The following is a 71,051-nucleotide window of genomic DNA, read 5'->3' as shown; positions in this document are numbered from 1 at the left end:
CGAACCTGCGATGCTTTGGTTCGTAGCCCACGCTCAATCCACTGAGCTACGCCAGTCAGGGCCCACAGTTTCTTTATCATGTGACTCCACCAGAAGCCTGGGAGGGCTGTTTTGTGAAAGCCCTCCCTCCCCTCCCCTCATCCCACCCCCATGCAATACTCCTGACACTCCAACGTGGAGTCCTAAGGCAGAATGCTGTGGCGGCAGCCTCCGATCAGAATTGCCGCGCAGTCTTCGGTTTGGTGATGGGTCCCCAACTCTGCCGTGAGGCCCTCCTGGGATGAGCCGCAAGCTGCAGTCCCCTCTGGGTCTCCCAAAGCACTCAGCACGGAGCCTCAGCGGAGCAGCTGCTCGGTTATACTTATATCATCAGTCACAGACTGTTTGCATTACTACTAATTTCCTTCCAAATCTTTTCAATGTAATTTCTAAACACGCTAGCATTCCTATAATGGTATGCAAGTGCTATTTGATTCTCCGAATGTTTTATCTGACATTATTTTATCTATTGCACACTTCGATGCATAATCCACATGCCTGTCATTGTCAGGGGCTACACCAGATTCCAGAGTCCCGATGTCTCATGCTTGTTTAAGTGGCCCCTGATTGCTGGGCGTTTGGGTTGCCTCCAATGTTTGAACACTATAAATAGCGCTGCTGGGCCACCTGGCTTTTCTCCCCCTCGCCCGGCCACGAGGAGGAGGGTGGGAGGGTGGTGGGAACCTCTTCTCTCCTGCATTCCTGAAAAGGTCTGTTCTCACACTGCCTCCCTGGGCTGGGGGAAACAGCGGCCCACGTCTGTGGCTCTGTCACAGACAGGATGCTGCCCACTGAGACACCAAATCCACCAAGGACACAGGGGTCCACCAAGGACACAGGGGTCCTCCAAGGACACAGGGGTCCTCCAGAAACACTTGGGCCCACAGGGTCATCAGGGTCTACCAGGGAAACTTGGTTTTACCAGGGACACTGGGATCCACTAAGGACACTGAGGTCTACCAGGGACTCTGGGGTGTCAAAAACCACTGGGGTCCTCCAGGAACATCAGGGTTTGAGGGACACCAGGATCCACCAGTGGCATTGGGATCCTTTAGGGACACTGGGTCCTCCAGGGGCACTTGGATCCACCAGTGACACCAACGTCCACCAGCAGCACTGGGGTCCTCCAGGAACCCCGGATAAACCAGGGACAACAGGGCCCTCCAGAGTCACCAGGTTGCTGGGCTGTCACTGGGAAAGCCCTTCTCTGGCCCATGCTGCCCCCGAATAAGAAAGGGCACTGAGCCCGCTGAAGCCCCTGGGCTCTTAACTCGGCGTGGCGCCCACCTGAGCTCTTGACTTCGGAGCTGACCCTTCTGGGGCAGTGGCTGCTGGGCCTTCCCCTCAGAAAGGCCCTGAGGCGACACCCAATTATGTCTCTTCTGTTCCTGGCAGGTCTGTTCGGGGTTACACTGGGGACCACAGAGTGTCTGAGCTAAAAGGGGACTGTGCAGTCTACCTAATCCAACCTTTCCATCTTTCAGCTGAGGAATGGAGGGCCAGAGTCGGGAAGGGACTCTTCCACGGTCACCCCGGCGTTGTAGCCAGAGCTGGGCCAGCAGACCCCTCCCACCCAGGCCGGGCCTTAGCGTCCTTCAGCCTCCTCCAGGGAGCGTGTTTATGGATTGGAATACTCCCCATAGTTAAGATAGGAATTCTCCATTTAACACAATCCCCCCCCCCCCCGCAAAAAATCACAGCAGGAGTCTTTGGAGGGGGGATAGAGAAGCGAATTCTACAGTTTATACGAGAAGGTAAAGCCAAAGCAATGTTGGAAAGGAGGAGCAAAGCTGGAGGCTCACGCTGCCTGACGTGCAGGCGCGCCGCACGGCTGCAGGAATCGGGGCTGCGGCGTCGGCGAGAGGGCGGACAGACATGCCCAGCAGCCTCATTCGGAGTTCCGCCTGAGGGCGTCCTCAGCACACAGCGTGGAGGCTCTGCCCTCTTTGCATGTGGACATGATCTTGACTCTGGGCCCCCAGAGAACATGGGAGGCATCATCAAGTCAGGGGGCCTGCCCGGGAGCCACCACTAGGAAGTCCTCCCGGGAGTGAGGACCAGGGTCGGGGGCATGTGGGCAGAGGCTTCTCCAGGCCCCGCAGGGTGGGCTGGGGGCTCACGGAGGCGGGGCGGGTGCTCCTGTCTATTTCCCAGTAGACGAAGTGTCTGGTTGGGCCCATAGAATTGCAGCAACCTGTTGGGCAAAGATTCTTCTAGAAGGGAGAGTGGAGTTGGGGATGAAGACGGTCACAGGGTCAGGGTCTCAAGCAACGAGTGTTCTCAGTGAGGCAGAGACTGGGAAAGAGTGAATGTCGGGGGTTAGAGAAACTGGCAGGAAGTGTTCCCGGTGACGGACGCTGGAGCCTGGTGACCGGAAGCCTGAGGCTAGCAGAGGCAGTGAGATGGAGAGAAGGCAGCGGGGACTCTGCTGGGGGCCGGGGCTAAGGCACAGCTCTTCACACCCCGGAGGGATCGACCCCAAAAGAGCAGCGCAAAGCACTAAGGGACAGAGAACACATCCGATGAACCAAACCAAGGGGGATCCACTCGGGGCCCTGTACCAGGAGCTGGGTGTGGAGTGGGGGCTTGGTCAGGGGAAGCCGGGGACGTCTCTGCTCCCTGCCTCAAGCAGACGGTCACGGGGAAGTCCCTATAAAGCCATCTTGAGGCTGGGGCCTCAGGGTCAAGAGCCAGGACTAAACCCACAGCCAGGAGTCATGCTGCTGGGCCCACACGCTGAGGTGCAGAGGCCCTGCTGGGAAACTGGAGCGAGGCAGAGGGACAGGGAGCTGCGGGTGACAGGACACGGCCGGCTGTGAAGGACGTCCTGAGCTGGGGGCAGCGGGGAGCCTGACTTCAGAATCAGGAATTACGGGGGGTATGGGCCGGACAAGACGCTGCTGCCCCTTCCCACGTCTGGGTTTCCTCGTCTGTGGGATGGGCATGAGACACCAGACCGGAAAGGCTCTTGTGAGCCTTAAACAACAATGATACACAAAGCGCCTGATGCACAGTTGTTTGGTTGTCTGCTAAGGAGGTAGAATGAACAGTGCAGACCAGTGGTTCCCAAGCATCAGAAGCGCTTGGCGGGACTGGTCAAACGGGTGTGCTGCTTCCCGCCCCTGGAATGTCTGAGTCTGTAGCTCTAGGGTGGGTTCCGAGGATCTGCATTTCTATCAGGTTCCTAGATGTTATCTCCACGGCTTCCTGAGCTACTGGCCCGAAGACTGCGCCCTTTGAGAACCACCACGCTATCAACACTAAGCCTGTGGGCTTTTAAACCACTTGCTTTGGCATGGTTGAAATTCTGGTACTGCCACGTTTGAGCTCTGGGGTCTTGGACAATTTGGGTAACTTCATTGTATCTTGGTTTCTTCGCCTATAAGGATGCAGGGTGTTGTGAAGATTAAACTAGTGAGAAAACGTGTAAGTGCACAGAAGAGTGCCTGATAACATGTGAACACTTAGCTCTCCATCTAGGCTAGACTGTTCAAGTACATCATCTCATTTGGTTGTCAAACGACCATTAGAGGTTAATAGTGTCATTTCCATCAGTTTCTATTTTACAGACCGGGGCATGCAGGACGAGAAAGACAAGAGACACCGTGGAACTCCTCAGAACCTGGCCTAGGGTCTGAACCCAGGCCTTCTAGCCCCATAGTTAGGGTTTGTTACAAATCAGGTCTCACTGCTTCCCGGGGCTTGGCCTCCTTTCCTCAAACCCCCAGCCCTGGGAGCAGATGGCTGTGCCCTCACGGCTGAGCGCGGGCTCCGTCCGCTGAGAGTGGGCAGAGCTGAGCACAGAGGAAGAAAGGGGGGAGGAGGAGGCTGGGGAGGATGTTTGTCTGGGAACCCGCACGGAATTACTCAGGGTGCACAGAGTGGGCACCTGTGTGTCCTCGGAGGGCAGATGCAGGGGGTGATTCAATGTCTTGCCCACACATTCCCTCCTTTCTCTTGGCTGCCGCAGCTGATTGAAGTCATCAGTGAATGATGTGGCAGGTGCAGACAGATCGGATCACCCACTGGTGCTTAACACAGTCCGGAAGGACACTCTCACTCCCAGCCTAATATGGACAGAAAATCCAGCTCCGGAACGACAGCCTCACAAACACCACAGTCCTCCGCCGGGTGAATCAGAGCATCCCACTCAGCCACATGGCCCACCGGGCTCCATGAGAAATAAGACCGACAGCAGCAAGCCCTTCCATGGGGGGCAGCAGGCCTTTGTATCCCCCTTACTAACTGTAGTCAGTTGCCCTTCATTCAACGCTTACGAACAGCAATGGAGGCAGGCTGCAGGCTCCATCCGACTCCTCACAGCGGCTGGAGAGGACACTGTGGCCCATGCCCACCTGGCATGGATGACTCCCACTGTCTGCCTGCTCCCCTTGAATTCCAGACTCTTCCATCCCATGGTCTGGAGATGTATCTGCCTGGGAGTCCTGCAGACTCCCCGGTTCATCATGTCCAAGCTTCCTCTCGGCATCTTCTTCCCCCCAAGCTCGTTCTTCCTCCTGTCCCCACTGTCCCAGTTGATAAACCATCTGCTGAGCACTCCTGCCAGAGGCTCCGAGAGGACCCAAGGTGCAAATATGAATGCAAACTTCACTGCTAAAGCAGATAGTGACCCTGAAATGGGGTACAGGGTGTTCCCTAGAAGAAGAGCACTTGGGACATCCTTGGCAGCCACCCTGTGGTCCCTGCCACCTTGCCCCAGGAATGTCCACTCACCCCTGCTTGGTTCCCAGTTGCCCTGGCTCCGACCTGCCTCTTTCTAGGGAGTTACCTGTGATTCGTTGATTAATGCCAAGCTAGAGGGACCACCTCACAGGAGCTTTGGGATGATCATCAAATACGTACATTAGATAAATGACAAGTCTTTGTTCTTGACCACAACGCCTGCAGTTCATTCTCGGTTTGCCCCTCATCCATGTCTTCTACTCGTTGAGTACTACTTCCCCCAGCCAGGCTCTGCGTCACAGCCCTGAGTCCAGGGAGGGAACAAAAACTAGGGGGGCAGAGGGGACTGGGGACAGCGGGAACCCCCAAAGAAAGCCTGCAGTCTGACGTCCATTGGATCGCTTTGACCTCTCCCGCTGGCGTGCTGTGGGAAGGAACACTTTCTTCTCACCCCCCTCCGCCTCCTGTGAAGCCCCCCAGCGCTGCTTCTGCAGTGGGAGGGGTACGGCAACGGCTATGGAGGGATGGAAGGAGAGAGAATGCACACAGGAAACGGAGGAAGTAAACCGTCTTCCCGTTCTCCACATTCTCGAAACTGCATGCAAACTTCGGCCAGCCTTCCAGCTCAACGCTGAAACAGTTAACTTTAGAAGGAACAATGGAATTATTTGGAATGCTTTCAGTTGTTACGGGGGAAAGGAATGCATTGTTCAAATTTCTTAGCCTCTGTGTTGTTTTCAATTTAAGAGATGTGGGCTATTAAAATGTTTCCTCTAAAAAAAGCCTTTTGAAAATTCTCTGAAGGTAACCCCGTGTCAATTACATTTGTTATAATGAGATTTAGATGTATATTTTGTGCACTGCTGAGTGTAATGTAAAGCCATTCGTGATGAACATTCTCGACTCACCCCTAGAAAAATGCACTTTGATGATCATATACGCTTTGCATACACGGTGATGGCGGTGTGGGTGGGGGGTGGGGGCTGGATCCTCTGCGACTACCTAGCCATGGCCACTAGGCTCACCAGCTTGAAGAACCAGGCTCGTAGCCACTGAGAAGCTCAGTGACCTTGAGCGTATCCCAGCCTGGGTCTCGGGCTGCTCATTTGTGAAACATGGAGCCTGGACTGGATCAAGGAGGACTCCACTAGTTTCCATATTCTGATTCCACACTAGTGCTAGGATGGGGCGTGGGGGGGTGTGGTGACCAGATTTAACAAATCTAGTAAATCATACAAGTACTAGGCTGCGTCTATTATTTTAATGAATCCTTGCCTTAGGGGCCACCACCAACGCCTCTACCCTGTCCCCTCTGTGGGTTTAACCACTCCGTGACATCGACATGTCCTCTCTGGGAAGAGACGTCCCCCGCCCCACTGAAGAAATGACTTCTGCCTGACAAACTTGTACGAATATTGTAGAAACAGTTTTTTGTGTTCGTGGAAAGCTGTAATTGTGTGCAGCACACACGCCCTTTCGGGTTATCTGAGTCCTTGTCTTGGAGCTATTTTGCAATGCTCTGTAAATCGCAAAAAAACTGACAGGTATGTAAATTCTGTCCTGATAGAGATTTAATTGACTTCCTAAAACAAGCTTGGTCTCCATTTATCTCCAATTCATTCCAAATTTCTTTTGCTCCAAGTAAATGTGGGTGTTTTGCCTTTGCCTTTGAACATCTGCCCGGTTCCTATCACAAGGAAAATAAATTCTTGAATATATACAATTTTATGTCTGTCTGTGAGGCATGATTTTATCTTTTTTTTTCTGAGAATTATCTTTTACGAAGACACTGTCTCTTCCTAACCTTTAGGAGGCTGTTTCTATTTTCACCCCATCATTTGAATTTCGTTCTACTTCGATGCTCTCCGATCCTCTCCAATTACCCCTCTCACCCCCTCCCCACCCCTCCCCACCCCACCCCACGGATGGCTCCTTCTAGATTCTTCTGTTCTTTTCCTGTAGACTTGCACAGAATTGGGCTTGAGCATATCCAGGCACTGCTGGAAACCAAATGTTTTGGGGTTTGTTATTTTGGAAATTTCAGCCTCAGTGCTTAAGAAATATAGCCTGGGCATGTTTTGGTATTTGGGGTTCTTTTAAGAGCTGCCTGTTTGGTGCCAAGAGACAGAGACCACAGTCAGCATTTTCCCAGCTTTGAAAGGCCATCAGGACCTGCATCTTTTCCATAATTTGTAGGACATTCATTGTGCAAGTCATTGAACACTTTTAGACTTTTTCACTGGACACTGGAGGGGGGTTAATATTGAGGCAGATCTCTGTTACCTTTGGTGAATGTTTTGGAGTTCTTTTGTTTTTGTTTTGTTTTGTTTTTGTTTTGTTTTGCTTTGCAGTGGCTTTAATTAAGAACTGCAGTGAGCCCTGGGTGTGAGACCTCACCGAGAGCTGGCTTGTTTGGGTGCACACGTATGCGTGAAACACACACAGGAGATAGAGGAAATGAGAGAATGCCCCAGCAATTTGCAAAATGTATAAACTGTGATATTTACAATTTCCGTTTTCTTTAGCTATCAGGTTTGGGCCCCAAATATTTGTTATCCTTGGGGAGGGGGGAGGGCACAGATCTAGGGCCCTTTCAGGCAGCCCAAGTTCATGGCTTTCCCCAGCACCTGGCAGGGTGGAAGGCACTTTGTTACTTAGACAAGCTAATTAGAGACACTTTGTTTACCCTTGGTCAAATTCACAGCCTGGGGAGGTAGGAGACAGAGGAAGTCAAGGAGGAGTCTCGCTTGCTGACTTTTTTTTTTTTTAATTAACTCTTTCTTTACCTTGGTGTGAACAAAGTACATTTTCATCCCGCAAGTTGTGGTTCTAACAGTGGACTTGGTTAATGTTCTTAGATTTCCTGCCAGCAAACATGTAGCTGCACCAAGGAAAAGGGGAAATGGTATGCGTGGCACATAGTCTGTGCAGGAACATGTTCTTCTGGAAATAGACAGAGGATGGATCACAGATTGGGACTAAACATAGACCCTGTGGGCGTTGAGGAAACTTCTCTGGGTAGCTCCGCGAGGACCAGGGAGGCCATTTCAGCGTTTTATGAATGAAACTCTTCCGTAACATTCTTTCACTGGAGAGACGCAGACCTAATCCTGGACTAATATAATTGCAGTCCCGGAGATATTAACGTAGATCCGAGGCTTCACATCCCATTATAAAACCGCCGCGCCCTAAAGGACGCTAATCCGCCAAGCTCTGCGGGGCACCAGATGGCACGTTTACACAGAGACAGCTTTTCCCGGAGCCGGAGAAAGTCTGTGACGTCACAGGCAGGAGAAGACGCGGATGCTCAGCATCTTGCTGTGAATACTGACGTCCTCCTACCCCAGCAGAGGACAAAGCCCCGCAGGTGAACACCCAGAGCGGACGTGCTAGGCTGCGTGGGTCCCGGAGCTGTCTCCGTCCTGGGAACGGCCCCCTGGTTCTCACGGACTCACGGAAGGGCGACTCCAAACGCCTGGCCTCTGGGACCCCCACTCACGGCTCTGTGCGGACCTCATTTCCTCCGAACCCACCGGGAGCCCAAACGGGAAATCTTGGATGGTTTCAGACCCGCCTCTTTCCCTCTTGCTCGGCCGGCCGACACGAAGCACCGTGCATTCTAACCCTGTTTCCAGCCCCTGCCTTGCTGCTGCCTGACCCCTGGTCTCCACTCCCTTGTCTAGAAAGGCAGCGGGCTCTGCCCGGGTCTCTCCCTGCCCTTCCTTTCCCTTCTGTTTCCTTCAGGCTGCCGGAGAAGTTTTCTTCAGTGCACATCCTGTCGTGTCCCCCTCCTGCTCACAAATCACCGCCCGTCCCAGTGATGGGGAAAAATGGCCCCGCACTAAAGGTTCATTTGCTCCCACCCAAAAAGCTTCAAAGCAAGCCTCAAAACATCAGACTGCTTCAGGTAACTTAATTAAGGCCCAGAATAAAGCTCAAAAATATTTAAAGGGAAAAAAATCAGCATCAGCAGTGTAAAATTCACATTTTCTGGCATTCAATAAAAAATCATCAGGTGTCAAAGAACAAGGACAATAAAGTTCTTAACGAGAAAAACCAATCAACAGAAACAGAGAACTAGCACAGATAATAAAAAATAATAGACAAAAACATTTTAAACTAGTTATTTAAAGTCAAGAAGACAGAGGAAAGCTCGGGACTATTAGGAGAAACATGAAAGATGCTTTTTAAAAAAAGACCCAAATCAAAGTTCTAGAGACAAAAAACTGACAATGTCTAAGATGAAAAATGTACAGATGGGCATAACAATAGACACTGCACCGGAAGAACGACAACAAAGCATCCGTGAGCTGTAAGGACACTTTCAAGCAGCCTAACGACATGCAGAAACAATTTCAGCCCCAAATCTCGGGGGTCGGGAAGGTCCAATCAGAGCAAGGTGTCAGCGGTGCCCCCCCCCACCTTCCTTCCCTGGGCAGGTTGGCTCTCCCTCCTCCGGGACTGCATGTGCGGTCCCCCACAGCCAGGGCGGCCTGGCCTTGCGAGGGCAGGTGCTGGGGGAAGGAGAGGACAGAAGGCACCTGGGAGAAAGACTGGTTGGGTGTTCATGTTCCAGCACGGCCGTGTGCTAGAAAAGTGCCCGCAGAGAGAGCGGCGGGCGGAGGGAGTGCAAGAGGTGCCGGTCGGCGTGGCCCCCGCCACAGTGGGAGACGTGGGAGCTGACTATGGCACGGCCCCCCCCCCCACCCCCGGTGAGTCACCACAGTGCTGCCAGTGTTTCCTATAAACGAAACCTTTTCTGTGCTGTTGGGTAACGCGTGCTAGCAAGCCGGGAGTGCTGGGCCTTCCCGCAGGTAGAGACTTTCCATTTTCCTCAGGTCCAATGGGTGAGCTCAGGTCCAGCAGAGTGCACTTTGGCCTACTTTATGCACACTGAATTAGCCCTTCCTCCACCAGAACTTGGCCATGCACGCAAAGCCAGACTCTGGCTCCCTGGAACTTCCTGCCATGGTTGCGGGTGATTACCTTTGTGCCCATGGGAACCATCATGACTGGGAAGGGAGCCTCCATGGTGCTTGTTGGTGAGCACATGGCAGGGTCGGACAGATGGGAAGCAGCACAGCCAGACACCTGAGGGATGAGGTCAAGGCCTCCAGGACAGGGCTGGACCAAGGAAGCTCTACCAGGCCCAGACTAATGGGTGGGTCCCTGGGAAAGCCCTTTCTCTGAGGAGGAACAAAGGCCTAAGGTTGTCCTGTTCCAGGGGGCCAGCGAGCCCAGGACTCAGAGCAGCACTTGTGGTGAGGTGTTTAGTCATTTTAGGCAATGTTTTCCCAGAGCTGGGTTTCAGGCTCTTGCATCAGAGATGCCGGCCCATAACTCCCTACATTTGACCAGGTATGGACATCTTCTTACGGGTAAGTGACAGTGGGGCCCAAGAGGATCCAGGGCCCCAGACATAACTCTCCCAGACATGACCAGATGGCAGGGATATGTAGGTCAAGGACAGGTGAGGCTCCACAGCCGAGGCCTAACTTCTTTCCCTCTCCCACTCTCTGTTCCAGAACAGAGCAATCATCCACAGCCCACCTGACAACTACGTACCCCAAAGTTGCCTGAGCAGCCCTGCTCTTCCCAGACCTGGTGGGAGCACACCGGACTCTCGGCTTCAGTCTCCACTTTCTCACTTCTCCCCTCCACCCACCCACGAGAGTGATCTTCCTGCAAACCGCAGCTCCCACTCATCACAGCGCAAAGCCCACCAATTTCAGCCCGGAATTCTCTGCCGATCTTATTTTTTCCTTAGCATAACTGATGTGCGTTCATATCTGTTTCCCCACTAGCCTGCCTTAGCCTGGGTGCCCCAGGAAGCAGATCTAGAGGCACACACGAATATGCTACTGCTTTTTAGGGGGTGCATTTGGTGAAGCGAGAGCAAACGAGAAGGAAGGAGGTGAGGCAGGAAGCCAGGAGAACCAACATGCGGTTTGCTACTGAGCTGGCCCCGCTTACACTGAACAAACGGATTGCTTGATATTAAGGGCCCACCTTCCAACAGGTGTGTGGAGCTGTCAGTCTCAGGACAGCGCATTCAGGGAGGAGGGAGCGGGGAGAACGTGTCCACTGTGTCCTCTCCCCAGTGGTCAAAGGTCTGCCCAACCTTACCCTTTGGGGTTGTGCGTGGAGGCCCATTAATGGCATCTCACACCCCAGAGGAAACAGAAGCCCAAGGGAGGAAGGAGAGCTGTGCTCTGTGGGTATGAGGGGAGGGGACTGCAAGCCTGTGCCCACTGGAAGTCGGCCAGCGCTGCTGCCGAGTTGGTCGGCTGAGAAGCAGCTGGAGCAGAACCGGTAGCCCAGGGCCCCAGAGACAGTGAGGCCAGACGGTTGAGGTGGTGCACTACAGGTTCCTCGTATACTTTAGCCCCGCATCCAGCACGTGCAGAGGGTTCTCAGAAAACACGGGAGGATGGGTAGGTTGTTACACAGGACAATCTGTGTAAAGTGCTGGGCCTGGTACTTTGGAAAGGTCCGTAAACATTAGCTTCTGCTATTACTATTATCATCTGCAATGTCCACCTTGCGGTGACCTGGAAAAGCTGCCTCTTGCCCACTCTCCGGCACTGTTCCTAACACATGACCAGTGGTCTTTTTCCAAAGGCCATTCCCTGCCCCCACATCACCCTTGTAATTCAGGCTGTGGAGCTGGTCAAGGGAAGAGAAAGTGGGCCTGAGGACCAGTAGGGTGGGGCTGTGCTGGGGGGGCCTCAGCTGCATTTCCCCAGATGACTTCCCCTGCCCCCACCCCCAGGCCCGCTTCTGCTTCTCTCCACTTGGTCAGCAGACGTGAACCAACACGGTGAGCCTCACACCCAGCTGCCCGCCTAGCACCCACACGTATCCTGCGGTCGTTCTGAGGGTGCACAGGCTCTTCCTTGGGATGGGTGCCCTGGGCAGGAGGGAGCAGCTGCTGCAAAGTACCAGGAACTCCCATTTTAGGAGCCTGGTTATGAAGCATCTCTTCATTTCCTCATCCTTCATGCAGACCCTCACCGCCCTCCACCTTGGCCTTGGTCTCTGCCTGCCATCCTCAGTCAGGAACTAAGGCCCGCTGGCTTTGGACAACTCAGTGGTTCCAAGTTGGGGCCTAAAGCAGAATCAGGCTCTCCCAGGAAAACAGCTCACCAGTGATGGGGGAGGGGTGGGGCTGGGACAGCACCTCCCCTTCCCACCCCTCAGGAGCAGAGACCCCCATGGCCTGCCCCACTCGAGAAGCCCACTCAGTAGCCTGCATCCAAGACTCATTCCAGACCTGTCTAGAGAAGCACCAGAGGAAAACCCCAAAGCTCTGGCCAATTGGGGCGCAGGGCGAGAGCTCCACTGTCATCCCAGTTCAGCACATACATTATGGGGCAATCCGTATGTACACTCATGACTTTGAAGTTACACTAATTCACATGCCCACATTCGCTCACTTATTTGTTCCATCATCCAGCAAGTGAGTTATCAGCCCTGGAAGAAAGGGACGTGACCGCGGAGGCGAGCTGCAGCAGGAAGAAGGTCCACGGCAAGCACCTACAATACCACAGGAAGGAACCGACGACCATCAGCTCACAGAGGAGGAGGAAGCTCATTTCCGCCTGCGGGCACCAGGAAGGAATTGTGGAGATGGGCCTTCAAAACCACATCAGGAGGGATACGCAGGCATTCTCTAGGAGGAAGAGTGCAGAGGCTGCGGACGGGGCTGGGGCATTCCAGGCAGATGGAAAAAATGTACCAAACTGGGGGGTACGAAGGGACATGCGTTTGTTTATTATTATCCTGTAAAATTTTTATTAAAAACCGATTGGGCTCCGGATTGTTGGGTTAGGTACCAGGGTGCAGAAATAACAAGGCAGACATAATCCTTCTTCTCTCAATCTGGGGGAAGAGTGAAAATAAACAAACAGAAATCACACGGATGACTCTCTTCGCAATTGTGCTAAGCCCGTGCCAAGGGGAAGAGGAAGCTACGGGAGCAGGAGGCGGGTGAGAGCGGGAATCTTTTGATCTGGGAATCAGGAAAGGCCTCCCTGAGGAAGAGCCAGTTAAGGTGATTCTCGAAGGATGAGTGGGATTAGTCAGGCAAAGCATTCCAGGAAGAGGGAGCAGCACGTGTGACGGCCCTAAAGTAGAAGGAGCATGGGGCCCAGAGTCCCAGAATGTATTCCAGGGTAGACAGGGTGCTCTGGTGTGCGGGAGGCAGGCAGAGTGAGGTGGTATGGGACCAGGAGGCTTTGATCTTGACCCTAAACGCAAGAGGAGTGAGGTGCTGAGAGTTGCACTGTGAAAAAGACCCCTCTGGCTGCCTCGCGGAAAGTGGAGAGGAGCAGTAACATGTGTGGGGAGACCAGTCCGATCAGCGAGTTTCCCAGTGAGAACTGACTGGGGAGCTTTGAATAAGGATGATGGGGGCCTATGCCCGGAGGTTGTTTTACTTGGCCTGGAATGAAGCTGGGGCATTAGTGATTTTTAAAAGTTCTGAAGGTGACTTGAATCTATATCCGGGGTTGAGGACCTTTGAGTTAGAAGGACTCACCTCAAAAAAGAAGAACAGAAAGAATATTGCTCTACTCCAAGTGATAGAAGGTGGTAACTTGGCCTCATGGTGATGGAGATGGAGAGCAATGGAGATGGAGAGCTACTCCAGGAAGTAGAATAGACAGTAGTAAACGAGAAGAACTGTTAGATTTTTGGTTTGGGCAATCCCGAGAAATAAGACATTGGAGAACACCAACTGTGGGGCTCATGACATAAGTTCAAGTTTGGACACATTGAGTGTAAGGCACCTACAAGCCACCTAAGTGGCCAGTAGACAATTGGAAACACAACCTAAAACTCAGAGCAGTCTGGGCTAGGGGTGCAATTTTGAGTGTCATGGACATAGAGATAGTGTTTCTGAGACATGTCTGGGATCACCTAGCAAAAGGGCAGTGTGTGGGGTGGGAGGAGAGAAGATGGCCTAGGACCACACCTGAGGGGCTCCTGCATCGGAGCTTGAGTAAAAGGAGAGAGGAGTTGGCAACAGAACCCATAAACAAGAATCTGGGGACAGTCTTGAAACCCAAAGCAGTCAATATTTCAATGTCCCTGAAGGTCGAAAAGATGAGATCTGAAGAATGTGTATTTGGAGGGTGCATTGTGGGAGATGAGGCTGAGGAAGGCTCTGGTCACGTTTTGCAAAGGGCCGTGGATCCAGACTCAGGGACTGGAGTTTCACCCTCCACACTCTTTGGTGTCACGGGCAATTATAGGCAGGAGGGTAGCAATCGGTTTTTAAAAGGCTCACTCCAAGTCAGGGAGGATGACGGTCTGGTTAGGGAAAGAACCAAGGTTTCAGTAGAAGAGTCAGAGGCCATGGCAATAGTCTTGAGAAAGGACGGCGAAATACACCAGAGATGGAGAGTAGCTATTGGCAGGAAAAATGTGTTTAAGAGACAGCTGAGCAATGTTACGGGTCCCCCGCCAGCCAGCCTCCCTGGTTGTGGCCCAAAGGGCTGCCCCTGATGAGGAGCTGAGCAGGGGTCTTGGGTTATTTTAAACAATGGGAGAAATCTCCCCAACGTGATCACATGGGGGAAGCTGTTTTTATCTTTGTAACATGACGGTGCCTGGGGGTTGGGGAGCCCCCCGCCCCGCCCTGAGAGGCTAGGTGGGGCCGTAGATGGGCCCAGTTGCTCAGAGAAGGTGGGGACTTTCATAGAGCAAAGGAGCTTTAGGGAAAAAATGCAGATTTTTGAGCAGCCATTGAAGGGCGGGCTGATTCAGAGTAACCAAGTCAATAGGAAAACTCAAAAGGTAAGAGGAGGAGGAAACAGGAAGGAGAGAGCCGCTGGGTGGAACCCGGGCTGGGTGGAACTGAGGTGGAGGCTCAGCCGCAGAGCTGAGTGACAGGGCACTGGGCCAGCGAGCCGGCTAAGTCATGAGCTTGTGGTTGGAGGCTGGGAGAAACGGTCTGGGGCAGGGTCATAACCACTCGCATTTATACAGCATTTGACAACTGGAGAACATGTCCACATAGGTCCTGAAGTAATTTCACAGCCGCGTGGAGAGGCAGGCAGGGCGGGGGTTGGGTGGAGCCTCCACCTCCAAGTTGGAAGTGAAGAGAGGCTCCAGGGATTCAGGAGACTCGTTCAAGTTTACACGGCTGGTGACATGGCTGAGCTGGGGGGTGAGCTCAGGGCATCTGTTCCACCATGGTGCCTCGGTCTGCAGGGTGCAGACCTGGAAGGTCCCACTCCTCCGGGGATGGCCGAGAGAGAGTGCTTCCCTGTCTGGGAGGGGGTGGGGGGCAGCAAGAAGGAGGACAGTCCCAGAGGCGTGGCTCTGGGACTCACTCAGGAGAAACAAAGGGGCAGGTGACCCAGGGACAGCTGGTGAAACCCAAGGGTTGGAACCCAGGGGGGCCTCTCCTGAGGGAGAGACAGGAACCTGAAGCTGTTGGAACCCCAAAGAGGGTCTCTCCCCTGACAGCCCACCCCCCAGGCCGTCTTTGTGTCAGTCTCTCTGGCCCCTGTCTCGGCCTGTGTTCCCCACTTGCAGTTCTCTCTCTGGAATGCACTTCCCAGGAGCCCCGTGGCTCCCTTGCTCACACTCCCCGGCTCTTCCTTCCTGTGATCCCGCCCCTGTGCAACCTTGCACCGACCACCCAACCTAAAACAGCAGCCCAGCCGCACTCGGCCTTTCTTATCCCCCATTTCATTTTTCTCCATTACACGTCACTGTCAGGCCCTCTGTGCGTTTTGTTATTTATTTATTTTATTGTCCAGCTCCTCCTTCTAGAATGTGAGCTCCACAGAGGCAGGGATTTTCTACTGTTTTGTCCACTTTTGTACCTCCAGTGCTTACACATACAGTAGGTGCTTGGTGAAGATTTGCGGGATGAGCTAATTAATACGTAAAATGTCTTGTCTTCTCAGATGCCTGCTTCCCGGAGAAGTAAGTATAAAATGACTGTCTTGGGAAGTGGGGGTAAGTGGGGTTCCCTGAATGAAAAACTAAGGAAGATTAAGAGCCCAAAGGCAGAGCTTGAGAGAGGAAATCTTTTCTGGTCCTTACACATTGGCAAGATTAGCTAATAGTTTGGGGAAGAATACAAATAGAGACTTTCTACATAAAATAAAAATAATTAGAGATGTGACAAACTCCACGAAATGGAACAGGTGGTGTAAATGTTATGAGTGAGGGTCCCGGGGGTGGGTCCACGGTGGCCCCTGCAGTGACAACCCGAGGGCAAACACCTAGCCTTTTCTTGATGAAAGGTGGCTTCCCTCGGGCCAACTCCTTCCCTGAGTAACAGAGAGCTGCTACCAAATGAGGAACTCTTGCCTGGAGTGCTGGGAGGGGCCAGGTCAAGCTTGGGTTGAGGCAAGCCAGGTGCTAAGGATATAAAATTTAAGGAGGCACCTCCTCTGGGGTTAGTGACAGTACAGGGTCTGTCATTGCAGGATACCTGAAAATGAAAACCTCCTTAAATTCCCAAGCTCTCAAGGAGACACTCACTTTCTGAGCAGGAGTCCTGCTGACTTTCAGGCCCTAGTCACTTTTTGCCTTTGTGGATCCCTTCCTCCTTTAAAAAAAAATACATATTAAAATTTATATTTTTAAATTGCATTGACATAAAGACCAATAAAACCCAGGCCAGATTATATTTCCTTTGTTCTTCTGATTTTAAAATACATTAAAAACGTTTTCACGGCCCCCCAAATTGTCCTGGGCCCCAGGCACTGTCGGTTACTGTGCCTAACAGCTAAGGTGGCCCTGGTGAGGGAGTCGGGCGAATCTGAGAGTGGGTCCTAAATTTTGTACCCTAGGTGCCTCGCCTCACTAGTCCCAGCCCCAGGCCCAGGAATATTGGCGGTCCCTAAATTAGCAACCTCCACCGAGTGATTTCATTTTCTTCACTTGTCTGAGCTTCAGCATTCTCCTGTGTAAGTGGCTGCAATCAAGTAAGAGTTGTTCATTGCAATATAAATAGCAGAATGTAATAAAATCACCACATGATCCAGAAATTCCACTCCTAGGTAGTGCCCAAAACAAGTGAAAGCAGGAACTCAGACAGATATTTGCACACCGTGTCCATAACACCACTGTTCTCAACAGCCGAGCGCTGGAAACAGCCCAGATGTCCATCAACCGACGCACACAATGCAGTACCACACGCGTACAATGGAATATTGTTCAACCATAAAAAGTAATGAAATTCTACAATGTGGGTGAACCTGAAAACACTTTTGCTAATTGAAATAAACTGTTCACAAAAGGACCAATGTTATGTGATTCCACTTACATGAAGCACCTAGAATAGGCTAATTCACTGAGACAAAGTAGTTCAGGGTTCCCGGCTGGGGTGATGAGAAAGTTCTGGAAATGGGTAGTCATGCTACTGCACAAAATTACAAGTGTACTTAATGCCACTGAACTGGACACTTAACCACAGTTAAAATGGCACATTTTGTGTATATTTTACAATAGAAATATATGCATAAGCACTTTACACAGGGCAAAATGTCAAATGTAAGAAGTCATCATTATCATTATTGATAATTACTGTACTGCTGTGGTAGACACGTGGTCCAAAGTTCAGACAGACAGGCGGGCATAAAACCGCCTTGTAAACAGCCTTCTCCAGCCCAGACCTGTTGCTCACCGCCCACTGCAGCCCACAGATTTAATGACCAAGCCTAAGAATGAATGGACAATAGCCAAGACTCTGGAAGCCCTGAGTATCATACTGTGCGCTTTCATCCTGGAAACCTGTCTTACCTTGTCCTTCGATACCATCCCCTTTGGGGGAGCAGGGATCATGGGTTTGGCTGCAAGAGAGTCCTGGTGCTGGAGGCACAAGGAGTGCCCCGTGAGAGGCCGGGCGGCCCACCGGTCCTGACAGTGACAGTGGGCACTTTGTGCCAGGGTTGGCCTGACCTAATTTCCCAGTTTGGAAAGAATGTCCTAGTATCAGGATGAGCTGAAAGGAGAGAGCCGGGGGCGTCATGACCCGGGACGGGGACCCATGGGCGTCAGTATCAGAGCTACTTCTCTTTGGACAATACGAGCAAACCCGACTCGCCAAAGTGAAGTCTTAGAAAACACACAAAAGGGGTGAAGTGGGAGAGGGATTCCCAGGACAGAAGGGATACTTCACAACAAACTCACTGCAGGGGTTTTTTCGGGTAAGTCTGTCCGGTTCAGTTTGGGTCCCAGGAAAACCCCGCCCCTCCAGGGGACTTGGGAATTCCCTTGGTGAGCAACATGTAGTATTTATGGGGAGCGAGTCTGTACCATAGCTTCCATTAGATTCTCAAAGGGCTGTGTGACCCCCAAAGGCTCTTAATACCCCTGTGTCTGTGAACTTAACGTGTGATTGCAGAGATCAGTGTTTAACTTATACCCAGTTTTTAGGGGGCGTATGGGTTGTCTCCGAGGCGGTGTCAGACAGCACACACCTGGTGGCAGAAGAGGTACAATACTCCTAAGTGGAGCTATTGCTTTTTAAACAAGAAGGGTTTACATCTTGGCATAAACGCTGGCCCCAAGTGACAGCGAGTCTCCTTGTTGACATGATGTCTCCCAGCTTTTGTACCTGCGTGTGAGTGACACACCCAAGTCACCCATCAGCTCAGAGCACTGAGCAGGTCCGAGAACAACCCTCCATGCCCCACTGATCCCTGTAGTGACTCTTTGCCATCTACTTTCAGCCTCCAGTCAGCTCCTAGGGGACCCGCAGGGACTCCTGGCCCGGCTGGCAAGCGCCAGGCAGAAGCCAGCTTGCCGGGCCCCGCACTTCCCTCCTGCTCAGGACGGAGACGGGTCGTAAGGAACGAAGGGTAATTTAGAGGCTCTGAAGAGTGACTCAGACATTCCAGCAGGGCTTTCATCTTTTCCTTTTTGTTGATGTGTAAAATGTAATTGTAGTCATTTTTTCCAACGAGTTGAGTTGATAAACAGTGATTATCCACAGCACTTTTTGAGCTGGGGCCATCGAGAACCAGTCCACAGACCAACATTCTTCTCTCTCCCACCCCCAACACCTAAGAAAACCACCCCAAACCTCGGGTTGGAAGTTTCTTGGTCCCAGGAGTTTTAGCAAAGGCGCAAGCTGCAGATGGTCAAAGGAGGCTCTCCAGGAAGGGAGGCCTTTGAGGGGGCATGGAAGATTGTAATCTCAGGCCCGACCTCCAGCTCCATCCACACTCCCTCATTACCTGGGATGAAGGAAGAGCAGAGAAATGGCTTGTTCTGCATCAGAGAGACGGTCCTCAAGAAAGGGACAGGAGACGGAGAACATTTAGTGAGCACCTTCCGTGAGCCGGGAGCTCAGCTAACTGACCCCTTCCACGCGCACCATGTCATGTAACCCTCACGGCAGCAAAGAATTGTTTCAACCTGGTGTGCACTAGATGTCAGACATTGTATTTGCCTGACCTATACAATAGTTACGCCACTTGGTTACTATTGTCTTTCTCCAAATTACAGACAAGGAAATTAAAACATAGAGAATTAAGTCACAGGGCCAGTTAGCGAGTGCTGGGGGGAGTGGGATTTGAACCCAGGTCTGTCTCACTCTAAAGTCCATCCTCTTGCCACCACACAAGGCCGTCCCCCATCTGACAGCTGGCCTTGCTGGCCCATGATGGTCTCATATGCCCAGCTGTGACAGTGCGGTCACACCTCCCAGAGAGTTCGTGAAGTAGCTGCCCATAGTTCCCTCCACCGACCACAGAGACACAGGCTTCCCAAGAGAACGTGCTCCTCATCACCGGTCAGTGGTTACCAGACCAGCTAAGAACTGACAACGGGCAAGACTAGCTTCGGAATTCTGCTGGCTTTCACTGCTGTCACTATCATCTGTCCTGCCCTAGGGGAAGGGACAATCGAGGGGCTCCTTAAATGGCTACCACATTGCCAGAACACATAACCCTCACCTCTGGAGAGGAATTCTCTTTGGTGGCAAGACTGTTGGGAGACCCTTAGGCCAGGATCCCATCACCCCAATTTACCTGGTGGTGTTGGGTAAAGGATGGAGGGGCGAGCTGGGACTGGGGTGTTTTGGAGGGAGGCTATTTAGGGGCATTCTAGCCGGATGGCTCTCTCTACAGCTCTCGGTGAGAAGTCCCGCCGTGGCCCTGGGCTGGGGCAGTGGGGCCCGGCCTGGGCGGAGGGGAGGCGGGCAGGAGCAGTGGTGAGCATGAAAGGAGCCTTCGGGAAGTTTTGGCGGAGGTTTGACTGGGCCAGGCACAGCATCAGAGGGCCTCCATGGTCCATTTTTAATTAGATCCAAAAGCTTAATACTCACAATTTTTAAACGGACGTAGGGAGGGACGGGTGATTAGTCAAGAGAGCCTTGGTGCCTGGGAGTGAAAACGGCCAGCAGCGCTGTGGGCCTCTGAGCTACCGTGTCTCCTTATTAAAATGGGGCCGTCACGCCTCAGACTATTTTTCGGGGGGGGGGGGCGTGGTTCAGAAGTCACTTTAATATTAGTTCCACTGAAGTTCATGGTCCTTTGCTTTCTGGCTGCTTTTAAGATTTCCTTTTTGTCTCAGGGTTTCTATAGTTTAATTTGTTGTGTCCAGATGTCTGTTTCTCTATTTTAGGGGGGAGATTTAGCAGATTAAAAGCATCTGTGGAATGTTGCTTTTAATAATTTATGACAAAGTCTCATCCATTTTCCTGTTGAATATCACACCCCTTTATTTTCCGTCTCATCTCCTTTGGAAACCCCAATGAATAGCATTAAATATTCCATTTCTGCTCTGTATGTCTCTCCTCAATGTCCGTCATATTTTTAACCTCCTTATTTCTCTCTCCTCAAAGGTGTTGACACTAATATCCAGCACATAGCAATCACGTGGTAAATTATTGTACCCTTTCCTGGGAAAGGTTGGTAAGTATGTGATTATTGGGGTGAGTGGGGGAGCCTTATGTTTAAGGGCCAAACTGAAAAATGAATCATTGCAAGATCTATTTATACAAAGAAGAACTGGGAGGCAGACAGAATGGGGCAGAATGGTCCGCTACGGTCTTTGCTCCTCAAGGTCTGTTTCCTGGATTTCACCAGCAGCACTGGCCTCCCCCGAAGCTTGTTAGAAGTGCAGAATATCAGGCCCCACTCTGCACCTGCTGGAATAAAATCTGCATTTGTAACAAGAGCCCCCAAAGATTCACGTGTAAAGTTTGAGAAGTGCTTCTGCTGTAAAGCTGGCTGAGAACATTGGAACCGCCTGGGAAGTTTTTTAAAAATACTCGCATTTGCATCTCAGTCTCAGTGACATTGCTTTTGTTGGTCTGGGCTGGTACGGCCCAGGCTTTGAGGATTTTTAAGCTCCTCCGTGATTCTCATGTGCAGCAAGCGTTGAGAACCACAGCTCTGCAGCCCTGCAGTTTCAGGCGTGAGGGGCACCTGGGCAGGGAGAGGCACTGGACACACAGGAAGCCTGCTTGGCCTTTCCCCAGGCAAAAGCCTCCCGGCCCGCAGGAGTTGGCCCTGGCTTTTGCCCAAAGGAGACAGCAGGGTTTAAAGGGAGGGTATTCGCTGGGATCCTGGATTCTAGCCTCCCTGAATGGGCTGTTTTCCTGAGCCCGGTCACTGCAGGTCAAATAAAGGACTGAACTGGTGAACTGTCCCTCTGTGATGAGTCCTGGAGCCCAGAAGTCCTCACTTGAAAATGAGGCATTTACTCCCTCCAGCCGTGAGGTCGAATGTTTCCCCTGCATCCTCGGTCCATCCCTGTTTCATGAAGATCCTGCTGAGGCGGCTCCCCACAGCCAGGCTGGACGTGGTGGGGCCATTAGCAGCTTCCCAAAGGGCAGGGAAGGGCAGGGCAGGCCAGGCCAGGTATGCTCCTAAGTGGCATAGAGGGCTGGATCCCTCTTCCATGAAGGTGGTGGGGGTCACACTAGTGGACACTCTGTGGAGGAGTAAGTGACAGGGCAACCATACTTGGAAGCCTTCTGGGGTGTGACAACATTCTCTATCTAGACCTGGGTGGTGGTTTTATGGGTGTATAAACCTTCACTGACTATTCACATGGGAACTGAGAACTTTATGTAAATTATGCCTCAATTAAAAACAAAGAGCAAGTAGTGCTTTACAGGCACGCAGGGAAATGAAAATTTCAAGTCACTTGACAGCCGGGAGCTGGGGACTTGGGAGAGTTTGGGAAATTGGGTAGATGGGGAGAGAGTGAGAGCCAGAGAAAGACCCAAAGTAACAGGTCCACACGGAAATGGACAAAGAGACAGAGCAGGTGCTTATGGGAATAAGTGCACCCAAATTCCAGGCAGTCCAATGGGTCCTAGGTAAAAGGGGGGAGGGGCTTCCAAATAGGTTGATCCACCCCCATACTCCCGGTTTTAGAACCTGAAGTCCTGGAAACTTCTCAGGCAGAGGCAGTGGGGATGGTCCCCCAGCCAGGGGCTGCGATGCTGAGGAGGAGCCCAGGGTGGGTTAGGTAGCTGGGCTCTCACCTCCTAGGCCAGAGAGGGCAGAGAACCAGCGAGAGTCTGACGTGAAGCAGTGGCTACCTGCTCTGCGGCCTTCCCGGGCATTGCCCAGGGGTGCCTTCCGTCTACAGAAGCTCCGCCTTCCCAGCGCCCTCCAGGTTAGTGCGCAGTTGTTCCTTTGCTCATGGGCTTTTCTCTTGGTTTTGAGCCCCTGGGGGCAAGGGTAGGGCCTCCTTGCTTTTGCACACCCTCGTCAGCTCTACTGGGGCCCAGCGCTGGGGCCTCAGGAGGTTCTTACTTTTTTTTTTTTGTGCTACAGACCCTTGAAGGAGTTTTAATCCTCTTCATAGAGCAATGCTTTCAATGAATTCCGTAAAACGCAGAGAGTTGCAGAGAAAACCCATTAGTCTATGATATAGCTATCGAGAGATTTTTTTAAAAAACATTTGTGGTAAAGTCATAAGGATCCTCCTTTATTAATGCTTTACCTAATTCGATCCAGCTGCACGCGTGATGCTGCGGTAGCCTGGACCACAGACGGTAATCCATGGTACCTGCCACAAAAGTAGTGGGAGAACGAAAATCCGTGTGATTGCTGCTGGTGACCGTCACAGGTGCCGCTGCCCCCGCTGTCCTTTGTTGCCTAGGTTCCTAACAGCAGGCAATGCTAACTTCCACTTAGTGTTTTAAAGAAACTATAGATGTAACTTCTGCCCCATCCAAATTTACACACACACCCGAGTTCTGTCCTGTGTATGTGAATGAAAAGGTCAGATGTGTGTATGGCAAACGGAGGGCACAGTGTTCTTGTGACTTCTGCCAGTCTTTGAGGGATGTGGGTGCTTCTGGGACAGGCAGGGAAGCTGAGAATCGGTTAATACCAGATTATTAGCTGGCAAACTGTGAGGCCAGAATCGAACAGGAGAGGCTGGTTTCTGTGTTACGGATCTGTTGTCGTAAAATAACATTTGGTGTGACCCTTGCCTCCTCCCTCTGCTCCCCCGTGTGCTGGAGGAGGGATAGCCGGCAGAACTTGGGCTCTGTGCGCACCCAGGGAGCCTGTCTCTTCAGCCTAGAGGGAGCCTTTGGGGAAGAGCTGGAGATGCTTTGGGTTCGACCCAGAGTCCAATCCAGCCATAGCCAAGGGAGAGCCTTGGAGGGCTCCCAGGGAGGTCCCTGACCTCTCGATGCCCTGAACATCCCCCCACCCGCTGTGAGATAAGCTCTGGGTAGGTCCTCCTGGGACCCTCTTTTAAGATGAAAGCCCACCCGGGGGGTACTTTCAGAACTTAAGGTCTTAGCATGAATGCATTTTCCTATCACCCTGTGCAAGAGAGCAGGGGAGCAGAGACCCTGGGGGTAGGGGGCCTCATTCCTGGCACCAGCCAAAATGACCTTCACCTGGAACACTGCTCTCTCATTAGCAGTCAGGAAATCAAGGCATAGCGCAGCAGGAGGCAGCAGCTGTAGCCTGGTGACCTTTCAGCCCTCCAGACAGCCTGCCCCTACCCCTGCATAGCAGGGCTACGGACCCCATGGGTTATTTTTATCTACTGCCGGTGTCTGGTAGCTGCTGCGGTGGGTTCCAGCAGCGGTGAGCTTGCAGCCAGGATTTCCTGTGCAGCTTCCTCCTCTCCTCCCTCATGCAAGGTTCCCTCCCTCCTCCAGTGCTCACCAGGCGATCCAAGGGTGGCCTGCAGCCCAACCCAGACTCGGGGTCCATGAAGGGCATTGTGGCCTTCCCTGGCTTGTCCTCCCCGCCCCTCACCCCCCACCAAACACACATATACGCTGGCCACCCAGGCTCTGTTCCTGGGTACCCCAGCCCCATTTCCTCTGCAGAGGAGGGCATGCTGGTTGCCTCTCTCACCCCACAACTCTACAAGGTAAAAGTACACTTTCTAGAAAGTTAGGTTCACTAAGTCAGTGGCTCTCAAACTGTTTTGACTTTGACCTATTGCAGGAAAAATATGTTTTTTCATGACCTAGTCCAGACATCCATACATATGTAGGAATGAAACAAAAATTTCAGGAAATAACATGCGATCTTCCCATGTCTGCTGCACTTGGATTTTTTTTCTGTTCTATTTAGTCTTTTCTATTTGCTTTCTTTCTTTAAAAAAAAAAAAATTCTAGCTGCAACCCACAAGTAAATCAGTTTCACAACCCAATCAGGATTCATGATTCAGTTTGAAAAATGCTGTACTAGACATTTCTTTCTGGAGGATTTCTCTTGGCTGAACAAGGGGAGGGCACTCGGGTGTAGAGAGGCCTCTGGACCAGGCACGGCCCTGGGCTTGGAGCCATGTCCGTTTTACAGCAAAGGAAGCTGAAGCGCAGGCAGGCTGCGTAGCTCGCCCACAAAAGCAGCCGTGATGGGTGTATTTACACCATGGAAATTGGCAAATGCTGCAAATCAGGACATTTTTTTTACACCTTTGGAAAGCCAGCTCCTCCTACACATTTACCAGCAGCACACCCCCGATTCTAACCTGGCTCCTTCCGGTTCCAAAGTTGGTTCATTGTGAAGCCCTCTTACCTCAGCTACCTCCTCTATAATAGAATAACATCGAACAGGCCTGCTTTACAGGAAAAAGTATATTCATTGAGCACATTCCGGTGAGAACGAGGAACAATGACTGGAAAGAAACAAAAATGTAAAAAATCAAGTGCTAATATGATGGGATTTGAAAGGCAAAGTCCCTCAGTTTCACCAGTTTGTATGACTTCCATCATTGCTAAATGCAGTTTGTGCAAAGGAAAAAAACATCCAAAAATTCTATCTGTGAAGACCCACACTTTGCAAAACTATTGTGAGAATTAGAAGAAATGAAGGCGAACCGATAGCCCAAAGTGCCGTAGATGGTAGCTAATATTTGAAAAGAGGGAATTCACACTGGGGGCAGGGGGATGGCAAAGGAAGTATTGCAAATGAATCACGTTTTGAAGTAGGACCTTCTATCAAGGTAAGTGGTGAGAAGAGAGTATTTTGAGGACTAGTCTGACTCATAGATTATACTGATGAATATATCACACATTTATTACTAATTTGCAAAATTCTAAAATAAAGATTTTGCAGCCTCAAATTTATCTGGCCCCAGTGCAACGGTGCCCCCTCCATCTGACAGACATCTCTGCCTGGTGACCCCCAGGGAAGGCGCCGAGCCTCGGGAAGGAGTGGGCCCCAGCTGCTGGAACGTGGCCTCGGGCTGCCTAGGACCCCCCCTCCCGTTCATGGCCACCCAGCTCTCCGAAGCTACACAGGAAAAGTCTATGTGACCGTCATCGTTGTCGTTATAGTTGTGACAACAGTGGCTGTATTCATTTCCTACTGTGTCTGTAACAAATTATCATAAAATTAGTGACTTAACACAAATTTATAATCTTATCATTCTTGAAGTCAGAAGTCTGAAATGGGTGCCACTTGGCTACGATCGAGGTGGGAATTTCTGGGAGATTTCAGGAGAATCATTTCCTGGCTTTTTCCAGCTTCTAGAGGTTCTTGAATTCCTCAGCCAGAAGCCCCTTCCTCCACCTCCAAAGCCCCCGGTGTTTCATCTTCAACCCTCTCTCTGACTCCGACACTCCTCTGCCTCCCCGCTTTCGTTGTGAAGATAATTATGATCAGATTGAACTCGCCTGGCTGATCCAGGTTTTCCCCAAATCAAGGTCAGCAACCTTAGTTCCACCTGCAACCTTAATGTCCAGCTGCCATGTAACATAACATATTCACAGGCTCCTGGGATTCGGACACGTACATCTCTGGGAGTGGGAGGCATTATTCTGCCCACCACGATGGCTAATGCTTCTTGAGCACTTACTGTGTGCCTGGTACAGTTCTAAGCAAGTTGCTTGTAGTCATGCATGTAAACTTCACCACAATTCTGTGAGGCAGGCACTCATTTTACAGGTGAGAAGAGGGAGGCACACAAAACAAGAGTCACTTTCCCAAGTAACTTGCACCTAGTTAGTAAAAGGTTGGTCCAGGAGTTTGATCTCAGGGCCCATTCTCTTAGCCACAAACCTCCCTTCAGCAATCGGAGGATAGATGCACAAACTGAATCCTACCTGAATTCTACCTGGATCGTCATTCTTTGGTGATCCAGAAGTCCCTTCAGGATGTGATAGTGCCCCGGGTCTGTCAGTACTGACTGCCGTTTGTCAGGAGTCACATACCTCTGGATGGCCTGACCAGTAGACCTTCAGGGGCTGGATGCCTGGTGAGCCTGCGTCCTTCCCCAGGGGGCTTCTCACAATGGACAATAGTGATTCTCCGCGGTATGTAACTGTAGCTACTCCTCTCTGTACTCCAGCCACGCTAGATTCACAGGTATTCCTCAGAAACGCCAAGTCCATTTCTACTGTAGAGGCTTTGCACAGGTGTCACCCTGCCCGAAATCTCTCCTCAATATACACAGAATTCAACCATTACTTCTGACAGGTCTCTGTCCAAGGATCCCCTCTTTAAAAGGAGCCAGGCATCGGGCCCATCTTGATGAGAGATGTCTCCCACTTCCCTCCTCAATATTTTGACGGGCAGAAGGCATTAAAGTCTCTTTTTCTCCCTGCTTTCTGCCCCCCAAACACCCACAGTGATGAACAACAGGGAGCTGGGTTTGCAGGTAGGGAGGTGTCTTCACCTTGAGGTTCCCCTTGACTCTGGTGTGCGCAAATGTCCCAGAGCAAGAAGCAGGGAAGAGAAGGCAGGAACTAGTTCCGCAGACACCAGATCTTCCAGGAAAAGGGGAGAGAAAACCCTGACTCGTGGGGCACCTACAGAGTGCTCAGTCTCCACACACCTGTGCAGGAGGTACTGGCCTTATCTCCATTCCAGAGAACACTGAGGATCCTGGACATTAAGAAGTGGGCTCCAAATGGCATATGGAGGAAGGGGCAGGGCAGGACTTGAATGCAAGTCAGCCCGAATAACACAGCCAAGTTCACCAGCTGCCACCCAATGCTCCTCCTTTGGGAGAAAGGAGGTGATCTGGGGTGAAACAGGGACAGTATTGAAGTGATTGGCCAACCATGAAAAAGGAATTTACTTCTCAATGAATAATTATTCTATTTAAAAAATTTCATGAAAACAATGAGAGACAGAAGTGAAGACTCATGTTTCCATCCCCAGGGACTACTTGCAGATGGCCATTCAATTGTTCCAGCGCCATTTGTTGAAAAGACTGTCCTTTCTCCACTGAGTTGGCTTTGTCAGGATCAATTGGCCATAAATGTGTGCATTTATTTTTGGACTCGCTATTGTGTTCCATGGATCTATTTGTCTATCTAGATGCCAGTACTACCTTGTGTTGCTGACTGTAGCTTTAAAAACTGAGTTCTTCGGTCTTTTTCAAATTATGTTCTTTTTCAAAATTGTTTTGATTATTCTAGGTTCTTTGCATTTCCATATGGATTTCAGAATCAGATGATCAATTTCTACGCAAAAAGCTTACTGGGATTTTGAGTATGTTGAATCTATAGACCAGTTTGGATACGACGACATCTTAACATTGCATTTTCAGATCCATGAACATGGTATACCTTTCTGTTTATGCAGGTTTTGCTTAATTTCTCCCAGCAGTGTTTTGTAGTTTTCATGGAAGAGGTTTTACATGTCTTTTGTCAGGTTTATCCCTAAATAATTTATCTTTTGATGCTAATGTAAGTGATATTTTAAATGTCAACTTCCAATTATTTATTGCTACTATATATAGAAGGTCAATTTTTATATTTTGATCTTAGATCCTGAAACCATACCTAACTCACATATCAGTTCTAGTAGCTTTTTTCTTTTCTGTAGATTTTCGTAGGATTTTCTACATAGACAATGCATCTGGAGATAAAGACAGATTCATGAGGTGCTATATTCAAGGGGGCTGTGTTCTCATAAACTCCACCCTTGGGGTACTGGAGGAAAATAGAGGGACAATTCAGCCTTGGGTTAGAAAAATGTCCAAAAATTTCTTTCACGAAGCACCACCTTCTGCCTCTCTGACCTCCACGAGCCTCCGTCCTGGCCTCCGGGCCTCCCATGGTGTCTACTCCAGGTCCGTTTCCATTCAGCCAGCTTGTATAAGCATGTAAACTATACCTTTCAATGCCCTGCTCTTAGAATAAAATGCAAACTCTTCACCCAGGCTGTGCAACCCTCCTTGTGCTATCTCCTTCTCCCTACCCCCACTAGCCAAGCTCACTCCAAGCCTTCTCTCTGCCAGACACATTCTTTCCATGCACCTCATCCCCTCTTCTCCTGCCCCTTGTCACTTCAGATGCCCTTCCTGACCTTACTCTTCCCTCTTATGGCCTTGCCCTCCACCATGTTTGTCACTGTCATTGACACCAAAGCAGTGCGTGAGGGCTGGAACCACTGCTAGATTGTTTATACCAACCTCCACCCATGCCAGGTGAGTGGCAGGCACTCAGGAAATGGTCTTAGTGAGTGCTGGCGCTTTCTTTGGCCACACCCCTGAGTTTCTGTGAACAAACTTACAACATATCTTGGGTATTTCTCTTCCCTTAGAAGGGTGGTTATAAACAATGGCTGAATGTTAAAATTTCCCCAGGTGGTTCTAAAAAATACTAATGTTTCCACCTCACCCCAGCCTATTGAAAGCCAAATCCTGGGGTATAACACCCAGATATTTGTATAATGTTTAAAGACTTCTTGGTAATTCTGATGTACACCCAGAGTCAGGAACCACCAGCACAGAAAAACAAGCTGCTTTCATTCGGCGAGTGATTAAAAAAATATATATGGGTGGGCCCAGCCCAGAAGGGCCAGCAGGTGACATGCAGGGAACCACATATGGGGATCCCCCCAGCCCAGCCTCCCTGGAGAGTTGCACCTTGGTTTCTCTTGTGCTCTCTCTGTTCCAGTGGGGCCGGAAGGAAGAAGGAAACCAGACCAGCGTGGAAAGCATTTTCAAACTTTATTTACAACTGTCACAGTGACAAAAAGTAGTTTCGGGGGGGAAAAAAAGCTAGTTTCTCCCTGAGCCTCAAAAAAGAACAGATAGAACTTACAGGAGGTTCATCTTACAACAGGCATTTCTACTGAAATACTAGGTTTATTTTCCAATACAATCAGTTAGAAATACACACAAGATACTTAAAAAAAAAAAAAGAGGAGGCCAGACAGGAGCGCAGCCACTTGTCCAAGAGCGGCTGGGTCCCCCCAACAGGCTCACCGTTGAGGGTCCCAACATCAGCTGTCCGCCTCTGGCCTGCTCAGACTCCACATGGTCATACAAAGGGGCCTCGCGGCCAGCAAAAATAAACCACCCCCATAAACACACATATACATAAAGTAGATCTGTTAGGCAGTTTACAAGCACGTTCCCGTCACACGGACAGATGATACCGGGGAGCACATGAGAGGGGCACACGGAAACACAGGATTAAAAGGCAAGACCCCGCCCACAAGGGAGGCACAGGATGAGAAATGCCGCTGCGAGAGAAGGAGAGTCGGAGGAAAAGCTCTCTGCAGCCGAGAGAGAAGGGAAGGGAGAGCAAGAGAGAGAACCTCCCCACCTCCGGGCAGGCTGCGGGCCTCTCCCACTTCCTCGAGGAGCTGGAAGAAGTTATTGCCATCGGTGTGTGTAACACAAGCAGACCACACGGAGGGAGGGAGCAGGGGGATGGGAGAGTGTCAGCTGCCCAGAACCCAATCCTGCCGACGTGTCCACAGCACAGCCTGGCCCCCCGCCCCACGTTCCCCAGAGCCACACTACCCTTGAGGTATTAAATACAACCTTATATGCAAATCCAAAACCAGGGTCACCCTGGACTGACTGGACACCTAAGGGGACATGTGGGTGCCTCGACTGGCAGAGTTCAGCCCCAGGGAGGCTCTCGAGCCCCCCTCCTGGCGGCACAGACCGCTCTGAGACAGAGACGGTTTGAAGTTTGTTCTGTATCCTGCCACTCCTGGTGGTTCCGAACTATACAAAGCTCTAAGTCCAAGGCTAACTTCCTGGTGTAACTGTGCCCTTGCTGGGGACAGGTGGGAGGTGGGGCGTGATGAGGACCCCTGTTTCTCGCTCCCTCCCCATGCCGTCCCTCCCACCTGCATCCAGAACACTCAAGGAGAGGCCAGGGATCTCATGACACACTTCAGTTTCAACTCCACCTCCAGGCTGCTGCACAAGGGCCTCCTCACCACCCCCCTCCAATAATTCCCAGGCTCGCCAGCCCTCCACACCTGCACTAAACTCAGCTCCCCAACAAGAAACAGAAAAAGCCTCCTGCTTTCCACTCAGCTCCCACCAGGAAAACAGGCTGAGAATCCCCGTGGGAGTGGGTACTGCAGCTGACCAGGCTGGCTGGAACCCACTGCAGGGCTGGGAGCCACCTCTGCCCGATGGTTGTGGCCTGGGGCTGGGCAGGGCCCTGGTGGGGAGGAGGAGGGGCCAGCCTGGGAGCGCCCGCCTGCCGCCTGCTCTGTGCCTCTGCTCAGACTCAGAGCAAGTCTGGGGGAAGCAGCTGGGGAGGACCAAGTGTCCACATCAGTCCACCATCAAGGGCAGGCAGTAGTCTCATTGCTCCCAAAAGGGCAGAGCGGGGATGGGCAAAAAGGATAAACGGGGGAGAGAAGCTCCAAAGCGCTGCCTGTTAGAAAAATACTCCAGACGACCGCAGGTATGCGAACCTGCCACAGCTGGAACTGCGGGTCCTCAGAGAAGGAATGGGAGACTTTTTCCTTTCGCAAGCATCACCTCCAGCTGGCTTTGCAGGCAGCCAGGTTACACTTGCTCCCCTTTACCCGCCTGCCCAGCAAGAGAAAACACACCCGAAATAAAAGCAAAGGCTGGCGGTGGGCGAAGCCGGAGAGAGAGATGAAGACTTTGTCGTCTGATGCCCCAGCAGCCGGAGCAAACGCTCACCGAGTGGTGCTTCCTGGCTGCAAGTCTCTGCTCAACGTTTTCTTTAAAACGTGTGTTTTCTTTTTTGTCTCGCATTTGTTTTCTTACCCCAAGTGTTACTTGCTCGCTGTGCACATCCCCCACACCCCCCACCCCCAGAGCCCAGTGGAATCCCACCAGTGCCTCTGGCTGCTTGAGTTCAGATAAAGATCTCAAAGAGCAAAGCTTGCCGCACCCCCCACCCCTGCTCTAAGCAGCTTCCTTTCTCAGAAGGCCTTGCAGAGTGTCGCAGAGGGCTCCACTGCTCCACACAGTTCAACAAAAGAAAAGGAAAGGAAAGAAGACCAGCTCAGTGACTCGCAGGTGCAAACAGAAGCCATCGTCTGACCCCGAACGACTATGGCTCACTCTCTTCTTCCATCACAATAGGAAAGAACACAAGTTCAGGTGCAGATGCTGTCTGGTGTGACCCGGTGGGAGTCGGTGGGGACTCTACTGCTCCTTGTCCTCTTTCGCTGTCTCTTCACAGTTGTCCTGCTCGTCCTCCTGGACCAAGAACTCCTCAGGGGGCCACCGCAGCTCCCCACTCTCCACCTCCCCCTCCGTGGGCTCCACCACAATGGAGGGCAGGCGGTCCTTCAGTTTGCAGCAGCGGTCGAAGTCTGACGGGTCGGGGAAGATCTGAAATAGAAGCAGAGCGAGCACCCGGTCACGTACGGACTGAAAAAAGAGCAAGTCCATTCCTTTGCTTCACATGCATGTGCAGGACTGAGCACCTGCTGTAGGCTGCCCTGGGATAGTGGGGGGAGCAGTGTAAGGCAGGAGCCATGAAGCAAACTCTGGGGAAACACAGGAAGCCACCCCTCGGCCTGAAGCTGAAAGTGTTCAGGGCAGCACCACCGAGTCTAAAAGGTGGGGTAGCCCCGTGTGCACTTTTCATTGTGTTTTATTTCTGACAAAAGAATTCAAAATCACGTTATCCCCAGTAAGCCGCATCTCCTTTTACAACAAGGGTTTGACTCTAGCAGTCCAAAGCGTGTGACAGGCCCCACAAGTTAAATTCTTCCCCGGATTAGCACCTGGTACGAGCTAGCTGCCAGGTGCTCTACATGGGTAATTCTGAACTAGCGTGCTCTTACTGAAAAGCAGGGGTTGCTGATACTAGTGTAAAGAATCTTGGGCTTGGAGAAGGAGGTCGCCTGCAGCATGCAGCCTGCAGATGAGGGATGGGAGGAGATTCAGACCCAGGTCTGATGCCCGAGCCCCAGTGCACTCATGCTCCTCCAATGCACGGGTCCTGATCTCGCTGCAGCTGTGAAGTCAAGGCCAAGTAAAGGCTGAGGGGGAGGCCCCCACCAAGTCCTGGACTCCCTTTCCACCTGTGAACAACTCCTGACTCCTTGACAGCTCTGAAGAATTTGCCTGGAATAATTTACTTTGCTCTCCTGAGCCAGATCAACGAGGCTTTGAAAAACAATTCCTACTGTGTGTCCTGCCCGGAGCTGGGAGAAACCCCAAACCAAGCTATAAAACCGATGCCTCTGTGCGTTTCCCACGTACACACAGCCCTGTGACTACAGCTGACCCAATTCCTTGCCCAGAAGATTAAGTACTTAAGCCGACGGGCTGCTGGTCCCTTGCCATTCACAGCCCTCAGTGACACATGCCAGAGCTAGAGGGGAGCCTCTGTTTGGGACGCTGTGGCTCACGGAATCACACGGCACCTTCAAGGCCATCTCTTCCCACCTCTCTATTTGGTAGATGAGGAAACTGAGGCCCAAAGGGGTCAGGAGACTTGTTTGAGGTCACAAAGCTTGTTAATGGGGGGGTGGGGGGAGGAAACCAAAACCAGGAGTGGGCGGGCCCATATTTGAAGAGATCCTGGGGATTGCCCACACCTGGCTCGGATCCAGACAAGCCCATGGCAACAGGCAGGTGTCCTCTGTTCCCCAGGGGGAGATGTGCTCCCCGGTAACCTCAGGCCTTCCCAACCTCCGTGGCGCTATGAGGATGCCCCGTGTTACTGCACCCTAACCCCCAGCAGCACTGTCCCAGCCAAGTCACTGACCATGTCACAAGTCACTCGGGGCTCCCAGGAATCACGGGAACCTCAACGAAACCTCCCCAATCCCTGCAGACAAGTGATTATTAACCATTTATCCAATAAAGCACTATTGCTGGGGATTAAGCCTTAAGCCAGCTGCACAACCAGGCATCATTAAAGATTTAACAAGACTTATAAAAAGTACCCTAATGGCAGCCAGGAGGAAAACAGGGCAGGGGAGGGGTGCAGGGAGGGGCTGGGAAGAAAGCAGGGGGCAGGCTGACCCCACTGAGGGCCATCTCTCCCTGGTGCGGCGGATGCTGCAGTTCGGCCCACGGACTGTGCTGTGCGCGCAGACCCCGAGTGTGCTGAGCCCACAGAGGGTCAAGTGGCCGATTTGGACCCCTGCTCACTCCTCCGTGGAGCTGGAGCCCCTCCTGGCGCGTGACGACACAAGGTACCGTCCCAAGCACAGGCCCAGGTGGTGAGCGAGGGGAGCCCCAACGACTGAGAGCGTGCTGCAGTCCTCAACGCTCTCTAGACATCACCTCCTCCAGGTCTCATCACCTGCGGCCCCCCACCCCCACGCCAGGAACAGTGAGACCCTCGGGCTCTGGGGTTTTAACCCAGATCTTCTGTTTTCAATGCCTGTGCCTTTTGAAAAATAAGTGGATGTCACTGGGTGAACGTGCCCATTTCACAGATAGAAAACTGACCAGGGAGTGTGGGCAAGAGTCTGAGTTTTAACTGCCCATTCGACTTCTGGAGGCCCCAAGATGACCCTCTGGGCAGCCGGGTCCAGAAGCTGAGCTTCCCAGTTACACAGGTGTTCTAAACCTGCAGGACCTGAGACAGAGCTGTGGCCTATCATGGGGAGACGGACACCTGGCCCAGGGCAGACTCCACCCCCCGCCTCTACCCTCAGACCTCAAGCCCAGGGCTGCACCTACCCTGTGACTCCTCAGCTGAGACAGGTGATAACCAGTCTCTAACTATGATCACCTGTAAAGGGACGAGACACAACAAGACCCAGAGTAGGAGGAGGGCAACGGTAAGGGTGGAGAGCGTGAAAGTTACTTTAAGGTGGGAACAGATCTTTAACTAAAATTGGCAGGTGTGGGGAGGAGGATATTAAAATACGGATGATGATGGGAGATATGCCGGGCATGTTTGCTGGTCAGAGCCTCTATCTTCACAGTAGTCCTACAAAGCATGTAGTGGTGTGACCCCTAGTCTACAGATCAGGAAACTGAAGCACAGAGAGGGCAAGTGACTTCCTCAAGCCCACAGAGCCAGGGAGTGTCTGATCCGGGACCCAAACTCAGGCCTGAAGGACTTGATAACACATGGTGGCAAGCCACAGACCCCAGATTCTCACTATGCCCTTGACATCAAACCCCAACCAACTCCTCTTGGCCACCTTTTCCTCCATTTCTCCTTCCAAGAAGCAGAGTGACCTTCCTCTCTCACCAGACGGATACAAGTCCTTGGCAAATGCAAATAAAATAAAATGCTTTGAGGACAGATGCTAAATTCAAACTGGAATGTCCTTTCTGGAGCAGCATCAACGGGACTATGGTGAATGTTCAATCTGCAATGGAGAGGCAGCAATACTAACACAGTCATTAAAATAACTCCCAACAATGCCTCTCATACCAAGAACTGCACAATTAAGCCTTTTAAGTCCTTGGGGGAAGTCTGAGCATTGAACTTCTGATAATGCTTAGTTGCCAGAGAACTTTGCTCCCTCCCCGAATTGTTCAAAGTGGGCTTCCTCCAAAAAAAAGGAAACAATTTTTTTTGACAGGGCCTGTTAATTACATTTTTAAAAATCACTATAATAATCTTACCCTTCCATCAGAGATTTTATTCTATTATCAGATAATACCAATTTATGCCTCTGAAAATTGTAGCTCTCACCAGAGACAAACAAAGGCACCCAGAAGCAAGCAGCTCCTCATTTCCGTGCAGACAGACAGAAGGCTTGCAAAGTACTGCTGAGTATCTTGCCAGCACAATCTTATCTACGACAGCTGCTTAAGGGGCTGACCCTAAGGAGGTCAAGATTTTTCCACTAAGTCATGCTTTTTAATCATCTAGGCAGCAGAAAAATGAGAGGTTGCAACTGCTATTTGATGGGGTGGGGAAGGCAGTGGAAAAAAGGACTCCAGTCAGCCTTGCCAAGCACATGACAGGTAGGGCTGAAGCAGCAAGCCAGCCGGCGCGCTGTTTGCCTGCGGGAACTGGCAGGGAATAAGGAACTGCCCCTGCTCCAAAAAGAAACTGCTTCTGGTTAAACCTCTCACCCCAAAGTGCCCCTTCTCTCTGGGCGAGGGAAAGACAAAAAAAAAAAAAATCCTTTCTCTTCATTCTGCAGCACAGGCTCATTCATATCTAAGAGGTCCAGAAAGGACGACGGGGAGGCTCTGACAGGCATTTCACAGCCTCACCCCCAGGCAGGGCAGATCTAGAAGCAGCCATGCCCAGCTGTGATCCTCCCCAGCTGTGATCCTCCCCGCTCTGCCGCTCTGCTCCTCCCTCCCTCGGCCAGCACTGGATTCCACATCCAGCTGTCACATTCGGCTGTCAGGGCTGATGGCTTGGATAAAACTAGGAGACACTAAGTTCCCTCTTTCGCAGATGAAGTGATGTTTCGAAGATCACACACGTCAAGAATATCCCGGGCCCCATATGTCCCACTGTGGAGAAATAGCGGGCATTCAAACTTGGTAATGGTGGATTTTATAAGGAGACATGTCTTCGAAGGCATCCTTTGTCAGGTGGCTTCAAGTGCCAACAGGCCCTGACGTCTTGGGAACTCCGATTGGTCCACTTGGAAGATTAAGGGAACTTTAGGAACGCCTAGGAGGAAAACAGCCTGTGAGCTGTGGTTCGGATGCTAAGATGCTAGATTTTCTGGACGTGTAGGTCAGAGCCAGCTGATAGAACTTTCTGTGCGCATGCACATTTCCCATCTGCGCTGCGCAACAGTAGCCGCTGGGCACACGTGGCTCCTGAGCACGTGAATGAGGCTAAAAATTTTTTTAAAGATTCTATTTATTTATTTTTAGAGAGGGAAGGGAGGGAGAAAGAGAGAAAGGGAGAAACATCAATGTGTGGTTCCTGGGTGTCATGGCCTACAACCCAGGCATGTACCCTGACTGGGAATCGAACCTGTGACACTTTGGTTCGCAGCCCGAGCTCAATCCACTGAGCTATGCCAGCCAGGGCATGAGGCTAAAATTTTAAATTTTATTCATATAAAAGTATAGGATCTATTTAAGTAGAAATGCAAACAGCGACTGCATTGGACGACACGAACATAAAGGTGTAAATATGAGGACAGTGAAAGCAGGACCGTCCAGGAAGACTCGGGATGTCGGGCTGACAGACCAACACAAGCAGCCTCAGGGCAGAGCAGTCTGGGGCTGAAGGTGAGCCCCTGGAGATGAGGAATTAGTCAGCAGGCTTTTTGCTTAAGTATAGAAGTTGCCAGTCAGTCAGCTCCCATTTCAGCCATGGAGGGGAACTGAAAGGCAACACCAGGGCTCCAAAGGCCTGAAATTTGGGGGCCTAGCTATCAACTGTCTGCCTCTAAGCCAGGTGACCTAAACCTGGCTGTCTCTGGGGCAGGGAGAGGAGAGAGATGGCTGGCACCTAGGATGGAAAATGTGAGTGACTCTGGTCGGCCCAGCCCTCCCCTGAGTGCGTGTGCGTCCCTCGGCCATCATTCCTGACAGACAACCTGAGCTGGCCACAAAGAGGGCGGAGGGCTCAGCAAAGAGCTGAGCGATGCTAACAGGGAAAGCGGACACCGGCAGGTAGAGGAGATGAAAGGTGCTTAACTGGACACAAAGGGCTAATTACCAGCTCTGCAAGCTGAGACCCCGGGAGGTCGAACATCCTGCTCCGCTTTACTGGGGTGGAACAGAGGCAGGCAGGGGCGGGGTAGACAGGGGAGGTGGGGCAGAGGGCCTGAGATGAATAACGGAAGAGCTCCCCAAGGAGCTGAGCGTGATCTGCCTCTGTATATGAAACTACATGGTAAGCTTCTCCCTTCTCTGGTTCCAGAGGGGGAAAAAGTCAACTTCCAACCCCCTATGAACAATGGCCACTCCCACAGGAGTCTGAAAGATCTGGCTTTGACCCGGCCCCGTGTATATTACTCCATGACCATGGTCAAGTCATTGTTAAGTTCTCTGAGCCTTAGTTGCCTCCTTAGTAAAATGAGGTGGGAATTTCCATGTTACAGTAATGTTGGAAGACTTTCATGATGCATGTTCAGCCCAGCACAGTGCCTGACAGGCTCAAAGAAGCAGAGGCCCATGCCCCACCCTTTGTCTATAAATTGGGATTAATGCTAATTCCCATATTAGGATGCCAAAATGAGGAGAAAAAGAAATATGACCCAAATGAAAGAACAGATCAAAACTCCAGAAGAAGAACTAAACAAAATGGAGATAGCCAATCTATCAGATGCAGAGTTCAAAACACTGGTTATAAGGACCCTGAAGGAACTTAGTGAGGACCTCAACAGCATAAAAAAGATCCAGCCAGACACAAAGGATACACTAATTGAAATAAGTAACAATTTATAGGGAAACAACAGTAGGGTGGATGAAACCGTGAGTGAAATCAATGATTTGGAACATAAGGAAGCAAAAACCAACCAATCAGAACAAGAAGAAGAAAAAAGAATGCAAAAAAAAAAAAAAAAACACAAGGATCGTGTACACAGCCTCCGGGACAACTTAAGCATTCCAACATTCACATTATAGGGGTGTCAGGAAGAGAACAGAAAGAGCAAGAAATTGGAAAGCTATTGGAAGTAATAATGAAAACTTCCCTAATTTGGTGAAGGAAATAGGCAGGCAAGTCCAGGAAGCAGAGAGTCCCAAATAAGATGGATGAAAAGAGGCCCCCACCAAAACACATCACAATGAAAATGCCAATGGATAAAAAGAGAATCTTAAAAGCAGCAAGAGAAAAGCAGTTAGTTATCTACAGAGGAGTTCCTGTAAGACTGTCAGCTGATTTCTCAAAAGAAACTTTGTAGGCTAGAAGGGATTGACAAGAAATATTCAAAGTCATGGAAAGCAGGGACCTACAGCCAAGATTGCTCTTCCCAGCAAAGCTATCATTTAGAATTGAAGGGCAGATAAAGAGCTTCCCAGTCAAGAAAAAACTAAAGGAGTTCATCATCACCAAACCATTATTATATGAAATGTTAAAGTGACTTATATAAGAAAAAGATGAGAACTATGAACAATAAAATGGCAATAAATACGTACTCATCAACAATTAAATCTAAAAAACTAAACAAACAAGAAGACCAGAGACAGAATCATGGATATGGAGAGCATCTTGATGGTTGCCAGGTGGGAGGGGGGTGTGGGAGAGTGGGTGAAGAGGTGAGGGGATTAAGAAGTACAAATAGGCAGTTACAGAATAGCCAAGGGGATGTAAAGTACAGTATGAGAAATGGAGTTAGCCACAGACCTTACATGCATGACCCATAGGAGTGAACAATGGTGTGGGGACTGCCTGAGGGAATGGGGGTTGCTGTGTGGAGGGGGACAAGGGGGGAAAATTAGAACAACTGTAATAGCATAATCAATAAAATATAATTAAAAGAAAAAACTTTTAATGCTAATTCCCACCTTATAGGGCTTTGGAGAAAAGGAAACACAAGTACGTGTGAACATGTCCTGTAAACTTTAAATTCCTGATGCTGTTTCTTTTTAGGTATAGCGGAGGTCTCCAAGGACCATTTAGAGTGAGGGACTGGAAAGCCAATAGCTATGGCTTGGGACAGGAGCAGGTTAGCAACACTCCTGGGCTTGTGCTCTCAAATTCTAGGCCAGGTTCTTTGCAGAAATTGTTTGACTTCATTGCTTCTGTCCCAGTGCCTCTGTTTCCCCAGGGCAAGGGTTACCAGCTCGAATGGAATCCATGCCCTTGTCCAGATCCTGGTCTGTCAGTGGAAGCCCCTAGTGCTGGAGGTCTTCCCGTTATGCACTCCCCCCTCCGCCGACTGCAGGGGTAAGTCAGACCCCTCCTGCCCCCCAGTTTCCCAAAGTCTGGGTTTCTCCTTTTTCCTGGAGAACAACAATGGATTGGCCTGTGTGTTTATTCCTTCCTAGGAGGAGCTGGTTTCTAACAATGGGCAGATCTCTACCAGCATCCTGCTCTCCAAGGGCTGAATGAATGAGCAGCAGCTAATTCAAATGAAGAGTATACCCTACTTTTTGCCCCCTAGCAATAGGTGAAGGCAAGAATTATATTCTTTGAAATACTTACCTCCTGCTGTTTTCTCATCAACACCATCATCATCATCTTTATTTGTACTTACATTTTACTGACTTTTTGAAGTGAAATGTGGCTGGTAGGAACAGGAAGAATTACAGCAAAGAGGCAGAGTGGCTACTGATTGGATTCTGGGAGGGCAGACCTTTCTCCAGTCTCCACTCAGATGGGAGTCACCTCATTTGCCATCCTTGAGACTCTTAGCTCACTCACATCTGCCCTGGACTGACTGGGGCTGTGGAATATCCACCTCACCCTCTCCTACCCTTCTCCAGTTGTTTTTAATCCCACAGGAGACTTGAGCAGAGATTTGAGGCTTTACAACAACTGTTGGATCTCCTTCCTTTGGATTAAAGATGCTTAAACTTCTAGGCTTGACTTAAAAGGAAGGAAATCCACTGGATAAACACCATCTTTCATAAACATCTCTCAAACACACACCCATCCTGCAAGTCAAGACTTTCAAATTCCAATTAATTAGCACTAATTGCTACTGATAACTCTATGGGCCCAGTGAGCTTTTGGAATGTTAAAGAATGTTTCTCTAAGTGTTCCAGGGCAATGAGAAAAAACTCAGTTATCTAGCATAGCTGGTTTAAAATACCCACATCCCATCAACTAAATCATCATTGCCCTTTGGAAGGAAGATGTACCTCCGAGTCACCTCTGGGCCTCTGGGGGTGGGAGATCCCTTTTCTACCCTTGCCCATTGGTGGTTCCCAAATGCCCCATGGCCACTGCCCCCCACCACCCCCCCCTCTCTCACAAAGCCCAGACTGACATGGCTGCCATTTCCAACCATTCCCTCATTTTTTTTTGGGGGGCGGAGACAAAAATCTTGAAGATTTGGCCTGGTCCTACAGTCTCCCCATCACTGTCTGGGGTTCCCTTCCTAACCCCGACCACATGGCTTCCAAGCCCACCCCTGTATGGGATCAAGTCTCTAGGCTTCCTTACAGCCCTGCCCCATGGCCTTGGCTCAGTCCCAGGCACCACCAGCTACCCCCGCAGCACGGGACCAGGGCAGACAGCCTGCTTCGGCCTTATTCTCTCTCCTGCTTCTCATGACCCTGCTCAGGTTCACCTGACCTGTCTGACCTCATCTTCCCTGTGCCTCCCCGGGCTCAGGGTCATTCTAGGATTTTCTCCAGACTCAGGCAGCTTCCTGGCTTCCCTTGTCCATCTTAGGCCGATGATTCCCCAGTCTACAGCTACACTTTCACCTTCCCTCGACCTGTGAGACAGCTCCACTTTTGGGTGACATCATCCATCATCGCCAACTCACCTTGTCCCAAAGTGAGGGCATCAGCTGGTTTATGTGTCTGTAAGTTAGAAACTTTTTTTCCCTCCCCAAAGGAAGCCTTGCTTGGTAGTAGGTCCTGCGAAAGAGGCCTGAGGATCTTAGCTGGTCATAACTGCAGTAATGATGCTTAAAATACTGAAGCAAACACGGCTGTATTAGTGATCCACTCATCTCACAGAGGCCACCCACACTCACAGGAAGGTCAAGGTCCTGCTTTGGCTGATCAGATGTATGCTGTTCAGTCTAGAACAGTGGTTCTCAAGGCTCAGTTCCTAAGGTGCTTTCAGAGAGGGAGTGCCCATGGAGTTAAATTATTTTCTTAGTAGTACTAAGGTGTTATCTGTCGCTTTCCCTGCATTAATACTTGCACTAGTGGTATAAAAAACAATGGTGGGCGATATTGCTGGCACCTTAGCGAGAACTAGTGAATGCAGGGATACGAACTGTACCTGAAAAAAAAATGTAATGCTTGCAATGAAGCAGTAATTTTATGAAATATTTACTCAAGTGCATGCTATTTTAATATTGTATGTGATGAAGTGGAAAGTCAGCACGAAACACTTTTGCTGCATGTAAGAGCCCAGAGGTTGTCTCGAGGGACAAGAAGCACTTATGTGATTGAGTTGCAAGCTGAACTAGCCACCTTTCCCGAGTACCCTTTCTGCCTGAGAAAATGACCAACAAACTGCGGTTATTTAGACTTGGTTATTTACCAGACATGCCCTCAAAAATGAATAAAGCGAGCCTCTCCCTTCAGAGAAAATGACTGATGGTATTTGTTACCAGTGACAAAAACAGAGCTTTTGAGCAAAAATCAGAATTTTGGAAAACTTGTTTCAGCTACTGTAAGCTTGGCAGTTTCCTAATACTTGATGAACTCCTGATGAAGCCAGTGGAGATATTAACAAATATGTTTTTTTTGACATTATGTAATGAAATGTGTTAACATTTGGAAGATGTGCCTAATTCAGCAAACCTGTATTTTCCAACTGATCGATGCACTGAACTACAAAACGAAGCATGGGTAAATAGGTTTATTCAAAGTGCAAAACAGACTAATGGATTTTAATGTAAGTGTACAGGAAGTTCATTGATAAGATTTCAGATTCCACATGGCCACTAACCTTTAAGAAACCACCACTTGTCGAGTTTAGGTGAACTATCAAAGAAAAACATACTAAAAGGCTATTAAAATATTTCTTCCTTTTCTAACTACATATCTGCACAGGCCAGATTTTCCTCCTTTACTCTAAACACCACACACCACAACAGGCTGAAGGCAGAAGCGAGTATGAAAATCTGGCTGTCTCTGTTAAGACAGACACCAAAGAGATTTGCAAAAATGTAAAACAATACCTGTCTTCTCACTAAACTTTTCTTGTTTTGGAAAACATATTTGTTTTGATTATGAACTGTTATCTCTATTAACATGAAATGGGTTTGTTGTTATTTATAAAGGAATTAATAAAATTTAAAAATATATAATCCACAAAAGGTATAATGAGAAAACACAGTCCACATAAACAAGTATCTCTGGGGGTCCTAAATCATTTTTAAGGATGTAAAAGGGGCTAAGACGAAAAAGTGTGAGGACCACTGCCCTAGAGGGAACAAATACCCTCGGGGTGATGGCCATGTAAGACAAGGCTGAAGGTCAATATGTTTTATTTTATTTCATTTTATTTTTAAAAGATTTTATTTTTTTAGAGAGAGGGGAGGGAGAGAGAAAGGGGAGGAGAAATCAACTTGAAAGATTTAAGGGGACATAAAAGCTGCCTTCAATGCCTGAAAGGCTGACCTAAGGAAAATTTTTTAACTCCAGGGACCGATGGAGAATCAGCCTGGTGGATTTCCCCTCGTCTCACAATGTTCTAACAAAAATGATACAATCCCCTCTCCCTTAAAGATAGGATATCTTTAGGCCCGAAGTGGTGACAGAGTTGCCTGAGCTGACACCGACTGTAGCTGTGCTGACAGCGTCTGAGACCCGCGTCACTGGCAGTGTCCAAAGAACCCCCCTGCGGCCCAGCGCCCTGGAACGTCAGAGTGCATTCCCACCTGGGCCGGACCCCGCCCCGTCGCAAAGGCGCCCTCCACCGCCGCCCCCCCTACCCCGCCAGACACCACAGCACCGCAGTTTTGATTCCAAGGACGTTGTATATGTCCAAAATTTTGTTTGTGTTCCCCGTAAAAGAATTTTGAAAAACGGTGTCTCTTTTCACACGTTTTTAAACTGGCACCTAAAGCTTCTGACACATCATAAATCTTCACATTTTAAAATAAAACTTTCATGCCCCTCTTTTAAATGCACTGGGTGGCTGATCATCACCGCAACAATTTGGTACCAACAATCACCTGTAAAGAAATTCATAAACACGCTCCTAAGTCATCCTGTACTCGAAAATGAATTTGCAGTTTACTTCCCTATAGGATTTTTACGTTGAAGAGTCTTAAGGTCATTAGCTTTTCATACTTCTCTGCAAAAAAGGATGTATTTATGTATGTAAATTGGCTTAAGGTTTTATGTCTCATGACCCTAAGAATTATTAATAAAAAAAATTCTGAATTGGCTTATTGCAGCTATTAGTACACAAGTGGTCAATAAACATACCACAAATAATTATTAAATGCAGAGGTACATTTTTTGAGATTGGAGTCTTAATGTGATAGATAGGTGGGATTTATGGAGCTTCCTAGAGAGTAACATTTTGAATGATTCATTTGTTCAGTGCTACCACGGTTTCTATATCCTGGGGAAAAGCATCTTAAAATATTCAGGAGGGCGAGAGGCGGGTCTTTCTCTAATAAGCGGGAGGAGGACAGCTGCCAGAGGAAAGGTAGGGAAAGACAGCTGGTGAGGCCGGTCCTCAGGAAGTGCAATTTTAGAAAAGCAACAGAGGAAGTTGAAGATGTGGAAATTGATTTTCCGAAAACGCTCTCTGTTGTCATATCCCTTGGAAAGTTTCTGCGAACCCCAGGGGCAGCTGTCCTCCTGTTTTAGCACTTTGTTAAGGCATGAAGGAAGAGATACACAGGCCATTTTATGTATTAAAAAGTAATTTGGCGTAAAAACCTCCAATATGAGGATGCCAAGGAACATAGCCAGGAAGGGTCCTGACCTTCAAATGTTATATCCAAGGGAGCAAATGACCAGAGAAATACAGAAATCGTAATTGAGTTCTAGCTAATCTTTAAGAACGCTTCCATCTAAGAGGATACATTTAACTCTGGAAGGAAAAATAATCCCTTCGTGGGAACGGCAGTGATGTTGGCCGCAAGAAGTCATTGTCCTTCACGTCCCTGCACACACGATGGCTTGATTATATTTTCACTTGACTCACTTATTTAAAAAGTATTTTCTTGAAAAAGGAAACTATCAGTATATAAATGGAAAACTAATTATCACTCATTATAGGCAGTAACCATAAAAATACACTAACATTTTAAAGAGTTTGTCTGGGTAACACCTAAATTAACTTTTTAAACCATCAGGAGCATGTGGACCCTACCGCACCCCTGGCCAAGGCTGATTACTTGGTGCAAAGCACCTGCAACCTTGCAGAGTGGGTGGGTGAAAGGCCCTTGAGCACGGGGCCCGAGACTTCCGTCATGTTCAGATCTGCCTCCAGGAGCCCATCCTTGATTTCAGGGAAGCAGTATTTCCAAACCATGACCACCCCACGAGCCGGACCCAGAGCCCCGGGAGTACCAAGACGGCTCAGGGCGCTAACTGTCCATCTGTCCGACCCTCATGGGTCTCCAGGCTGAGGCGACTTCACTGGTCTTCCTTAAGTTCTTACAGGCTCCAATGAAAACAGCAGGTAAGGAGGGCACTGTGTATATTTGCATACAAATGTAAGTGTGTAATTTTGTCAACATACCCACTGTGAGATAAGGATATGCTCAGCAACTCTTTTGCAATGCTGGCTAACTGCCTGAACAGCATCAACTGCTATCATCTCTGCTCAAAATAAGCAATTAGCAAACTAGAAGAAGACACAATGTCCCCTAACCACTTTAGAATAACCAAACACCTTTCTGACTCAGTCCACAGAGTTCCTCTATTATTCCATCTCTATAGATTTTACACCCCTCAGGTTCTATTTGCGAGAGCTTTCAATGCCGGGAGCTCATATTTTGATAAACGCTTTGATTTGTTTTCTGTTTTCAAGGTAATATACAATCAAAAGGTTTAATAATGTTGAATCTCTTTGAATCAGTGACGCCACTTCCAGGAATTTATTCCAAGGAAATGAATCAGACCTTATACAGAGATTTATCCTAAATGTGGCTCAGAGCAGTGCTTTTTATAAGAACAAAACATGCAACCTAAACATTCAGCAATAAGACGTGGTACATTACAAAACAAAATGCCATTTTACAAAGAAAGGCAAGTGACAGGAACATGGTCATAATATTGTAGTAAGTGAAAAAAGATTCACTCCAGTATACACAGTATTATCTCCATTTTAAGAAAATGTATAAAGCCCTAGCTGGTGTAGCTCAGTGGATTGAGCACGGGCTGCGAACCAAAGTGTCCCAGGTTCGATTCCCAGCCAGGGTACATTCCTGGGTTGCAGCCCAGAACCACCAGCAACCTGCACATTGATGTTTCTCTCTCTCTCTCTCTCTATCTCTCTCTCCCTCCCTTCCCTCTCTAAAAAAAAAAATAAATAATAAAATAAATAAATAAATAAATAAAAAGAAAATGTATAAATTGCATAGTAGTATTCTAGAAATAAACATACCAAAATAGTTCAATAATAAGAATACAGGTATTTTTTAGTAGTTTTCTATATGTTCCCAAATTTTAAAAGGAGTGAATATTACTATTATAATTGTACACACAAACACACACCCTCGGGAAAGCCAAGGATGGTCTTCAGATCCAGGATGGGCAACACCAGTGTTTCCATTGTCCAAAATAAAAGCAGAAGGTATACCACCAATTCTGCCTCAGAACCACTATTAAATTCAAGGCATTCTGTTAATTCTGCCCGGGAACCATGTTCTGGTTCAAATTTGGGAAAAGACGGACCTAGCGACCAACCACCTCTGGACTGAGGTTCGTGAATGGCCTCCTTCCTCGGGCCAATTCTACTTTGAGAAATCCGGAACCTTCCTTCCCACGGGCTCCAACAGAATCCCTTTCATTGTCAGGGAGAAAACTCTCTGTGATTGCTGAGGAGCAAGCAGTCGATGCTGCTTCAGCTAAATGCTTGAGTGCCTCTTCCATACAGTTTACCAAAAAGGAGCTTCTGACAGCGCAAGGCAATCAGCTCGCACGGGGAGGGGACCCAGAGAGCTCCCAAACATCTCTTGAGATCGCAGTGTGCGCTGGGAAATAGCCTGGAGAAACTTTGGCTAATTTTAATTTTTGCTATCACACAGGTCTGCGCAATAAGCTGAGGAGTAAAGCCGCAGACACAGGCTTCAGTTTCCTGATACAGAGTCCTCCGGGGGTGGGCTCGCAGGCCAGGGAAGGGCAGGTGGCGAAGTGACAGGCAGCAGAGGCGGCACGGCGACTAGGGGACTGGAAAGGAGTGAAGCCCTATCAGCTCTGAGCTCCGTGTGAATGAGGGCCTGTCTTCATAACCTGCGAGGATAATTTTAGGACTCGGGCCTGGAGGATCATTTCAGGACATTCACTAGACACCCAGGAATAGCTCTTGGCTCCGGTCACAAGATTCGCCACCCAAACTCATCCCTTTCTCTAATGGTACAACCCTCCTTTCCATCCAACTTGGGAGACTGGGCTGACGTAGAGAAAATGCTGAGCCTACAAAAGTCTACGCCATGGACGAGCCAAGGTAGAGGGCTCATTCTCAGTGCACGAAAGCGGGGGAGGCAGGGTCCGACCAATCACTCAGCCCTCAGTGAGCAACTGTTGTAGGACACTGCGTCCAGCACTGTAGGAACAAAGCACGGTCTAAGACACAGACCCAGCTCCAGGGAGTGAGGAACACACCGGCGCTTAGGAGGCGTCAGGCCTAACACAGGCCCTTTGAGAGAAGGCCGGTTGTATGGCTCCAGTGTGCGGCGTGTTGGCTAGGAAAGTGAAGGAAGCTTGTTCTCTCCCTGGACGGGCTACAGACTCACTGTTGTGACCACAGTGTGCGTGCTGGGGGGGAGCCCCCCACGGGAGTGATCCCAGCCCCCTGCAGGCCCTAACCCAGGGGCCTTCCAACAGAGAGAACACACGGTGTGCGTCAAGGACTTGGTCCTAGGAAGGAAGGTGCTGCATCCCTCCTACAAAGTGGACTGGATCTGAACAGAGCGTGTATTGAACAGAGTGTACACTGCCCCAAAAGAGGCAGCCTGTGCAGAAGCGGGCCCTACGCCACCCAGAGAAACGGGCTCCCGGGGCCTCTACACTGTGTGGCCCTAACTGCCCGCGCTGCATCAGAGAACTAGGATTTGAACCGAGGAGGGAGAGGGGTGGAGTGGGTAGGGACAGGAGAAACAAAACTCGCCGTGGTTCCAGAAACACGCTGTGTCCACGGCTGGACGTCTCCTGCCGAGTGCTTTGGAATTTTAGCTTTGTATCTCTCCAGGGACAACCGAGGCCTTTGAAGTCTGAGGTTGTGACAGATGATTTCCTGGTGGCCATGGGACTTCCATGGCTCGGCAGACACGTCGGGTCCCACAGCTGGGGGTAACCAATGTGACAAGGGGCACGAGGAAAAAGAGACGAAGGTGGTTGATGAGTGATGCCTCAAACAACCTCGTGAGCAGGGGCTTGTGGGAGACACAGGCAGGGACACGGAGCAGGAACCTCTCTGTGGGCTTAACTCAGAGAAGAAGCTCAACCCATCACATATTTCAACACACATATTTACAAAGGGGGAACGGCTCAGGGAAAGCCAGGCTCAGGGGGTCTTCATAAAGGAAGGCTCGGCGTAGATGTGAACGAAGACAAAGTGTTTCTGAACTGCAGCCTGACCTGCGTGATTAAACCAAGCCTGTTCTTGGAGAGAGGAGTTGCTGCTTCCAATAAAGAGTGAGGTGGGGGAGAGAAAGGAATCAGCTACTATTGGGCCAGGGAGACAGAAGAGGCTGGGAAATTCCGTCCTGGGAGAAACTAGCTCTCAGCCAGCACAGTGCTTTAGACCTAATGCAGAGCTAGAACTGAGGCTCTCGGGACTGCTGGAAGCAAATGCCAAGGCTGTGGCAAGAAGTCACTGCCCGCCGCCCCTCCTCCTTATCATATAAAACACTAGGCTATCCCTCCCTCCTGTCTCGGGAAATGCAGGGTCAGACATGGATGCTCTGTGGATCAAAGGGAAGGCACGGGCACGGAGGGGAGGCACAGGGAGGCACAGCGGAGGGTGAAGACCTCGCTCCCTCTGGTTTACAGCGCACACCGACCCCACCCCCCACCCTGCCTGTGTGACTGGCTGATGGACATCAGATGACAGGAGCATGTGACCAAGAACAGCAGAAGGAATCCACTGGTAAGGGATTTGTGTACTGATCAGAGAGGAATTTAGAGAACCTAGGGAAAGACAAAGTTATCAGATCTTGGTCCAGATGCTTTAGAAGGGACCGGTTTGTTTTCTTTTAAATGCAAATCAAGAAGCCTGTCTCAATCCATACCAAAGCAAGGGCAGGAAGTCTCAGCATGCTGTGCTGGGGCCCTTGGGTTGTGGCAGCATCAGTGTCCTCAAGCAAATGCCCAGGACCCTTCCCCATTCAGGACCCAGGCCAATGAGGGGCAGCAGGGAAGGAGGCCCAGTCAGAGAGGCATTCCAAAATGCCACATTCTTACAGCCGGTAGTGCCAGGACCTGCAGGGAGGCACAGACGGGCCTCCTTGGAGCAGGGAAAGGAAGGAGGCCTTAGACGGCAGCCATCCTCCCTCAGGGCAGGACAGCAGGAGGCCCACAGATGCAGTGTGGGACGGGAGTTGTAACCATCAGGGCCGTACACGTCCTCAATGAGACCCTCCCACTCAGCCCTGGTGAGCTGGCTGCCACCCCCAGCCAGCCTGAAATGTACTCAGACTTTCTAGTAACCATTTATTCGCCCACCTAGTGGGTGTTATAATTCATGCCAAGTGAGTACGCAAAGACATGAATGCCTCACACTGAACTGACTCTCTCAATAAACTCGAAGACAAAACAAGGCACCGGCTCTGCCAATCTTTATACCTGCTCACAAAACAGCACTAGCTCCCTAAGCACAAGAGACAGGGCTTACCCGAAACTTTCAGGGGATAACAAGGCTTCTACGTGGAGCCGGCACAGGCATGAGACTGACGAGGCCCTGACAGGTCCGAAAGCAGAAGTGAGCGCGGCCAGCTTTAGAAGCAGGAGACTGGCCATCGCTGAAACCTTCACCAGCCCCTTTGCACCTGCTGTGTGAAGGCCCTGAGCCAGCAGGCACCTTGGTTTGGGAAAGGGTGTGAGGAGGGTGATGGATGATGGGCACAAAGAGGGTAAGAAGTCACCCCCTGCCTTCAGACACCTGGGCAGAGAGAAGGTAAGGCGGGATCCACATCCTCCAAACCCAGTGCGGCATCATGTCAAGGCACAGCACGCCACAGGTGTTACGAGAGGTCATACCTGGGGCAGAGAAATCAAGAAAACTGCGTTCTCAGCAGGTCTGGAACGTGGGAGAATAAGCGACCTACCCCAGTATGCCTATTTATTTTACGACCTTGTTTCAAGGTCAAATCACAAGCCTGAGATTCTACTTCATCTGCCAAGTTAGGATTGATGTCTCTTTCCCACTTTCGGTTCCTTGGAAAAGCGGGTCTCAGTAAAAAGCCGCATGCTATTATTACCCTCAGGCAGGATGCCAAGAACAGCTCTGAGATCCTCCGCCCCCAGGTCTGGGCCCAGCCTGAGCATGCTCAGAGGACGGGCTCCGGCCCAGTGCGGTCGCAGCCAATCCCCAGAGCTCTGGCGGGAATGTGTTTAATTGGAAGGCACCAGCTTTGAGTCGGTTCAGAGAACAGCCGTCATACGGCGATTGTCAAGCCAGCTCTCTGCAGAGCCCTGCACCTGACATCAACAGGGGCGAGCCAAGGGCTATCTGGAGATGCAACGAAATTATACTGGAGACGGAGGTGTCCTCTCAAAGTCCCAGTGTTCACTTAAGACGAGCTCCAGACCGGCCTCAATCCAAAGCTTTTCATTGCCACCCACACCCAGATGGACCACGGCATCCGCATGCTCCACCAGACTGCCTGCGTTCCAGGTGTTAGGTGCCTGCTGGCTTCCCACGGGAGCCCTGAACTCTCTCTGTGCAAGCGCCCAGCCCAGCACGTTCCACAGATCAAGCAGCCAATACATGCTGTCTGGTTAGAGACGATAACCTCTCTCCTTTCTCCTCATCAGGCAACCAGAAGCCCTTTCTGAACTCCTGTGACAGACTTTGAAGTTCCAGGTATTTTGAAACTGGACAGTAGTCCCCAGCCAGGCAGCAGGGACGAGAATCCTGAGGGGCTGTGAGAATGGGGTGGTGGCCCTCCCAGTCCAGCACTGCAGGGGAGGTTTGAGGGCCCTCTGCCCCGGCAGCACCAGGACACTGCAGGAACCCACAGGCGATCTGATTTTCCATTCAGGCCACTGGGGCCCCAACTCAGCCTTCCTCACCCAGGGTGCCAGCCCTGCCCTTCATCGCCACCTGCCCTGTCCCTCAGCCTCAGGAGAATGGCCTGAAGGACTCCGAGGGTTGAGAAAAGTACCCTGAAGGACCCGGCCCTTTATCCCGGGACACATTCAAAAGGAGAATATAAAAAGCGCACACAACACATACCGATGCCCGTGTTTGGAAAGGTTCTGTGATGGAAATCTAAAACTCAGAACTGAAAGAAAATCTCACCTGCAACCACAAAGAGATTCGGTCTGATTCAGCGGCTTGGAAACTGGTATTTGAAAACAGCCCAGCTGGTGAGCCAGGAAACTTCTCCTCTCCCACAGGCTGTGGGGCCTTCGGTTGTGGCACTCGGACCCACTCTGGGCGTGGAGGGTATAAAACTCCCAGGGAGGGGTATCCCCTCCCCCCCAACACCCCTCAGGCCACCTGAATATTTATTTCCAGCCATCAAAAGAGGCGACCACACTGACACAAAACAAAGGGGCCTTCTAGAACCTCCCAGTCATGTCTGTGGGTGGCTCTGCTGTCACCTGCCAATCAACTTCACCCCACCTCACCTTTCATCTAGGCAGTCTCTGCTCACCCTCCCTCCACGGCACCCACCTGGCTTTCTGTTTGTTCCTTCCTTTACAAAACACATGCCCCCGGAATGGTTCTGAGGAATGTCTAGCCGGAGCAAGTCTGGATTCTAGCCAAGAACCAACCCAAGGTACAGACACATGATCCGTCAGAAAAGCAAGGCTTTGTAGTTCGAGACCCAAGTCGCCTAGTCAGTCTGAGGCTGTTTCCTCATCCGTGGAGCGGAGCCAGAATTCCCGGCTCAGCGTGATGGCCGCGAGGGAATGGGGACCACCTGTACAGGGTGTGGCCCCCAGCGCACATTCAGTTAATGTCTGCTGAGTGGTCCCACCACACCCCCAGTTTTCTCCCCCAGACCAGATATGCTACACAATTTCCCTAGCCTCCAGGTCTTCCCTTAAAAACAGATCCTTCCTCCCCCAAATGCAATAACCTCGGTACTCTCCTCCCATCTACCCCACAGGGAGCCAAAGGTATTCTGAAGCCTCCGGGGTGGGGCGGGGGGGCGGGGCCTGGAAGAGCATCATAGCAGGCCAGAAAGGGCACTGTGCTCAGAATCCAAAGCTCTTTCTTAGGTCACTTTTGGGGGCCTGTATGTATTTTGAATCCCCGACACAGGACAACTGCTAGGCTGGATTCCAGCAATGGCACCCCGGACACAGCCTATCTCTGGGGAAAGCTCTTCACAACTCTAAGTAGTTGGAACATTAATTCTGATAGAATCAGTTGGTTGGCCATCAACCTGAGGACGAAAGCAGCGTCTGATGTAGCTGTTCCTCCACCAGACCACCCTTCCCCGTGAGCTGCCCCTCATAGCAACAGTGCCTGCACAAATTACTTCCTCCCAGCTGCCATGAACGGGAGAGCCCACAGCCTCCAGGATGACTAATTAACAGCATTGGCTCATCCTGGCTGAACCCTCACTGTGTCCCAGGGACCGTGAATGCCTTCTACATGCCTCTCACCATGTTGAATCTTCACAGTTCTGTGAGGTCAAGCATATCGGTGCCCCATTTTACGGATGAAGACACTGAGGCTTACTGCCATTAGGGGACTGTCCCAAGGTCACACAGCTCTTATAAGTGGCACTAGGATACAGAAGCAAGTTTGCCGCCAAGCCCAGCAAGACACCAGGCTCTGAAGAGCTCGAAGGAACCCAGTATTGAACTCACCTGATATGAAAGGCCATCCTTTTGGGGGTTGAGGCCAATCTCCTCCATGGATGGGGTGCTCATCATCACCTCAGTCATCTCGGCCGATCTCAGGTAGTCGGGGCTGCCAAGAGACCCAGGCCGAAAGTCAACAAACACACACTCGCACATTCCTCCTCTGGATGCCCACTGCTGTTGGCTCAGGGGACTGTCTGGAAGCGCCTGAGAGGTGTTCGAAACTCGCAGAAAAACAAAATCACACCCTGAGGCAGTGCCTTTCAAGTCCGGAGCATGGGGCTCTCAGCCTCCAGCAACGAAGCCCATTGTCTGAGAACCTCCCCGGCAAACCCCTCCTCTCCCGTACTAGTCCCCATCCCCACTCAGGCTGAGCGACTCTGGATTTACTTTTAAATGACAGAACTAGAAAAAAACCAAAAGGTAGGTAGCTGAGCCCAGCTGTCTCTATTAAAAACAATTCAACCCTTCTCCAGGGGAACTGCATAATATTATTACATAATAACAACAGGTCAACCTCAGGGAAACCAAGGCTAATAATACCGCCTTCCTAAATTTCTCTCCGTCCCTGTGGTGTTTCTTTTTGCAAAATGTCCCATTTAAAGCCCCAAGGGGTCAGCTTCCTGCAAGCTTCACATCTGCCATGCAACCCCCTTCTCGGTCCCAGCCACAGCAGCTGCAAACTCACAGCTTGAAAAACATCTCCTGGATTAAAAGCCTTCAGGATGCCCAGACTCTGATGGCAAAGGAAATTTCCAGAGGGGGCCAAGCTGGCCCACCAATGGCAGACATGTGAAAGTGCTTTGTCCTCTGTAAGCAGGATACAAACGTCCCATTATCCTCACACAGCGCATGGGCACATACCGGGTCCCGAAAGCATAATGCCGAATGGTGCATACCCAAGTCAATGTCCTCGCTACACAGCATCCAATATTTTCATGACTTGACACATGGTTTTAAAAAAATTGAAAAAGCAGAACAGGCTTTAGAGAGACTATGCCTAAGAAAACAGGGGTACCAAACGCTTCTTCACTTTATGGTTACTATGGGATAGAAATGGCATTGGATTTGGAAACAGAAGCAACAGTTTCTGGTCCAATCTCTGCCACTCAAGATCTGTGTGATCTTCAACAAGTCATACAACTTCTCTGAGCCACAGGTGCCCTATTCGTCTGATACCATGATGCTAATAATGCATACCTCACAATCACGCTAAACGGCTCATTGCGGGGGGTGGGGATATTGCAAACTATGAACTATGATGTACTAATCACCTATACAATAACCCCAAATCTTACTTTCTTAGGGGAAGATAACCCCCATGGACTCTAAGAAGTTAGAGCCTTGACAAGTTTGGAGTGACCGGCGGCACAAAGCCCCCAGTAGCCAACCTTCACTCTCACCCATACGGCACCTGGCTGCTCACACACCGCTAGGCGGTGGGGAAGGTGAGCCCCAGAGGATGGGGGTCTAAGAGAAGACGCTGGGTTTCTGTGGAAGTTTCGGGTCAGGAGCTGGGAGTCCAAAGGCAGTTTCCCTCCTGGGTCTTGGAAAGGCTGCCGCGGACCCACCCTCCACCCCCGACCCCAAACTCCGCGCCTCTCTCCAAAGAACTGGGCCAGAAGAGCGAGAACGCGTAGGGCTCTCGCCGCGCTGTTCGCCTGGTGTAGGGGCGCTCGCTGCTCGGGAGGGCCCGAAAAGTTGAAGAGAGAAGCATGAACTTTCTGGTGCCAGGGCTGGGCAGGACCGCACTAAGCTAGAGCCTGCAGGGCTCTCGGGCCCCGCACCTGAGAGCGCGCTCGGAAGCCTCCAGCGCTCGCTGCCCCCCAACCCCCCACCCCTCTGTCGCTCCTCCTCCTCCCCAGAGCAGGAAGGAAGCAGCAGCCGGCACTCAAGTCCCAGCGGCCTGGGGCCTCGCTCCGCAATGAGCGGGGTGCCGAAGCGCATCCCTTCCAGCCCCAATCCCCAGTCGGATATAAATCTCCGCCACCCATGGCCAACCCAGGCTCCTCAAGGCTGGGGCCAGCGAAGGCAGCTCCTCCCCAGCCCAGTCCCCCCAAAAAGCGCGTTGGTTTTTAAGGGCTAAGGAGAGGGAAGGTGTCAGAAGGTGCAGCATGCGCTTGTGCTGCAGCTTGTGGCTTCGGACGAGTTACGTGTGGGGAGGGGGGGTTCCCCCCCCACCCCTCTTGGTTCTGCAAACGCTGCTGCCGCACCAGCTCAGCCCCGCTGCCGCCGGCCTCGAAGCTGAGACTTGCAAGCAAACAAAAAGAAAAAGGGGAGGGGCTCGAGGAAGGCAGAAGCCCCCAGCGCCAGGCGGGGCTCACGCCTCCCGCAGCCCTCAGCGCACGGAGTTTTATTAGCGGGGTTCAGGCGTGACCTCTGGTTCTCCCCCACACCATCACCACCGTGTATACACCTTCCCAGACGTCCTTCCAGTGAGGGCTTGCAGTTCACTTCCTTTGTCTGGATGTTCTCAGAACCACCTCCCCCTACCCCCATCTTTGCAACCTTGACGTTGACTCCAGCGCGGGTTTGGGAGGCAGGTTAGTGCCCGGCGCCCGCACCCCTGTTCCTCTTGCACCGGAGCCGGCACGGCACGAGCAGGCACTTGGGCCTGGCAGCTACAGACGCTAGACGGATACCCGCCGAGGTGCGCAGGATACTCACCAGTGAATGGGGAAATATACAGACATGAAGTCCTAGGGGAGGCTGACCCACGCCCTTGTGATTTAAAAACGGTCACTGCGTCCCGAGTAAGGATGTCACGGGCGCAGACAGACTCGGCAGGCAGGGAGCAGGAGGTCGAATACGGGCACTGGGCGTTCGCCGGTCCGCCTTCCGGAGACAGCCCAGATGCCAGTTGCGTCGGCAAAACAGACTGCGCTCTGAGATCTCCACCGAGCTCGCAGCCCGACAAAGAGCCCAGGAAGCCCTATTTATAGGGGCGGGGGGCGGGGCTCGGCCCGGAGGCCCCGCCCCCCGTCGCCCACTCCTGGAATAACGTCACCAAAATCATGAATGGCTTCAGTGCTCGCAGATCCTGCGAGCCGCAGCTCGGGGGCGCGCTCGGCTCTGCTACTTGAGGGCCGTGGTTTGCTGCAGCTTCTAGCCGGGCCGCCTGCCCAGGACGCACAGGCAGGCACGCGCGTGGGCATGCGCGCGCGCGCACACACACACACACACACACACACACACACTGGGGCTGGAGTTCAATGTCAACGCCGCTTGCATACAAACCCGCCCGCCTTGGCGCCCTCTCCCTGCCCTCACCCCTGGGGACTCAGGGTCGGAGGGCCCTCTCTGGATGTGACCGCTTGGTGGCCGCTCTGCCGCGGGCGGAGGGCATCATACCTCAACCCTGGCCGCCTGGCACCAGCGCTCTGCTTTGCACCCAGTCAGTCGCGGTCCCTGGCCCACACCTGAGGACCCTGCTTGACAGCTTATCCCCTAAACTAGGCCTCTCCCTGACATCCATGCCCACGGTGGCACCTCGATAGCTGGGCCCGAGGCGGGTCCCCTCTGTACCTTCCCAGCTGCGTGGAAATTAGAACACCACCTAAGGGGAGACGTTGGGTAGGTGGGAGGGGACGCAGAGCTGGAGGGACCGAGGACCAGCGGGTGTCGGTCGCCTTAGCTTGCAAGGGGCTACCTCGCGATGCTGCAACGCTGAGGCCCACGGAGGGTTTTGTTCTTGATAAAGGAAGTGGCGTGTTGTCTTAGGGTTTTTCCGCTGAACACATACACACATGCCGGCGGCACGGGGCATGGGTGCGGGTGGGCCCCGCTGGAGCACACCCCCCGCCTCGGCTTTGGCTCCCAGATATGATACAAGGAGAAGAAACAAAGCACTTCAGCGGAACCCCTTCACACTGCTCAGGAATTGCAACTCCGCGGGTCTGTCCAGGCGGTCAGTCCACGCAGGCCCCAGAGCCAGGCTGGGAGTCTGCCCCTCTGTGGCTGGAGTGTATTGCTTCACACCTCTGCCCCAAAACTGGTGTAAAATGGCCCTACAAAACCACTTTCCTGGGGGTGGAGGACATATGTGTGTATGTGGGGGGGGGTGGGTATCAAAAACTTGCCAAAATTAAATGTGCTTTGAAGTCAGTCAGCTCTTTGAAAGATAGTGAATGGCTGGCGTAGCTCAGTGGATTGAGCGCAGACTGTGAACCAAAGCATCGCAGGTTCGATTCCCAGTCAGGGCACAAGCCTGGGTTGCAGGCTACAGCCCCCAGCAACCGCACGTTGATGTTTCTCTCTCTCTCTTTCTCCCTCCCATCCCTCTCTAAAAATAAATAAAATCTTTAAAAAAAAAAAAAGAAAGGTAGTGAATGTACAGAAACCCATTTATTTGTGTTTAAAAGTGGGAACACATAATCCCACCTCAAGTAAAGGATGGTAGGAGTGATGGTGAGGGCGTAGCAGGCCCTCATGCTTTGCATCAGCTCTCCCCAGCCAACCCAAATGAACATAGATAAGAATTGATAGTGACTGATATATTAAAAAGAATTGGTAAGAATAATCAAAAACAGTTTTGCTTTTTTTGGCCATTCGTACACACAACCTGAGTAAAAACAGTGTACTTTCTAGGAAAAGGCAGCTGCGAGGCAAGCTCCCTAACTGCTCCCTCCAAGCAGTGAAATTCAGGAGTCTCTCCCCACCCCCCTGCCTCACAAGATAAATCAGTAGCTGACTGGTGCTGCCAAGTACCACCTCCACTCTGGTCCTCTGGAGGTGGTGTCTGGATGGAGGGCATCGATTCTACAGAGAGGAGCTGATGGGGGGTGCTCTAGGTGTAGGGTTACTGCTGGGGGGGGGGGGGTGCGGCTGTTTGTTCTGTTTGGGTAGGGTAGGCAAGCTTCTCAAAGGCTGGGTGTGACATGCTCATTACTGGAACCAAAGGAAAAACCACTGCTTGGAGAGCTGGCTTCCAGGCTGGGATGTCTGGGGCCCTGTGTTAGGCGCTAGGCAAAAGCAGGACAGATGTCTTCTGCCATTTCTCCTCAGTAGCAACAATCCCTGGCAAGACCTGGGTGAAAGGACTTGCCTTACCACTTTTACAGAGCAACAGCCCCGTGTTATATCTGTGGTTATTGCTTTGTGAAACTTGCAAAACTCAGAAAGTAACCCCCCCCCCCCATACACACACGCATACGCCTGAAGTGTCAAAATGGCCTTATTCTGGAGCAGATTGTGGAAAATAAGACCTCCACCAACCGATATCTGCCCTCTGGAAGAATACCTGCACTGGAGAACATTGAGATACTTACCTGGTGCCTACTCTACAGGAAACGTTGAATTAATACCCATTTTTAACTGAATGTCACCTCCATCAGTAAGTTGGAGTAGAAAGTAGGCCTTAGGTTGTGACCTGAAATCTACACTTTCTGTTTCCCCTCTGGCACCACAGTGACACATCCATTCATTTGAAAATATGGGAGGCATGGGGCTGAACTTTGATACAACTATAGCAAGTACGCCATTTCTCAATCGTAACACTTTATATAGTGCCCTGCGGTTTTTCAAAGCATTTGCATAAACACAGATTCCAAGAGAACATAAGACTAACATAGCCCAACTTCCAGCCCCCCAGTTTACAAATATGCAAATGGAGGCTGAAATAAATTAGAGGCTTGCCGAAGATCACCCAGCTACTCTGTTACACAGTTCTGGGTTACTACATTTCCTTCAGAGCTCTAAAGACACAGGGTATTTGCATGCAGACTGACCATTTCTTCTTAATATCCTGTGAGGTTTCTCTCCCCATTGCCTTTGAATAAATGAAGAAACAGAAACAAAAGCAAGTGAAGTTACTTAGAGCCCCAGAAAGCTGAGAGAGACCTTCCAAATCACCTAATCCAGTTTCCTCATTTTACACGTGAAAAGACACCCAAGAGATTAAATGGCAGGTCCAAGGTCACCAGGCTATTGAGTGGTGTAGATGGAACCTGAACGCAGGCCTTCAGGCGCATTGTCCAGTGTTCTTTCCACTACAGCCCTACGCCTTGCAATGCGCTTGCCAAGAAGTCAGCCCCAGAAGTGAAATACACGATCTGGACTCTAAACCACCTCAGTCCACCACCAATATTTAATGAGCATCTACTACATGCAGATCAGTGAACTAAATACCCCGTCAGAGCGCGCTGCACTCCCTCCCGCCTTCCAGCCTTGTCCCAGGAACTAAAGGGTCAAATTGCAATTCTGCTTCAACAAAAACCCCAGCGTAATCAGAACTGCTTTGTTTTTTAACATTACATAAATCCAGTTTTCCAGCTCCTTTTCTTCCTCACCTAAAATAAAGATTTAAAAAAGAAGAAAGGTGCCCCGGCAGGGCAGCTCAGTTGGTTAAAGTGTTGTCCCAATAAAGCCAAGGTTGTGGGTTGGATCCCCAGTCAGAAATCAACCAATCAAAAAGAAGTGGAACGACAAATCGATGTTTCCCTCTCCTTCTCTCTCTCTCTCCTCTCCTCTATCTAAAAAAAAAAAGTCAATCGAAAATATTTTTTTAAACAATAAAGGTACTGAGCTTTATATCTCATTAAAATTACCTCAAATGCCTGCATACCTCAGTATGCGAGACATGTAGCTAATTATCCGTTGAGTAAAAATGCCCCTGTTTAAATTCATTTAGCAACATATTCCCACACTCTTTCTCCCTCCTGGCTTGCAAGAAGACGGTATGGCGTTCAATTTGCTTAGTCATGGTGAAGCTGGTCCTTTGGTTGGCTACAAGGAACTTCCCTGTTTGCTGAGGCACACCTGTGTCTGTTAGCACATCTGTGCCTCAGGACAACTTTAAGACATAATTGCCATCGCCCCCATTTTACGGATGAAGAAAGAGAGGCTCCGAGAGTTTGCAGCTTGGGCATGGCCACGTGGCTCTCATTCCGCTGAACCGGCAGTCGATTCTAGGGCTTATGGGCTCCAATGCCTATGTTTCCCCCACAATACAGCATTCACCCTGGCCTCTGTGGCTTTGTTTGTTTGTTTTAACAGCTAAACTATAAACTAAATACAAAAGTGTCAGTTCCAATAACAGAGTCCAGGACTACTGGTGTCCTTCAGGCGGGCACGGTTAGCAAAATAAATTCCGCCCCCGCCCCCACCCTGGGGAATCTGGGAGCTTCTTCAAAGTATCAGTCAAAAAGGCCTGAGGTTTAAGGGGGAAAAAAAAAAAAGAATAGGAGAAGGGGAGTTTCTAGCCAAATTTTCGGTGGAACTTGTTTGAGTACATAAGAAATCTGAAAGGCAAGAATGTGTGTGGGTTGATGTGAGGCTGAAATGAGATAATGTTATGAAAACACTGGGCGAGTTGGAAAGCACTGAGCACACACACGGCTTGTTTTTAAGGTGTTGGGGGAAAGAGGGGGATCGGCAGAGCTGATTGCATCTGCTTTAGTTTTTCTCTCACTTGCATCTCTGGCCACCCCATTTCCCCCTGGAGCCCCTTGACTGAATGAAGTCTCCAGCTCCCGGGGGGACAGAGGCAAGTAGTGAGTGAGGCTCTAGTTCTGCCGGGCACTGCGGTGGCGCCCGTGTCCAGGCATCTCCCTCACTGTCCCCGCCCCGCCCCGCCCCAGTGCCTCCAGCCCCCCCCCCCCCGCCCCGCCCCGTGCCTCACTGCAAGTGTCCAGTGGGCTCCGGACACTTGGCGAACGGGCGAGGCCTGAGAGTGTAGCGTGCTCTCCCATCTTGGCTGTTAGGGAGTTAGCCGGCCACAATGCCAAGCAACCCGAACCCACCGGAGAAACCCTCAGGCCCCTTTTTGGCTTTGCTGGAAGTCCTCTGGCAAAGTTGCGTGGCCTCTGTGTCTCAGACTCCTAAGAGCAATAAAGCAGGCAATAGACGTCTCTTTTCGCTCTCAGGGTGCTAATGAGGCCGAGAGAAACTGCTTCTCTAAATGCTCCAGAGGAAGGTGCCTTGCAGCCCGCCCTGAGGGTCTGCGGCCCCTGCCCCGTACGAAGCCCGTGGGCACTCTCCTCTCGCCTGGGCCGTCTGGGCAGGAGCCTCCTTCTTCCTGCCCAGGACCCTCTCACCCCCCTAAGAAGCCTGGGATCTGGCAGCTCGTGAACTCTTGCCTTCCCCCGTATCAAAGAGATGGAGCCCTGATTTTTTCTTTATTTCTATCAAGGGGCCTTTGAAGCAAAGGGATTTTTCAGAGCAAGAAAACTCCATGGAATCTTTAGGGTCCAGGCCCTTAAAAGAAAACACTAAAACTGGAACCAGTTCAAGGCTCTCGTGTCCAATTAAGGAAATACTTGCATTCCTGTCCTAGCCCCGACTCCAGCATGCTTTCTCTCTTTCCACAGCTACCCAGGAATGCACGTTAACAGCCAGAAAAGAGGTTGCTATCACCAGGACACATATCATATAGCAGAGGGCTCCCCAGGCCAGGGGTGGGGGTAGGGGTCCTGCAGGCTGGTATCTTCCCCAGATTAGACAGAGAGCCCCGGCCACGGAACCACCCACATTTCCCTCACACCTCCCTGTCCCCTACCCCCACTCCCCCTGTGCCGTTTCACCCACACCTCTGGACCAGAGAAGCTCCCCTCTGCGTGAGGGGAGGGGTATGAAAAAAAAGAGGAAAAACACTTACAATAGTTTCTTGTGAAGAAAAGCACTTTCAGTTTTCTTTTCAAATATACAGGATGTGGCTAGTTTCCTCCAGGGGCAGCTGTGTCCCTGCTGGTTTCACACCCACCACCGCTCCTCCGCTCCTCCACAGAGGAGCGAGTGGTGAATTATGCACCAGAAGCAGCTCCTACTGATCAGCCTCTGCCAGCCCCGTAACCCGAGCTCCCACCCCAGCCGGCTGGAGCCCCAGGTGTGCTTCACACCCACAGGGTGCCCAGCCTGGGGATCAGATAGCTGGGTCCCTATTACACCTTGATGCCCTTTCAACAGTTCTACCAACGGGTATCAAGCACCTAGTACAAGCCTGATGGTGGTGCTTCAAGGGATTGTTGGAGGAGAACTCCAGCCCTCTCCCGTCTCCATCACCCCCACAACCATCCCACATAAACACACACTTTGAGTGGTAGGCCAACAAGGCTTTCAGACAAGTTGCCCACGTTGCTCTAGTGATCCCCTCCACCATCACAAAGCCGAGTGAGCACGCCACACTTGCTGTGTGAGTGCAGTTCGCAGAGAAGACCTTGAGCCTCCGCCCTTCCTCCCAGATTTGCTGCTCGCCAGTTGTTTTACTAAAGAAACCAGTGGCATGGCGTCCGTCACTGGGGAGACTGGGAGGACCAGAGGCCAGCCCTCTGGAAGCCCAGCTGTACCATAACTGCTACAGCAGGGGCATGTGACCACGGAGGTGGTAGGATTACTCCTGTTTTGGGGAGAGGGGTGCTGACCACCCGATTATAAACTCTAGTGGAGGAAAAGGATTGATTCTCTTTTCTTCCCTGCCGTACCTCCACCACCTGGAAGAGTGCTGGCACATAGTAGGCACTCAAGAAATAGTTGTTGAACAAGTGAATGGTATCGGGAGAGGCTAAAGGGAAAGGATGCCACTGAGCTGGCCTCCAAAGATGAGTAGAAGCCAGAGAAGGGCCATCCCAGCAACAAGAACACCACAAACCGAGACGCAGGGTGGGGAACGTGCCAGGGGTGTGCTGGGAACTGGGAGTGATCAGAAGACTCTAGATCTTGGGAGGGGCACCAGAGTTGCCAGGACTTCAGGTCTGCATGCTCAATGAAATTCTTATTTGTTCGTAAAGGGCTTTGCACTCTGCAGAACGGACTGGGCAGAGGATTTCTAGCAGGAGAAAACTTCTGGCACTTCTGTTAGCCAAACCAACCCAGTTTCCCTCCCCTCTGCATTATTGGAGTAAATAGCAGCGTTTCTCATGCAGTTAGGTGGGGCCTAAGCAGAAGTGTTAAGTAGGTCAAATTGGGTTTATACGAAAAGTTTCTCCTGAGACTTCCCCTTTCTAGTCCCTCTTGTTTCACACCTCCCTTTGACCTGCCCCAGGCACCCACTGATACACACACACACACACACACACACACACCCATGCTCCCTTCATAACAGCTTCCCAAACTCCAAAACTGTCCTTTCCTCTTCCATTGAAACGTTCATCCCTCAGCTCCCTAACCTCACGCAGCTGCCAGGCAAGCGAACTTGATCTGACACATAAATTCACACTATTGTGGGAATGACATGCTCGCAATGCCTCCGAGGCCTCTGCCCACGAGTGGCATTCCAGGCAGGGTGAGTGGGGTAAGACTTCTGTGGTCGAGGAGGCTGGCGATGGCAAATGGTTAACGTGTGAAGCCAGGGTGAGATGGGGGAGGAAGGAAACCCCTCGAAGGGCTGGGGTGGGCGCAGTCAGTGGAAACCCCTGTAAAATGACTTTCTCCATCGGTCACAGCCCCATGGAGGGGCCTGCTGAAAGTCCTTGACCTCTGCTCTGATACGACGACAGCATTTTGGTGAATTAACTCTGGTGGCCAATGGGAGGGCAGTAAGAAAAGGTCTCAGCAGACCTTTTCCTTCCTCCCTGTTTACTAAGAAGGGACAGGGCTTCAGACCTAAGGGGACTCCTGTAAGTGGGCTTGCCCAGGCCCAAGAAGTCCAGGTGTGCACCCGCAAAGGTGGCCCTGACCCCATGGCAGAAGTCCTGCGCTAGCCTGAGCAAAGCTGATGACAAATCACCATGGTGAGAAATGCCTTTTCACAGGCTTAATGAGGCCTCCGGGCAGCAGAGGCTTCTGTGAATGGTTTCTAAGCCTGGTGAGCAGACAGTGTGGCGTATCAGGGGCTTGGGGAGAGCCAGTGACACGGCTGCTTGCCAGCTCCTGAGGGCAGTGGGGCGCCTGGCCTCCCACACCTTCTGCCCTGACTTCTAATGCCTGCCGCACCCCGGGCACCTTGCCTTGCACTCCCCGCCCGCCCTCTCGGCTAGTGCCTGGCCGCCGTTGTCTTAGCCAGGCCTTGTCTTAGGCAAGGAAACCAGGAAGACGGAAGGCAATGCTCCCGAGGCTGTTTTCTAAGTCATTCTTTAATGCCTCTGATGTCACTGTTGAAAAAGATCACCTTGTGTGCTTGAGTCTTTCTAGAGGTTGTGTGTGTGGGGGTGGGGGGGGGTGTGCATTCCCCACTTCTAACCATCTGCTCTTTTTTATTTGCGGGTGGTTGGCAAATGCACCAGTGCAAGCCCTGACTCGCTCTGCTCCCAGCTCCCTACTAGACAGGGTCCCCTTCCCACAAAGGCACCAGGGTCCTTTCATGCTATTGCCTCGTCACCAGGACCCTAAACCTTCCACAACGCTTACTCACTGCTCCATTTAAGAAGCAAATATAAAAACTGATGAATTTCACAGCAGATATGATGTTGTCTGACGTGCTTAATAAGAGAACCAATGGGTCTCTTCACTTGTCTGGCCTCAGCTTACTCTTCTGTGAAATGGGCTTGATATTTATTCCCCGCCCTCAGCTCATCACTCAGTAAGGGAGCAACAGTGGCAAGCACTCGTCTGCCTTGGCAGAAAGGTACAGTCCTAAGTGACACTCTGCTGGATCTGCTTGGAGATGAACAGTAAAGAAGGGAAAGAGAAAGCCACATCAATTATTTCATTTTGTTGCTTGTCAACAGGAAAACATAGCAGAGGCAGTAACCCCCTTTGTTTGCTGAGAAGAGAGGCCAAGCCAGTTATTTTAGAAGAGAACAATGCCACACATAATGACTGATGTCCCTTCTCTCCCTCTTTGCAGCACATTTCTTTATTTGCACCGGGTCTCGCACTTGCCAACACCTTGGCCCGAAGCACACAGGTGCGTGAGTTGCCACACCCCACGGCAGTCCAGGGTGGTTACACTACAGTCCCCACGGGCAGGCGGGCAGCCTCCCACCTTCACAGCCCGCCCTTCCACAGACGGGGACACGGGCATCCGAACGCCGTTTGTTCAACAAGGAACATTAAGAAACACCCTGGGACCCGCTGCCAGCAAGTCACCCAGGTCTTTTGTTCTCGGGACCTCCACGTGTCCACACAAGCACACGCACTGGCGTGCCAGGGGCATCGCGGCCGTTGAACGAGCGCTCTGTTTTCTGGAAATAACGCTGACCTCAATGCAAATAGAAACAGAAACCTCTCGTCCAATTCACATTGTTTTACCACCTTTGTTTGTGTTTGGGTATTTGTCACAAGCAGCAACGAACACCTCCCAGTGACTTCAGGGGAAACAGGTGTGAGGGCCTGGTGTGACTCCAGAAGAGCTGGCATCCCTCCCTTCTGCGCAGCGATGGCAGGGAGCAGCGGAGGGGGGCGTCTCCGTGCTCACGGAGATACCTCGATCATGAGAAAGGGGAGGGGGGTGACCGGGAGAGATGGAGGTCAGCGAGGGGCTACAGCCAGCCAGGGCCCGAGGGGGAGGTCGTGTTGGCGGGAGGTGCGGGTGATGGCGAGAAACAACGTAGAGACAGAGGCTTTGGAACTTAAAAACTGTTTGGATGCGGGAGCAGGAGGAAGAGGGAACTGGAAAAGCCTTGGAGTTCTTGAGCTCGGGTGAGGAGGAACGTGGCACCATCCGCAGGGAAGGCCGACTCCAGAGGCTGGCGTGGGAAGGACAGGGTCCTGTCTGGTTCCAACAGCTGGGGCTTCCGCGGGACGACTGCCCGCTGCGGCTCCCAGGGCCGTCTCACCGTCCGCGCTAGCTGTTTCTCTCGCTCCCGGGTCCGCGGCAGCTAGCTGAGGCTTCTGTTCCAAGGGGCCTGTGCCTGGGAGTCTCGGTGCTGCGGGTGCTGGGCCCTGCAGCAGGCTGGGCTTTTCAGAGGCAGATGCAGAGACAGATTTGGGACCAACATCGACGGACAAAATGGGGAAAATTCGGGCTTGGGCCGAGAAAGAAGTCCAATCGAGATGCAGGCTCAGCAAATCCCAGCCAAGCAAGCCTACGTGGAAGTTCGGAGCCAATATTAACCGTCGGAGTGTCCTGCATGGCAGTACAATGCCCAGACCTTTGTTCCCCTGCCTCTCTCCGTCTTAACTGTGGGCGGTCCTGGGGGACAGCATGATCTTGGGAGAGGTGGCTCTCTGGGCAGAGACTGACCCGGAAGGAGCTGACAGCTGGAGGTGGTTTGCAGACCCCACTCACCACAGCCAGGCAGCAGGTCCTCCCTGGAAAGAGGATCCCAGGGACACATTTTTATTTCTATCACAGACCACAAATTTTACAACGGTCGTTTATGGCCTCTCTTCAGTTTGCCATGCACTGCAGAGGACTGCAGCTGGTAGAATCCTCAGGGAAGGGACAGTTGGAGGCTAGTTTGTCGTCTCTATTTTGCAGGCAACAAAACTAAGGCCCAGGAAGAGGGCTTGCTTTTTCTCAGTTCAGACGTTCAGTGAATGGTGAACTCAGGGCTGGCACTTGGTCCTCTGGCTCCTTGGCCAATGCTCGACCCTGGAGGGAAGACCGCACTGTGCTCAGCAAGGCATGCTGGGAGATCGTTGCTCCCAACCTGTGAATGGGCTACACGTAGTGTCCTTTGCCTTGCCCTTCAGGGTCATCCCTCTTGCTGGAAGTGGTAGGGATTCATTCCCCAAAGCACTGAGTGGGGGCACAAGAGACCTGGAGAGAAGCCTAAATTCGGACTCCCAGAAAGGCAGGGCAAGAAGGGGGTGCTTAGAAATTGGCAGCTTCCCAAAATAGTTCTTTGCCTCTGGTTTTTATCCTGGGGTTCAGTCAGCTCGGCAGAGTCATTCTAGAGTCTTCCATCACTTCTCTCAGTGTCCTAGACAGTGGCATGGCCACCAGCAGGCACTGGAGCGTTCTAAGAAACATCCCCATGAAACGACCCCATGAGGTTTCCCTCAGAGCTGGTGTCGAGGACACTCTCCATGACACCATGACATTCCACGGTGTCTTCTGCTTGTCCCCAGGAGGCCCCATGGGGAGCCTCGGCGTCAGGAACAGATGTGCGTCTCTGCAGCAATTGCTTCACTATTTTACATCATAGCTGCAAAGGGGTGCTGTGTGTGCTTTTCTTGCAGTTTCGGTTTTTAGGTTAGGAAGTTGGGGCATGATTCGAAGACACCTTAGTCCAAGTGCACAGACCCTACAGTCTTTGAGAAGATACCACACCGGGCTCTGTTCTTTTTACCTTTCATTTTCCCTCCTCCTCGTATTCTCTCTTCCTATTTTTTAAACTTTGCTCTATTTTAGGTGTTTTCTGTAAACGCCCTCAAATACTTTCTTGAGTGAGGTAATATGTAAAAAAAAAAAAGAGAGAGAAAAGAAAAAACAATTAAAGATGCCTTCTTTGCAGGCCTTCCGTTTGTCTTGACACTTGCCCTCTGCATCTGTTCTGTGTAGCGGCGTCCAGCGGTGGAGGTGAGCTGCGGCTCCAGGGGGACCAGAACCCACTTTCCCCATCCTGCTGTGCAAATCCATCCTGGGCTTATCTGGGCCTTCTCTTGTCGTGGATGAGGCTCCAGTGCTGAGGGAGCCCTGGAGCAGCCCAACTGGCTGCCGGTCACCACAGGTCACCACAGTTCACCACAATGCGGGTCTTCCAAGGGTCTCGGGGGAGAGTCTCACGTTTTCCCCACGAGGCCCTGTGTGTGGTGTGCAGCCCGGATCGGCCAGGCAGGCCACCTCGCTCCCTGAGATCCAGACATGACGCAAGTTCGTACTTGGAAGCTGTCTGGGTTTTGCAAGGGCACATCGCAGTTCTTCGAGGCATTTAATTATTTATTTCCAGGTGGGTCAGTTGGTTCTAATTGCCTTCGCTTTGGTGTTTCCACAAGTCGGGGCATTTTTTCTTTTCCTCCCGCAGTCCTGAATGGCCCTTAAGAGGCATTCTTTCCAAGCTGACTCATCAAGGCATCTCCTCCTGGTATTAAGAGCCTCAAACGGCATGTCCTGGGGGTGAACACATCAGCCCTGGAAGGGTTTGCAAACCAGACTTGTCCACTTTTCTGAGCAATTATCACTACAGAGAATGGGACTTACTGGGTCAAATGTTGAGTCTAGGATTCCTGAATTCCCGCACTTGGACCTGATGATTCTGTACAAAAGGAGTTACTCATCGTCGGGTGCCCAGAGGGCCAAGCGCCAGGAGCAGACAATGCTCAGCCCTACCCTGGGGTGTTTATTTTCCTTTGTCTTTGGGTTATTTCAGATCACTGGGAAGGGAAGGGAAGGTAGTAATAAAATCTCTTGGAAATGACACATCTATAGCACAAATTAACCTCCCTGAGTTTCAACGTCCCTGCCTGCCAAGGAGAGGGCAGGGACAGTCACGCCCGCCGTACAGAGTTGGTGCGAAGCGTGAAAGAGCTAGAGGACAGAAAACACCTGGTGCAGCACCCGTCAGCACCAGAGGCAGGCGGAGCCCCTTATGTGGTGGCTATTTTGACTGTGTCACAGGCACACGGTCACCCGAACATCCCACTTTTGCTGGCTCACTGTGTGGGCCTTAGAATGGCACCGTCAGTGTCACCATGCAGGCGGCTTGTCGGAAGTGCAATATCTCCCCGCTCCCCACCACTCTTCTGAGCCAGAAGCTGCGTTTTAACGAGCTCCCCAGGCGGCCATACGCACATTACAGTTTGAAAATCCTCAAATTAAGGCATGTCGATTTTACCTGTGAATCCGGATTTGATGGCATTTCTCTTGGAGACCAAGTCGACAGACGAGTCTGTCGATCTAATCGAGGTGCTATTTACCCAACACAGGGCCGGGGCTGGGCTGGCTCTGCAGTGGTTCTGGCCAGCCCTCAGCTCACCCTGCTCACCTGCCTCCTGCGGTTACCTGCTGAGTGGCCAAGGCTCCAGGGAGATTGAGGGCTCCTTGTTTACTGGGCAAGCACAGATAAGGTTTCTCACAGCCCCACCTGAGCGCCGGTGCCAAGGTAAACTTGCTCTCCAGAATTGCTCCCTGACTGGAAAATGTGTCAGTCTATTTATTTCTCACTCCCACTGGAAAAAAGGTGGGGTGGGGGAGTGGTTGGTCATGATGTCATTCTTTCCACGGAACTTCTCAAAGGCATCGCGTTTCACGGCGACTTCAGGCACCGCTTGTGTTTTGCTGCGCAGTACGGAACAGAACTGGCCGAGAGCGTGGAGTTTCTCTTCCTTCTCCCACCCCTCCACCTCCTCCCCACACCCCTTTCGGGGGTTTTACTCCCCGAGGGGGTTTGCAAGCAGCCCAGAAAAGGACGCTGGAGTCCAAGAGGTGTGGGAAAGTTGTACTAGCATTTCTCACCAAGGTGACTTGAATCTGGGAAAACAGCTGCTGGTCCATGGGGGTGGAAGGCAGGTGCTGGCTCTGGGGTTGGAGGGCAGGGGAGGGGCTCCCTGGGGCCGAGCCCACTGCTTCCAGACACATCAGAGACTGGGGACCAGCCATACAAAGAGTCAGCAGTAGCTGGGGCCATTGCATTGACCACAATTGCTTGTTTACATTTCTCTGGAGAAGAGCTAAACTTTCTAACTGGGTTTCTGGCCCCCACCAGCTGATGGCCAGCAGACAGTCCTGGAGAAACCTGGACTCCCACTGGGAGGGTGAACTCATCATTCACTCTTCTGATGAAGACACTCCTGTAGTTCAATGCTGCTTCCATCCCAAGTCTAAAGTACTCATCAAGAAAATAAGAGCTAATAAAACAAGAGAGGGGCCTTGCCCAGACCAGTAAAGACAATGTGCCATGAACGGAGAAATATAATTAATCCAGGCCATTTTAGAAACTGTTCTAAAATTATATTTGTAATATGTTAACATGTAGGTAAAACCACAGACTGATACAGCAGACCCCCTGTGGACCTACTTCCCAGTTATATCAGTCAGGATGAACTTGGTTGTGCTGTGGTAACAAACATCCCCAAAGCTCAGTGGTTGAAAACAATGAAGATTCATTTCTCACTCATCTACCTGTCCTCCATGGGTCACCTGGGGATGGCAGGGCTGCTCAGGGACTGGGGAGGAGACAAATTTTGTCTCTGCGCTACAGTGTTGACCAAAGCTTTTGTGCACTGGCTCATGAGGCCAGGAACATACGCCCCTTCCACTCCAGTTCATGGGCCCAAGTAAGGCTTTAGGCTACCCCTAATTTCAAAACGGGTGGGAAATGCAATCCAGTAGGAAAACAGAGATCGAGAAACATTTGGCGAGCGCCATTAATGATGTCCACATCAACTTTAGCAAATATTAGCAGATCGCCTTATTTGCTTCAAGTTTTTTTTAACTTTAAAGAGAGTAAATATTAAAGACACAGCTGACCTTCTCCCTGTATTCCTCCCCATCCTATTCTCCTCCCTCATTTCCCAGAGCTAAGCATTGTTTTGAACTCAGTGTTCTTTATTGTATGCATGTTTTTATATGCTTTTACTATTTTGAGTAAATTTTTATGTACCCATTAAAATTTTAAAGTGTTATTATGCTGGCTTCTAAACTATATATATATATATATATATATATATATATATATAAAATCGCAATCTTCTGCAATAAGTATTTCTTATTTAGCCCTGCAATTGTGAGATTTTTATCTCTGCGGACACATGCTTGTTGTATTTCATCGTGGAACACACTTCAGTTGCTCATTCTCTCGTGTCGATGGACATTCAGGTTGTCCCCCTACTGCAGCAAACATTCAGCACACGTTTCCTTGTGCACGCATGCAAGACTATGTGCTTCGAAGTAAAGTTTCTGGACCTGACCACCTATAATTTTACCAGTTATTGCTCAGTTGCTCTCCAAAGTGCTGGTATGAGCTCACGGTCCCACCAGCAGGGAAGGAGGCTCTGCGATTTAACAGGTCTGTGCTGACACTGACATTGGCTGGTGTAAATTTCTGCAGACCTGGTACATATGAATGGAGCTTTATTATTATTTTGATTTGCATGTCTGTGATGAATAGTGAGAGCAAGCCTCTTTCTGCATTTTTATGGACCTTCTAGCATTCCTCTTCTACAAACGGATAGTTCGTGTTTTTTGTGCATTTCCCTTGTCTGTTATCTTTTTCTAATTAGAGAGATTTTTTAAAGCTGTGTTGTTGTTGTTCTTTTCCTTTTTCTGGAAGATTTTATTTAATTATTTTTAGAGAGAGGGGAAGGGAGGGAGAAAGAGAGGGAGAGGAACATCAGTGTGTGGTTGCCTCCCGTGAACCCCCACAGGGGACCTGGCCTGCAACCCAGGCATGTGCCCTGACTGGGAATTGAACCGGTGACCATTTGCTTTGCAGTCCAGTGCTTAGTCCAATGAGGTACACCAGCCAGGGCTAATCTGAGAGATTTCTAAACATTTTATATTTATCCTAGGCATGGCTTGTTTTTCACTTTGTAACAGTGGCCTTCCTGATACAGAAGTTAATTTAAATGTAATCAAAATGATCAGTTTTTTGTTTCTATTTTGTGGGGGGTTTTTAATCCTTTTTTATCTTAAGGTCATGAAGAATTTTTCTATATTTTCATCTTGTGTTTTTTGCTTTTTGTTTCAGATCTTTAATCCACCTGGATTACATCTCCCTGATCTAAGATAGAAATCTAACTTTGTATTTTCCTCGTGGATAGCAGTTCTCCTAGGACTCCTTTATTTAACAGCCGCCCATTCCACGTGGCTTTGTAACTTCATCTCTGCCGTCGTTGTTCCCAAACATGGGCGAGCCGGAGGCCGGACTCCGTGTTCTGCTCCGCTGGTCCATCCTTTGGCCCAAGGCATTGTCTTCGTTACTAAATATTTTCATAATACGTTTGGATAGGGTGAGTTCCTCCACCTTGTACTTTTTCAAAATTGCCTCTGAGTTATTGTTGGCCCTGTGCTCTTCCAAATCAATTCGGGGATCAGATCGTCTCATTCCAAACCAAATAAAACAAAACCCAGCACCCTGTGGGACTTCAGCTGAAATTCTATAGATGAAGTCGACATCTTTAGGATTTTGATGGTCTCATTGTATTCACTTTGTTTTGCATGGCACGCACTTATAATTCCCAAGCCCTCCAAACACCCCTCATTTCCTCCTCTGCCCCTCTCTCCAGCAGGACTTAACTTTGCCTCAAAACTGCTCACTTCCTATTTCTTA

At 50.8% G+C, this 71,051-nt stretch overlaps 1 protein-coding gene across 1 annotated transcript; it reads right to left on the bottom strand.

Moving 5' to 3' along the window:
* Positions 1-29,071: 29,071 nt before the first annotated feature.
* LBH (LBH regulator of WNT signaling pathway) lies at positions 29,072-54,949 on the bottom strand. The gene is made up of 3 exons (XM_028516845.2): positions 54,691-54,949; positions 52,030-52,132; positions 29,072-31,704 (listed from the first exon to the last, which is right to left on the bottom strand). The coding sequence occupies exons 1-3, from the start codon at positions 54,714-54,716 to the stop codon at positions 31,516-31,518; spliced, it is 318 nt and encodes a 105-aa protein (XP_028372646.1). The 5' UTR covers positions 54,717-54,949; the 3' UTR covers positions 29,072-31,515.
* Between the last annotated feature and the right edge of the window lie 16,102 nt (positions 54,950-71,051).

The sequence above is a fragment of the Phyllostomus discolor genome, chromosome 6, assembly GCF_004126475.2.
Source record: "Phyllostomus discolor isolate MPI-MPIP mPhyDis1 chromosome 6, mPhyDis1.pri.v3, whole genome shotgun sequence".
NCBI lineage: Eukaryota > Metazoa > Chordata > Mammalia > Chiroptera > Phyllostomidae > Phyllostomus > Phyllostomus discolor.
The sequence above is the reverse complement of the archived record's forward strand: the minus strand, read 5'-3'. Positions and strand labels throughout refer to the sequence as shown.

What these genes read in the sequence shown, in the direction of transcription:
- LBH (XM_028516845.2), bottom strand. Translation starts at nt 54,716, where the DNA reads ATGTCTGTATATTTCCCCATTCACTG. An exon ending in GTATATTTCCCCATTCACTG is followed by an intron (nt 52,133 to 54,690) that starts GTGAGTATCCTG and finishes GTCTCTTGGCAG; the next exon opens with CCCCGACTACCTGAGATCGG. An exon ending in AGGATGGCCTTTCATATCAG is followed by an intron (nt 31,705 to 52,029) that starts GTGAGTTCAATA and finishes CTTCTATTTCAG; the next exon opens with ATCTTCCCCGACCCGTCAGA.